Source organism: Sus scrofa, chromosome 13, assembly GCF_000003025.6.
Source record: "Sus scrofa isolate TJ Tabasco breed Duroc chromosome 13, Sscrofa11.1, whole genome shotgun sequence".
NCBI lineage: Eukaryota > Metazoa > Chordata > Mammalia > Artiodactyla > Suidae > Sus > Sus scrofa.
The window spans coordinates 205,739,206-205,800,153 of NC_010455.5; the positions used below are offsets into that span (position 1 = coordinate 205,739,206).

General features: G+C 53.6%; 1 protein-coding gene and 1 long non-coding RNA gene across 3 annotated transcripts; one reads left to right on the top strand and one right to left on the bottom strand.

Annotated features, from left to right (window-relative positions):
* On the top strand, positions 5,190 to 47,279 carry UBASH3A (ubiquitin associated and SH3 domain containing A). Of its 2 annotated transcripts, XM_003358975.3 has the most exons (14): positions 5,190 to 5,568; positions 7,449 to 7,502; positions 10,935 to 11,121; positions 12,820 to 13,018; positions 17,853 to 18,022; positions 19,026 to 19,234; positions 27,075 to 27,198; positions 31,562 to 31,661; positions 34,509 to 34,631; positions 36,821 to 36,913; positions 40,999 to 41,143; positions 41,826 to 41,932; positions 46,030 to 46,139; positions 46,639 to 47,279. In XM_003358975.3, exons 1-14 carry the CDS (start codon positions 5,270 to 5,272, stop codon positions 46,774 to 46,776), a joined length of 2,058 nt encoding a protein of 685 aa, XP_003359023.2. In that variant the 5' UTR covers positions 5,190 to 5,269; the 3' UTR covers positions 46,777 to 47,279. The 2 variants fall into 2 exon arrangements, with proteins under 2 accessions (XP_003359023.2, XP_003483414.2); XM_003483366.4 differs by lacking the exons at positions 41,826 to 41,932; positions 46,030 to 46,139 and having other exon boundaries at positions 5,202 to 5,568.
* LOC110256494 lies at positions 50,889 to 58,461 on the bottom strand. Its single transcript, XR_002338086.1, has 3 exons — positions 57,945 to 58,461; positions 51,887 to 51,962; positions 50,889 to 51,606 (listed from the first exon to the last, which is right to left on the bottom strand). It is a non-coding gene; the product is annotated as an uncharacterized LOC110256494 (long non-coding RNA).

Below are 60,948 nucleotides of genomic sequence, written 5' to 3' on the forward strand. Positions count from 1 at the left end.
ACTAGGAGTGAAAAGGAATTTCTTTCCTTTTTTTTTTTTTTTTTTTTGGTCTTTTTGCTATTTCGTGGGCCGCTCTCGCGGCATATGGAGGTTCCCAGGCTAGGGGTCTTATCAGAGCTGTAGACGCTGGTCTACACCACAGCCACAGTAACCTGGTATCTCAGCCTCATCTTCGACCTACATCACAACTCACTGCAACACTGGATACTTAACCCACTGAGCAAGGGCAGGGACCGAACCCGCAACCTCATGGTTCCTAGTTGGATTCGTTAACCACTGCGCCACGACGGGAACTCCAGGAGTTTCTTTTATTTGATAAAGAGAATCCACCAAAAAGCCGCTTTCATTCAACATGACATAGCAAGTCGTTGCAGACAATATGGCAAGAAAAGGAAATAAAGTTGATAAATACTAGCAAGTGAGGAGAAAACTGTCGTTATTTGAAGATGACATAATTGTATACACAGAAAATACAAAAGCATCTACAAAATATTAGAACTACTGTGATCTCAGCCAGATGATTGGATGGTATGTCAACACATAAAAATCAATTGCTCTTCTTGGAGTTCCCCTCATGGCACAGCTCTGATTGGACGCCTAGCCTGGGAACCTCTATGCTGTGGGTGCGGCCCTAAAAAGACAAAAAAAAAAAAAAAAAAAAAATCAATTGCATTTCTCTACACTGGCAGCAAGCAAATGGGACGTCAAAATTATTTGAAAACAGTAGCATCAGAAACATACAAGATGTAGGGGTTAACAATGACAGTAGTGTAAAATACTGAAAATTACTAAGAGAAATTAAAGAGATGCACCATGTTCATGGAAGAAAAGATCCAACAGTGTTGAGGCTGACTACAGACTCAGTGAAACCCCACACAGGGTCCCAGCAGGCCTTCTGGGGTGGAAATTAGCATATTGCTTTTTATTGTCCTTTGGACTCCTTCCCTTCTCTTTCTTTCTTTTTTGTCTTTTTAGGGCTGCTCCCGCGGCGAGGGGTCGAACTGGAGCTGTAGATGCCTGCCTGCGCCACAGCCACAGCAACGCGGTATCGAGCCAGGTCTGCGACCCACACCACAGCTCGGGGCAACGCCGGATCTTAACTCACCGAGCAAGGCCAGGGATCCAACCTGCGTCCTCGTGGATGCCAGTCAGGTTCGTTTCCACTGAGCCCCGACAAGAACTCCCCTTTTCTTTTTTAAAATCCATGTGATTGAGGTTAATTTACACACTATAAAATGCAGTCCGGTCAGTTTTGAACCTCTGTACACCCGCACAGTCACCCCCAAATCAGGAGAGAGGACGTCTCCGTCATCCCCTGAAGCCCCGCATCCTCCAGCCTTGGTGGGTCCCTTGATCCGCTTTGATTCTATAGATCAGTTTTACCTTTTTAAGGATTTCTATTAAATAAAAGCATATGACATGCATAATCGCGTGTCTGGCTCCTTTCGGCCAACAAAATATTCTTTTGAGTTTACCCGTGCTGCTACTTGAACCAGCAGTGGGTCCCTCATTATCCATCAAGGTTATCCATTGATTGGCTAGACCACAATTTGTGTGTCGAGTCACCAGCTGGTGGACAGTTGGATTCTTTCCAGTGTGGGTCTCCTGTGAATAAAGCCACAACGGGCATTCACAGACAATCCCAGTGTGGACATACACCCTCATGTCTCCCGGGCAGATGGCTAGAAGTGGATTGGTCATAGCGCAGTAGCTGATTAACTTCATACAAAAGTGTTGAAATGTGTTCCAAGATGGTTGGACAATGCTGCATTCCACCAACAACATATGCCAGTTCCATTGACTCCACAGTCTTGTCAAAACTAGGTATTGTCTTCTTGGAGTTCCCGTCGTGGCTCAGTGGTTAACAAATCCGACTAGGAACCATGAGGTTTCGGGTTTGATCCCTGGCCTTGCTCGGTGGGTTAAGGATCCGACATTGCTGTGAGCTGCGTTGTAGGTCACAGACGCAGCTCGGATCCCTCGTTGCTGTGGCTGTGGTGGAGGCCGGCAGCTGCAGCTCTGATTCAACCCCTAGCCTGGGAACCTTCATATGCTGCAGGTGCGGCCCTAGAAAAGGCAAAAAGACAAAAAAAATTAAAAAAAATAAAACTTGGTATTGTCTTCTTTTCAATTTCAGCTCTTCTAGGAAGTGTGTTGTGGTGTCACATTGTGGTTTTAATTTACATTTCTCTGATGATTAATGTTGAATAGCTTTTCACATCCTCATTAGCTATTTATATTCCTTCTTTTGTTAAATGTCCATTTAGATCTTTTGCCTATTTTTTTTCAACCCTGCCCACAGTATGCGGAAGTTCCTGGGCCAGGGATCAAACCCTCGCCACAGCAGCAAGCCAAGCTACAGCAGTGACAATGCCAGATCTTTAACCCAGCAGGAAGTTCCATTTTGCCTATTTTTAAACTGGATTTTTTTGTTTTCTTATTATTGATTACAAGAATAAATATATACACTATACATGTGTGTGTGTGTGTGTGTCTCCTGGATATAAGTCCTTTGTCAGGTATGATATATAGTGATATTTTCTCCCAGGCTATGCCTGCCCTATTCATTCATTTATTTATTTATTTGTCTTTTTAGGGCCGCACCCATAGGCATATGGAATTTCCCAGGCTAGGGGTCAAATCAGACCCCTACAGCTGCCGGCCTGCGCCACAGCCACAGCCACGCCAGATCTGAGCCGCTTCTGTGACCTACACCACAGCACACAGTGACGCCCGATCCTTAACCCACTGAGTAAGGCCGGGGATCCAGCCCGCATCCTCGTGGATGCTCATTGGGCTTGTTACCGCTGAGCCATGATGGGAACTCCCCCTTTTTATTTTTTACGGTGTCTTTTAAAGAGCAAAAGTTTTCAGTTTGGGTGACCCCAATTTATCCACTTTCTTCTCGTATGGTTCATGCTTTTTATGGCCTGAGAAAGTCTTGCAAACGCCAACGTAGCAAAGAGTTTTTCTTTGAGAAGTTTCCTAAGGGCTTGTACGTTTAGGTCCCTTACACACTGTGAATTAATTTGGGGGCATGATGTGAAGTCACGGTCGAGGTTCATACAGTTCCCACCTGGATACGCGGTTTTCCAGCACCATTTGCAGAAAATATCATTCCTTCCCCAGTGAATTCCTTTGGCCCCTCTGTTGGGCATCAGTTGGCCGCATGGGGGGGGTGTCTTTTTCACCCTCCACCACCACACTACGGCCACCTGATGTTTAAATGTATCTGAAAAATCCAAAGGCCTTAGAGGGATGAGAGAATCTTAAAGTGGAAGACAAATCAGAGGGCTTAGCACGCTAGTCATTATAACAGCATCATGTGGACACAGAAATGGACCAATCAAAGAAGGCAGCATAATAGAGTCAGAGACAGACTGATACATATACAGTCAGCGGATGTGTAATACACTCTACTGCCATCCACGGGGTAAAGGACGGTCTTTTCAATGAGCAAAGGTACAGAGAAATAAACGATCTTTTACCCCTACCTCCCGCCATAGAAAGAACTCATTCCAATGGGCCGTATTGCTCAACACAAACAGTAAATACGGTAAAACTCCAGAGACAGCCATCTCCATCAAAGTGGAATTAGCAGTGGTGTCTTTTTTTGTCTTTTCCCTTTTGATTTATGGCAGGATATTGAATAGAGTTCCCTGGACTATACAATAGGACCTGTTATTTTTCCATTCCCTGCAGAATAGCCTGCGGCTGCTAATCCCAAACTCCCAGTCTCACCCTCCCCTGCCTCCTCCCCCCACCTTGGTGGCCACAAGCCTGTTCTCTGCATCTGTGGGTCTAACAGTGATTTCTTACACAGGATGTCGAAAGTTCTAACCATAAAAAAAAAGATAAATTCATTTTTATTCAAATTAAGCACTTTTGTTTCACTCAAAGTCATCACTAAGAGATTTAAAAAGCAAACCACAGCCTGTAAGAAGTTATTACCTTGAAAGGAACCCAACAAAAGACTCCCCTCCAGAGTTGCCAGAAATGGATAAGAAAACCCATACAAACCATCTAAAAATGACAGATGGCCTGAGCAGACCCTTCCCCAAGGAGGATATTCAAGGGCCGGAGCCCGACTCGTGGTGCTCCGTGCCACTGCCATTCGGGGAAATGCAAATTAGAGCCACAATGACACACCTCGCCACACCCTCAGAAGGGCTGAAACTCAGAAGCCAGGGTGGGCCAGGAGGCAGAACAGCAGGAGCCCCATCCGCTGCTGGGACAACGGCTTTGCAGAGTCACCCGGCAGTTGCTCATGAAGCGGGCACGTGTCCTAGGACACAGCTACCCACTCCTCAATGGGTCCCCAGCAGAAAGGCACACCTCAGGCCCCCAGGCATAAACAAGAGTGTCTCAGCATCCAAACAACTGACAACCCCAGAAGTGCACATCCTCAGAGAAGCGGAGAAATAAGATGGGGTACACGTATCTGATGGAATAACACACATCCATGCAGTGAACCACCACTGCGGGCCGTTATGTGGGTAAATTCCACCCACATAGTTTTGGGCAGAAGGAACCAGACCTGGGAGAGTGCTTGTTCTATGGTTCTGTTTATGTCAGTTTCAACGTGGGGACAAAATTAACACACAAGTAAACCCAGCAGCTACTTTCAGGGGAAGGAGGAGACAGCTAGAAGCCTGCGCAGGCGGCGGGGATCCCGGGGGCCGGGGGCTTCTGAGGATGGTGGTGTTCTGGGGTACAGCTTCTCAGCCTTGGCCCTGCTGACACCTTGGGATGGACCCTTCTTCACTGTCATGAGCCCTGCAGCCTTCCTGGCCTCAACCTGATGGCGAGCGCCCCCTCCATCCATTGTGACACCAAATATGTCTCCAGACAGAGCCAGTGGTCCCTGGGGAAAGGGGCTAAAATTCCCCCGGTGGAAGACCTGCTTTATTGAAGGATGAGGTGTCCGTGCCTGCTTCGTGCAAATGCCCTGAGCCGTGCATGTAGGATTCGTCAGCTTTTCTGCACACACATCCAACTTTAAAAGTATTCGAAATGTTTAAAAAGTCAATGAATAGCTGAAAGGGTCCCGCATTTCAGAGCTAGCAGGGACAGTAGATACAGCGGAGTCTAATGTCCCATGCAGGTTAAGGAGGCCAAGATCTAGGTGCCTCGGGGTTCAGAACCCCACCCCCGCTTCCCCTCCCCCTTGTCCCCCCCACCCCCTCTCAGGCCAACTGGCTCCCAAGGGCAGCCCAAGTCTCAGCGGCGGCTGATCCCAGGCGGGGAGTCCGACGGACCCCAAAGCCCAATGTGGAAGGGGCGCCACACCCACACTCTGCAAAGAGAGTTCTGCAAACGGGTATCTCGTGCAAACAGGATATTAGCTTTTGTCAGACAGATCACAAAGGGCTTGAGGTTTCTCTTCTCAGCCTCAGGCTCCCTGCCTCTCCCTCTCCGGCTTTATCTGCTTCGCTCAGTCTGCGGGCAGGAAGAGATGGCAGCGGGGGAGACACAGCTCTACGCCAAGGTTACCAGCAAGCTCAAGGGCCGCAGCTCCTCCGCGCTCCTGGAGCCCCTCCTGGACATGGGCTTCCCGGCCCACACCGCGTGAGTACCCCCCGCCTGGCCAGGGTCCCTGACCCCCCGCCGACCCCTCTACGGCTGCAAAATTGCAGGTGGCTCAGAGCACTTACTTCCTGTGCGAGGGGTGAACCGCACAGGGCCAGAGACCTGCTCCAAGTGAGGCCCGTTCTGCTTTTATGAAGGACACGACCTTCGCTTTTTAAAGACAAACTCTTCTGGCTGGTGATGGGGGCCCCGTGACATCTGGGAAATGGGAGCCAGGGTGTGGGGGGACTTGGGGCCTGGCTGCCCCCCTCGGTGGTCAGCTCAGCGAGCCTGAGATGGCCTTGCAGACTCGAATTCGAAAGCCCCAAAGTCGGGTGGGCCTCTTGAAATCCGCCAGAATGTGCTTCTCTCGGTGCGAAGGGAGAGCCCTTGTCTTTGAGGGGAAGCTCCCGGATGTCTGATGATGTAAAAAAGGGTCAAGGACCTCCCCGAGCAGGTGGACACGACCCACTTATCCAAGGAGAAGGTGCACCCAGAGACCCCTCAACCTCACGAGTTACCCTTCGGAGACAGAGGGGCATCCCCAAACTATGAGCTTTCAGACCAACACCCGGTCACAGCTTCCACGGGGAACCAGTTCCTTAGATCAGGTCCTTTTCACATGCTCATTCGTCTGGGAACTACGTCGGAGGCCTCCTGATGTGACCTTGCACTTGGGAGGGGGGCAAACGCGCCTTAAACAGGTTAACGAACCCCTGTGACCCAGCTGCTGGAGTGCCTGAGGCTGGACCCCTTTGCTCCCTAACTCGCACTGGGGCTCTGTCCTCACGTTCTGCTCACACTGAGTGGGGGGCTGTGAGCTCGAAAGGAAACCAGGCATGGGCAGGGTGCGGAGGGGGACCCCGAGGCTGGAGGGGGCAGGGGGTGCAAAAGGGGGGCTGAAACCCCCTCTCCTCACCTCTAGAGCCCACACTTTGCCATGTGGCCAAAGCTGCCGTTGAAAGCACACCCCAAGCCCCTTCCAATTTAAACATCAGCCGTGTGCTGGGTGGAGAAGCATGTTTTAAATGTGACCCTTAGGCTGGAGCACCAGGTAAAGCTTCCAATGAGCTCTCCAGGGGCCTCCCCCTTCAGGCATCCAGCAAAGTGGGTTCCTGATCAGCTCCAGCAATTTCCAGGCTGAATGCCTCCACCAAACTCCACTGGGCCCAATCTAGTCCCCTTCGGTTAAGCTCCATCCAATGTGCACGTGTCCTGGTTCAATGACAAGTAAGACTCGGGCCCGGGGAGCTGGCAGACGGATCGGAGGGCGGTCCATTGAGATGGGGGCCTGGCGACCTCACGGGCAGCGAGGAGACACAGAGGGGCTGCACGGCCCCCCTACCTGGGCATTTGGGCTGGGCTTTCTGGAAGAGGGACACCAGAGAGCCACCTCCCTCAGGGTGTGTTGATGCCAGACGGCTTCTTGGCCAGTAGGCATGTGTGCCAGCCAGGGACACGGCCCTGATGGCTGCCTAAGGTTGCCTAAGGCAGGTTCTAATGTATTCCCCACGCGAACTCAAGGGTCCGAGAGGAGGGCCACCTGGCTGTGGGGAGGGGTTGGGTCAGGGAGGTGGGATTCAGGCATGGGTGGACTCAGGACATGAGCCCTTGCTCTCTGTTCCATGGACGAAGGTGGGGGCCAGGGAAGCAGGGGGGCAGGGGCCAGATGTGAGCGTCCACATTTCCAAACTCACAGCGATGCCACCAGAGGCCAGAGGCCTGGGTGCTGCTCCCCGAGGAGAGGTCTCGCCCACCAGCCCCCAGCGGGGATCGGGGGGCTGAAGGTCCCATGTCCTGCACAGACACCCCGTTGCTCTGACCCTCCCCCCAGGAGCAAAAGGCAGGTTCTGAGGGCTCCTTGCGTCCTGCCCCCACAGGCTCAAGGCACTGGCAGCTACGGGGAGGAAGACGGTGGAGGAGGCATCAGACTGGTGAGTGGGGCACCGGCAGGGCGGTGAGGTCTCTGCGCAGTGGACCCTCTGGGCGGCCGGGGCAGAGCGGAAGGAGGAAAGAACCCGTGTTTGAATGGACAGCAAAAGAGAGAGAATGTCTGAAGCCTTCCGTAACCGAATGCGCTGGCGGGGGGCGGGGGGGGGGGGTTGCTGACCAAATGAGGAAGAGCCATGTCGCTGATACGATGACCCCGAGTCACCACTATCTCTGCCTCTGATGGGGACGGGCCTTGCGGGGGCCGGGCGTATGTCCCTTAAGTCCCCACATGTGGCACCTTGAGGGAGCCTGCTGCTTCGGGCAGGGGAGCCCTAGGCTAGGGTCCAAGTGGCTCTGCCACCGCCAGGTCTGCGACCCTGCCAGCTGCCCCCTGCTACCAGCCTGGGATTTCTGCCCTGGGCCTCCAAGAGGGCACCCCCTCCCTGAAACCCAGCCCTGCCCGCGTGGGCCGTGACGCCACTGTCCTGCCCCAAGGGGAAGTCCCCTCACGCTCTAACCCAGAAGAGCTGTGACGAAAAACACGCAAAAAACCCAGGTCCCGCCAGGCTGGGGTCCCCGCCCCAGAGCAGGATGGTCGTCACTGGCACTGGGTCCCTGTGTGCCCAGCGAGTCTTCAGTGGGGACTCCCACCCCCTCCAGAAACTCTAGGCCAAGGGCAAACATTCAACCCTGGTACGGACAAGGGGGGGCACCCAGGACCATCCAGCCTAGGCGAGCTCCAAGGTCAGTTGCCAAACTTGAACTAAAAACCAAACCCAGGATTTCCGTTGCTGTTCTGGGGGTGAAGAACCCAACTAGCATCCATGAGGACGTGGGTTCCATCCCTGGCCTTGCTCAGTGGGTTAAGGATCTGGCATTGCTGTGAGCTGTGGTGTAGGTTACAGATGCGGCTCAGAACCCATGGCTGTGGCTGTGGGGTAGGCCAGAAGCTGCAGCTCCGATTCGACCCCTAGCCTGGGAACTTCCCCATGTGCCATGGGTACAGCCCTAAAAAAACCCACAGTGCTTCCAGGGCTGGGGTTGGTCCTGGTAGCAGTGAGTCAGCCAGAAAGCCCAGCAGCCCTGCCAGGAACAGGGAGAGAGTGGGTGCCCTGGACTCTGCTAGAGCGGACCCAACCCCACTCCTGAGCAGGGAGTGCAGATTCGGATGCTGTTAACCACAAGGGCAGCCTCAAGGTGAAGATGGGGGGCTCTTACTTTCCCAGTCGCCATCTGGGGGTGACTATCCACCCAGCAAATGTGTGCCCCGCTGCCCAGCGGTTTGCATCCAAGTTCATTCCCTGGAGAAATGCAAAGGGCCTAAAAAGACACGTGCAAAATCTTGATCACGGTGCTCTGATAGTTTTTAAAAAGAAAACTATTTCCAGGCCCATCAAAGGCATGTGGATGGGTGAAATGTTACATATGCGGATGACGGAATGTTACGTAGCTCTTAGAAGGCTCACTCGGGAGTGACTGTGTGGCTCAGTGGTAATAGACCGACTACCATCCATAAGGATGTAGGTTCGATCCCTGGCCCCGCTCGGTGAGTCAAGGATCCGGCGTTGCCGTGAGCTGGGGTGTAGGTCACAGACGTGGCTCGGATCTGGCATTGCTGTGACTGCGGTGTAGACCAGCATCTGCAGCTCCGATTGGACCCCCAGCCTGGGAACTTCCAAACGCCAAGAGTATGGCCCTAAAAAGCAAAAAAAAAAAAATTTCACTCATGGCAGACTCGACTAGATGTGTGTGCATCAACATGGAGAGATTACAAAAACGGACTGTTGAGTAAAAAAATGAAAGTTGCAGAATAACTTGAGCAATAGCTTGTGACTTATGTAAGATACACGCAAGTGTTACCTATGAGCATGTTACCTAAAGGTCGGGAAGAAGACAAACAGATTAAGAAGCGAGGTTTCCTGCAGAAGGAGGAAGTGAGCCGCGACGAGGAGGTGAGAGCTTCCTCTCTCAGCACCTTTGCACTGCTAAGGACGGGAAACCTAACAGTTTCTCCAGGGGCTGGATGCGGATTTCCAAATGAATATTCCATCACGAGCACATCTTGAGTCATCAAAAAGTCTTCAAATCCATAGTTTCTAATGACTAGATGATAAATTTACTCTCATTTCTCTAGTTTTTCCTGCTTTCCTGTCATAAATAACTGCACAATAAATATTTTATATGTGCAGTTTTATCTACATAGTTTACTTTTTCCTCCAGATAAATTTCTGGAAGTAGAATTCTTGGTTCAAATGGAGTGGGGACTTTGAGACTGTTTCTCTTTGTCTTTCTTTTCGTGTATGTATGTGTGTTTTGTTTTTCTTTTTACAGCCTCACCTGCGGCATATGGAAATTCCCAGGCTAGGGGTCAAACCAGAGCAGCAGCGGCCAGCCTACACCGCAGCCACAGCAACACTGGATCCAAGCTGCGGCTTTGACCTATGCTACAGCTCACAGCAAAGCCAGATCCTTAACTCACTGAGCAAGACCAGGGATCAAACCTGTATCCTCACAGATACGATATTGGGTTCTTTTTTTTTTTTTTTTTTTTTCAGGGCTGCACCCATGGCATAGGGAGGTTCCCAGGCTAGGGGTCCAAGCAGAGCTGTAGCCACCGGCCTGCATCCCAGCCACAGCCATGCAGGATCCGAGCCGAGTCTGTGATCTACACCACAGCTCACAGTAACGCCAGATCCCCAACCAGCTGAGTGAGGCCAGGGATCGAACCCGCAACCTCATGGTTCCTAGTTGGATTCGTTTCTGGTGTGCCACGACGGGAACTCCCGTGTCGGGTTCTTAACCCACTGAACCACAACAGCTTCTCCAATTTTGAGACTCTCAATATATATTGGGAAAATGCTTTGTATAAAGGTGGTAGAAATTTATCCTTAAGTCTCACTGCGCCTTGGACTTAAGCAAAACTCTTCTCTTCTGAAAGACATTCTGCTAATTTGACAAATGAGGAAAGCATTGTCTCAAATATTTTTTTATTATTGGTGAGAATGAACTTGAATTCGGGGCTGTATATCCGTTCCCCCCGTATTAGAATACATTTCTGGATTGAAAGAAAATAGAGTAGCCACCTAAATCCCGGCTAGTTCTTTGTGACTGTGTTTTTACACTTAACTTGAAGTTAGAGATAGAATTAAACTGTGAGTTTTTCCCACAAGATTTTCCACCCTAAGAAGATGCAGGGCCCACAAAGATGGTAAGACGACCAGGTTTTGAGTGTTCCTGTCACCTTTCTCTCCTTCTCATGGTCTTTGGCCTGGGAATCTGACAAGCCTGGCTCTGAGACCAGGGTGGACGCACCCAGCCCTGTGCTGGAGGAGTCCCGCTGGGGCCATTATTCAGAGTCGCCGTCACTGCTGTCCTCCCTGGGGAAAGACTCCTTGCCACGACAGCAGGAGAAAACGTCCCCTCCTCCGTTACAGGCTGCGATGCCACTGCAATGACCCTTCTCTCGACGACCCCATCCCCCAGGAGTATGCCCTGTTCCTCTGTCCCACTGGGCCCCTGCTGGACAAACTTCAAGAGTTCTGGAGAGAGAGCAAGCGTCAGTGTGCAAAGAACAGAGCCCACGAGGTCTTCCCTCACATCACGCTCTGTGACTTCTTCACGGTGAGTCTGCCCAACACGCCTTTAGTGCTCATTAATACGGTGGCTGAAGTCATTTCCTGCAATAACTAGGTGGTGATGGGACAAAATTGAGAGCAGCCATGGGATTTATTTTCATTGGATGGGCCACAACTGTGGTGTGAGATATCCTTTACTTTCCTCTGCCTCTTCATCCGGTCAACTCCTATTCATCCTTCAAAACCCAACTCATTTATCCCCTCCCTTTTTAAAGTGTCCCCCATCACCCCAGGCAGCAGGGGTTGTTGCCTTTTGTGTCCCACCACAGTCTTGTTTATCCACCTAGCGGTGCTTTTCCTGTTGTGTGGGGATGTGCCTGGTTCAGCGCTATACCCCTCAGTGGACTGAGATCCTCAAGGGAAGGGGAGGTGTCACTCACGGGTGTACCCTCGGAGACTAGCACGGTGCCTCAGACAGGGTGGGTGCTTCCGAATGTGTGATGGATCAACTGAAGGATGGGTTGGCCAGACGCAGATGTAGGACTTCACCCTGGCTTGGAGACCAGCCCTCTGATCCAGCAGAGGGTCAGTTAGGCAGCCTGGGAAGGTGAGAAGGACCTGGGCAACTCGGAAGAAGAGGGAAGCCTGAGAACGAGAGAAGGGAGGAGAGACACCAAGTCCTCTGTAGTTCCTGACGGAGAAGCACAGAGAGGGTGCTCCCCGCCCTGCCCCCGCTCTGCTGTCAGCCCTCGGTCCCAGGCCCCGCGTCGCTGCATGGAAGGGGGAGGCAGTCCTGTGAAGGGAAGATTTCCAGAAGATGCCAGGACAAACAGCACCTTGCAGAGACCTTGACAACCCCTGCCATTTGCTGGTGGGCTGGGGTCCCGGGACCTAAGTCATGAGCAGAGCACTTTCCAGGCCCTGCAAGGGCTGCAAAGATAGAGCCGAAAGGGGTGAATTTGGTGAATTTCATGAGCTCCGGTTAGGAGGGGAGATGGGGTGCACATAAAGCCAGGACAAGGCCCCAGCTCAGGGATAAAGAGGCTGTGGGCATCAGAGGGAGCTAGCTGCTGGGAGAAAGGGTGGCTAGGATCTCGGGGGGGGTCGCCATGTCTGGGTTTCCCTGGGGTCCCACGTGGCTGCATAGACTCATCCACGTGGACAGTCTTGGGAGGGCTTTCCTTGAGCAGCACTGAGCCCAGGAGCCTGGAGGCGCTCCGTCTGGCCAGAGGGTAGGTATGTGGGTGACAGTGGGGTTGACAGGGAGCTTGTTGCGGGATGGCTTGATCTCTGGCCAGAACACAGCCTCTGTCGGGTCTGAAGGTCAGCAGCCGAGACCTAGGCTACGACCCTCCTCGGCAGGTAAGTTCTGAGCAGTGCACCCGGGTCTGCCTCACTGGGGCCACGGGAAACATCCAGAAGCCAACAATGCAGCGCTGAGCACAGCTGTGGGCCCCAGGAGTGGGGGGGGGGCTCGGGCGTGATGCCCGGTGGGTCAACTCAGTGTGGCATGAGGGGCATACTTGGAGGGAGGAGGGTTTTGACCTGGGCCCTGAAAGGATACTTAGTTCCAAAAAGAACTTGACCTGAATTCTCTAGGAAACAGGACCAGCTCTAGAACAGGGTCGTAACCCCAAACGCCAGGACCGCGTAGGCCACATCACGGCATCGTGAGTGGCAGAGAGCTCCCCGCTGCCTGGCTCACTGGTTAAGGTAAAGGTGAGCGTCCTGTCTCTGTCCCCAGTGCGAAGACCAGAAGGTGGAGTGTCTGTACGAGGCACTGAAGCGAGCGGGGGACCGGAGCCTGGGCACCTTCCCCGCGGCCGTGCCACTGGTTCTCCACTCTTCCGTCAGCTACCTGGGCTTCTTCGTGGACGATGGCCCCGCAGACATCATCCGGGAATTCGCCGTGATGTTCGCCACAGAAGCCTCGGTCCTAGCAGGTGGGCAGCCCCGAGCAGTTGTGCACGCAGAGCCCGGTTCATAGAAAGGGGTGCCTTGTGCCAAGGGTCCAGCTCGCCACCCTCGGATGCGATGGGCAGACCCCAGGGCCACGGGAGTGAGGCGGTTCCCCAATGCAGCCAGGGTCAGCCTGCTGGCGGGTCTGGTGGCTCTGGCTGGCTGGCACAGAGGGTGCCTGGGCCCTCGCCCGCCCATGTCTGCGCCCACCTGGCCCCTTGCAGCCCACAGCTATGACCCGGCCTTAACCCGAGACCCAACAATTAGACAGACCCTCCCTAATGGTCCAGGGCGTCCTTCAAAACCCTGAGCAAGTAGAAGCCTGAGGACCAGCAGAGGACTCTTCTCTGAGCGGGAGAGGGCCCCGTCCGCATGCACGTGGTTTTTCAGAACACTCGCCCTATTCCAGCTGCCCGGGAGCCGTCTCTGGAGGGGACGTTGTGTGCCTTCATGATGACAGGGCACCGTAGGCTGGCGCAGGTGGGCAGTGGGGGCCTCCCCCAGCCCCATGTCCACCGGCAGCATCTCTCCTCACCGGGCCAGCGCTAGGGGTCAAACGCAAGGCCTGGCTCATTTATGTTGATTTTTTTGGTATGAGCGTGGTCCTGTCTCCTCAGCCTCTTGGGGGAAAATGATCTAGACCCACTTGGAGAATTAGCCCAATCCTCTTTTCTCAAACAGCAGCCCCGCCTGGAGACTCTAGCGGGAAGAATTCTGGACTTGACCTCAGCTGTGAGCTGGGATCTAACCCCCTGAGCTTTCTTTCCCGGCCCACGGCTGGGGCTCTCACCATCAAACGATGCAGCCTGTCTGGGGAACGTGGCTGTGGTCCGGGCGCACAGCGGTGCTCGGTGCTCCTGGGGTTGGCTGGTCTGAAACTGGAAGGGCCCACGGCACCCTGGGGGGAGGCCCCTCCCTGCCCCTCCACAGACAGGTATGGAGAGGGACCCCCAGCCACTGTGACCTTCATTAATCTCAGACTTCCATTTGGAGGCTGGCTTTTTGAATCCTATGTGCTAGACATGAACTTGCTTTTAAAGAACCTGGTTAACTTCGTTTAACCAGGTTCTCCTCAAACGTTTTTTTTAAGTGTAGTTGACCTACAAGGGTGTGGCAATGTCTGCTGTACAGCAAAGTGACCCAGTCCTACTCAGATTTGCTTTCCCTTCTCTTAGATTATCTTCCACCACGGTCTGTCCCAAGAGATCAGGTGGCATTCCCTGTGCTGTGCAGTAGGCCCTCATTGCTTATCCATTCTCGGGGTACTAGTTTAGATATATACCATATGATATCACTCTTATACGGAATCTAAAATATGGCACAGGGAGTGCCCATCTTAGCTCAGTGGTTAACGAATCTGACTAGGAACCATGAGGTTGCGGGTTCGATCCCTGGCCTCGCTCCGTGGGTTAGGATCTGGCATTGCCATGAGCTGTGGTGTAGGTCGCAGACACAGCTCAGATGTGGCATTGTTGTGGCTCTGGTGTAGGCCAGTGGCTACAGCTTTGATTGGACCCCTAGCCTGGGAACCTCCACATGCCATGGGTGCAGCCCTAGAGAAGACAGAAAGACCAAAAAAAAAAAAAAATAATAATAAGGCACAAATGGGAGTTCCTGTTGTGGCTCAGTGGGTTAAGAACCCAACTAGTATCCATGAGGATGCAGATTCAACCCCGGCCTCGCTCAGTGGGTTAAGGATCTTGTGTTGCCATGAGCCGTGGTGTAGGTCACAGACGCGGCTCAGATCTGGCATGGCTGTGGCTGTGGCGTAGGCCAGCAGCTGTGCCTCCAATTGGACCCCTAGCCTGGAAACTTCCATATGCTGCAGGTGCAGCCCTAAAAAGAAGAAATAAGGAATGAATAAATAAACAAGGCACAAATGAACAAAACAGCAACAGACTCCCAGACAGGAAGAACAGACTCGTGGTTGCCAAAGGGGGGTGAGGGTGGGCTGGGGGTGGGATGGACGGGGAGTCTGGGGTCAGTAGAGGCAAACTGTTACATTTAGGATGGAGAAGCAGTGGGGTCCTGCTGTACAGCACGGGGCCTCTATCCAGTCTCCTGGGATAGACCGGGACGGAAGATAATATGGGAAAGAGAACGCATGTATATGTATGCATCACTGGGTCACTCTGCTGTCTGGCAGAAGTTGGCGCAACATTGTAAATCAACTACAGTTCCATTAAAAAATAAATGTAATAGCTTGCATCTCCTAACCCCAAACGCCCATCCCTCTCCCCCGCTTCCTCCTCGACAACCAGAAGTCTGTTCTCTACGCCTGTGAGTTTCTGTTCTGCAGGTAGATTCACCTGTGCCATTTTTTAGCTTCCGCCTGTGAGTGATACCACATGGTATTTGCTGGATCTCATCCGCAAGGTCCATGTCTCTGAGGATTGGTCTCCTTTATGTAAACCTGAGTTCAGAGGGTCACTCTCCATCCTCTTGTCTCCACAAGGACAATCTTGGCCCGATGCCACGTGTCAGCCACGTGCTTCTGAGCAGCCCAGCCCCTCACTTACCGCCGAAGTGGCTTCTCCACGGTTCCATTTGAAAACCAAGTGACCGGAGTTCCCGTCACAGTTCAGTGGTTAACAAATACGACTAGGAACCATGAGGTTGCAGGTTCGGTCCCTGCCCTTGCTCAGTGGGTTAACGATCCGGTGTGGCCGTGAGCTGTGGTGTAGGTCGCAGAGGCAGCTTGGATCCCACGTTGCTGTGGCTGTGGTGTAGGCTGGCAGCTCCAGCTCCGATTCGACCCCTAGCCAGGGAACCTCCATATGCCACGGGAGCGGCCCTAGAAATGGCAAAAAAAAAAAAAAAAAAAAAAAAAGACAAAAAATAAAATAAAAATAAAAAATAAATAAAATAAAAACCAAGTGACCTAGGGCTGTGAAGGGCCAAGTGTCTGCCCAAGGTCACTGTCATGGGCTGCAAAGGACCCCCTCATATTCATGTCTGCCCTGAACCTCAGAAAAGGACCTTAGTTGGAAATAGGGGCTTTTAGATGTAATTCGTGGAGGTCACAGTGGAGCAGGGGCCACCTGAAGTCCCACCACTGGAATCTTCTTAAGAAGAGAGAGTACAGAGGAGAGGCCGCATGGCCTCGGGGGCAGGCACTGAACAGCTGCAGCCAAGGAGTGTCGGGAGCCCTGGGGGGTGGAGGGAGCAAGGAGGGACCCTCCCAAGAGTCTCCAGAGGGAATCTGCCCTGCCGACCCCTGGGTTTGAACTTCTGGCCTCCAGAACCATGACAACAGCTTTCTATGGTCTTAAGCCACCCAGTGCAGGACAACTTGTGACCACAGCCCGGAAACCAACAGAGTTCCCCACCAGTGGGTGGTGGGTGTGGCCCTGGAGTCCAGCCCTGTCCTGCCCCGTGATGCCTGGGTCTCACGCTGGCCACCCCGCTTCCTGGGGGAGCCGGCTTTGATCTCACATCCATCACCTGACCCTGAGCAGGCTCCACCCACCCTGACACGCCCTGTGCCCTGAGCCTGACCCTGATGGGGTGGGAAGGGCTGGTGACAGCTCTGTGTGTCCTCACCAACAAGTGTGCCCATCACCAGCTCAACGTCCCTAGGGGTGCGGGCCACAGAGAGAAGACAGCGCCCATTCAGGAGTCGGGTGACTAGGTGACCTCTCTCGTGATGACCCACACAGGCCTTTCCCAGGTCCCGCTGACTCACACACGGCAAGGCCGTCCTCCCGCAGCAGCCGAAACCGGAGGAAAGGAATTTTCCCACCGCCCATGCGCCCTCCGCTTTGGGCTCCTCAGCCCTGCAGCTCAGGGTGTGGAAACCCCTCCAGGTTCTCCTTAGCAACAAAAGGCTCAGGCAGAGGATGGAAGTGGGGCCTCTGGGCTGGGCTCCAAGTGCATGCATCCCCCTTGACCTTTTTCAGGGGGAGGACGGATGCTGGGTCTTGCTAAGCATTGCCCGTGGGAAAGGTAGCGGCTACCTATTTCTGAAAGTCCCCTCGGGAAGCTCACCGTTACGACTGGTTTCTCAGGACAGCCCAGCAGGCAGCCGTCCCAGCCTCCAGGAGGCTGGGTCAGACCAAAATGCTCCCCGCGGTCACCTGCCAAATGGGACAGGTTGGGTCTAGAGCTAAGTGACCCGGATTCCGAGGTCTGTGCAGTTGTGCTGATCACCACTGCCCCGGAGCACAGCAGCTTTGTGGCCCGGCTGTAATCAGGTCCTGGCTGCTTCCTGGACGCCACTGTCCATGGACCTGAGAGCCCAGAGATGAGGCCCGGGAGGGTGGGACCACAAGGGCAGAGGCCACTCACAAAGGCCCGGGCCTGGCGGCTCCAAGGGCTTCCCATGACGCCAAGGCCAGCTGAGTGCTGGAGACGCGGCCGTATTTGATGGATGCATTGCTCAGGCCGTTTTCCTCCAGAGACTCTGTGATTGAGCCAAAAGCCATTGACCTGGAGTGTGAGCCCCCGTGTCCAGGCCACTGAGGCTTGTACATGTCCCAGGGGATGAAGGACTAGAATCAACTGTTTGGGCAACTAGCTGGCAACTCGATAGACCCCAAACCTCTACCTCTACACCCTCTGCTTTCCCACTCCCCATAAAACCTGAAGGTGCCCAGCCATCTCCCTAACGAGGTGAGCTGTGCGATGGCCAGTCTGCGCCCAGTCCTCGCCTTGTCGGGGATGCGCCAAAGCCGTGGGGAGGGGTGGCAGAGGCAGGAGGTGCAATGTGCAGAGAAGTTTGCACCACTGGCCTGGGCAGGCAGCCGCCCTGGATGCTGAGCCCCCGGGTGTGTGCTGCAGACGTCTGGGTAAAAGTGCCCCCTTTGCCTGATTTCACAGACTGCACGGTGAAGCCTTGCACCAAGCAGCTGCATCTGACCCTGGCCCACAAGTTCTACCCCCACCACCAGAGGACGCTGGAGCAGCTGGCCAGAGCCGTCCACCCAGGCCACAGCTGCCAGTGGACAGCCGCGCTTTACTCCCGCGACATGCGCTTCGTACACTACCAGGTGAGCGGACCCCCCCCCCGCCATAGGAACAGGTGAACCACTGGGCAGAGCCCTGACCCCCAGGAGCCCCAGGAGCTGGAGGTCTTCCGGTAGAAGGAAGAACTTCTATCCCCTCTTTAAAATCATCTTGTTGTCTGCATTTTGGAATTAACATTCTTTTGTATGAGCTGCAGACACACAGAAATTTGGGCAGGAAATTGAAAAAAAAGTCTGGTATTATAAAGGGACTGGTGCCAAGACTTATGACTACAGCGTGTTGTGTATTAATTTGTTCACATCTGATTTGAGTGAAGCCACATTGCAGGACCTCCTCCCCACGGAAAGGATTGGTTTTAGGCAGAAAGCTTGTGCTGGGTGGTCCTTTCAGACCCATATGGAATAAGTGTGAATGAGTCCATTGGGTCCCACCGGGTGGGAGAAGCTGCAAACACCCCCGCTCCAAGGAAGATGGGTGTGAACATCTGGTGAGGCTTTGAGATTTTTTCAAATAAGAAATAAGGAAGGTAGGTTAGGTAGCGGATAGATAGAGAGATAGATAGTCGATAGGTTAGATAGATGATAAATTGTTGATAGATACAGATGTAGATAAATGATAGATGACAGATAGAAGGTAGACAGAGACAAAGAGGTGGGTAGCTTTGAGATTTTTTCATATAAGAAATAAGTAGAGATAGGTAGATAGAGAATAAATAGATAGACAGATAGGAAGTAGACAGATAAGAGGTAGCTAGATGATAGATTAGATAGGTTATAGATAATTGATAGGTACAGATACGTAGATAAATGTTAAATTGACCAATGATAGATGGATGGATAGATACCAAATTTCACTTCTAAATCTATCCAGAAGTCCGTGCCCCCTTTGTCATAGTCTCCTGTTGTCAGGCTTGGGTGTGTCTTGGGGACACAGAACCCGTCGGGGGTCCCTGAGAACGGAAGGCCTCCCATCTCTCTTTCCAACCCGAGTCCTTGCCCTACGTGAAGACACCTGCCTCCTTTCTAGACCCTGCGGGTCCTGTTCCAGTACAAACCCCAGAACGTGGACGAACTAACGCTAAGCCTCGGGGACTACATCTTCGTGGACCCCACTCAGCAGGAGGAAGCCAGCGAGGGCTGGGTCATTGGGATCTCCCAGCGGACAGGCTGCCGGGGCTTCCTGCCCGAGAACTACACGGAGCGGGCCAGCGAGTGTGACACCTGGGTGAAGCACAGGTGAGGGCCCCCTCCCCCACCCATCCCCGCGGGCCGGGCTCCTCCCTCCCGCTAGAGTCTGCTCACAGTAATCATGGTGCCCATATGCGTCTAGACCTTTCCACCGCTGGTCAAAGCTGCCCTCTCCCGGCTGGCAGCGTTATCCTTGCAGGCATATGGTAAATATCACAGTTTTCTGCTCATAACAGTCAGAAAACATGAATTACTTAAGACTTTCCTGAGATCCTAATCCCAAAATGACTACAAATCACCACTTCTTTATTATGGACCTAGTAAGTTACGGTCAGACGCCCTAATCCTTCTGCTTAGGGTATAAACTCTGAAGTCTTAAGGACCATTATTACTGATGGCCATGAACTTAACAGCTAGAACAATACGCATTTGTTGTCTCCTAGTTTCCCCAATGGGTCTGGCATAATTGGGCCTTCCACGTGGTGGGTCTCCCAAGTTTGGGCTGGAGGCTGGGGTCTTATCTAAGGGGTTCTCTCCCAAGCACATGTGGTCGTTGGGAGAATTCCTTTCTCTGAAGCTGTAGGCATTCTGGTGGCTTGCATCTCCCCTTTATTTTTTTTTAAGACCACGTCTGCGGCATATGGAAGTTGCCAGGCTAGGGGTCAAATGGACCTGCAGCTACAGGCCTACACCACAGCCACAGCAATGCCAGATCCAAGCTGTGTCTGTGACCTACACCACAGCTCATAGCAATGCTGGATCCTTAACCCACTGAGCAAGGCCAGGGATCGAGCCCAAATCCTCATGGGTACTAGCTGGGTTCTTAACCTGCTGAGCCACGATGGGAACCCCAGCTTGCTTCTTCCCGTTCAGATAGAATTTCTTAATTTTTGCATCACCTGGGGAGGCTAAGGATTTTCCAAATCATCAGACACTCGTTCATTTTGGCTTAACGTTTCTTCCTTCAATGTCTCTCTCTCCTCACACATAAGCCTTGAGAAGAAACGTTAACGCTTTGCTTGGAAAGGTCCTTGGGTGCATAACCAGCCTCAGGACTTGCAAGTTCTGCTCTCCATGGACAACTGCGCTAAACTCTCTTCCTCACTACATGAAAGGGACCCCTCTTCCTCCAATGTCCTGTGACACGGATCTCACTTCCCTCTGAGCCCTTGCCAGGGATACCTGTAACATCCATATCTCTATCGACAGTCTGTCCACGCGTCTCAAAATCCTCCTGGCCTCCACCCCCTGCTCAGTCTCAAAGCTGCTCCCAAATTTTCTGCATCTGTTACAGCAACACCTCACTCCTAAAACCAAATTTAGCGTCAGGAAAGGCTGACCAGAGAAGCAAAACCTGTTAAATTTTATATCATGTGCTTATATAACATAAATATATGTATAGAAGATGTTTATATTATTTTATACTTAACATATGCTGATTTATTAATTGTATAAATAATTTATGTTTGTTCTACTATTTTATATTATTATAGCATATAATATATATCCATACTGCACACTGTATATGTACACTCATGTGGATTTACTGCAAGAAACTGCCTTACAGCGTTCCAGTTGTAGCTCGGTGGAAACAAACCCACCTAGTATCCATGAGGACGTGGGTTTGATCCCTGGACCCGCTCAGTGGGTTAAAGGATCTGACATTGCTGTGAGCTGTGGTGTAGGTCACAGAATCAGCTTGGATCTGGCATTGCTGTGGCTGTGGTGTAGGCCAGCAGTGGTAGCTTCGGTTCAACCCGTAGCCTGGGAACTTCCGTGTGCTGCAGGTGTGGCCCTAAAAAGCGAGAGAGAGAGAGAGAGAGAGAGAGGGAGAGGGAGAGAGAGAGAGAGAGAGAGAGAGAGAGAAAGAGAGAAAGAAAGAAGGAAGGAAGGAAAGAAAGAAAGAAAGAAAGAAAGAAAGAAAGAAAGAAAGAAAGAAAGAAAGAAAGAAAGAAAGAAAGAAAGGGCGGGAGAAAGAAAGGGCGGGAGAAAGGAAGGAAAGAACGAAGGATGAAGGGCTGGCTAAGCGAGGGCAGGCAGGAAGGAAGGGCAGGTGACCATATGCGGGACATCCAGGGATGAGTGGAACTTCTCACCCAGGTGTGACCATTGGGCAGAACCACCCAGGTGGGAGGGAGAGCAGTGAACTTCAGACACAGCTGCTATTTGTTTTTTTGTTTGTTTGTTTGTTTGTTTTTATTATTATTTCCCCACTGTACAGCAAGGGAGTCAGGTTATCCTTACATGTACACATTACAATTACATTTTTCCCCCACCCTTTCTTCTGTTGCAATATGAGTATCTAGACAGAGTTCTCAATGCTATTCAGCAGGATCTCCTTGTAAATCTATTCTAGGTTGTGTCTGATAAGCCCAAGCTCCCGATCCCTCCCACTCCCTGCCCCTCCCATCAGGCAGCCACAAGTCTCTTCTCCAAGTCCATGATTTTCTTTTCTGAGGAGATGTTCATTTGTGCTGGATATTAGATTCCAGTTATAAGTGATATCATATGGTATTTGTCTTTGTCTTTCTGGCTCATTTCACTCAGTATGAGAGTCACTAGTTCCATCCATGTTGCTGCAAATGGCATTATGTCATTCTTTTTTATGGCTGAGTAGTATTCCATTGTGTATATATACCACCTCTTCCGAATCCAATCATCTGTCGATGGACATTTGGATTGTTTCCATGTCTTGGCTATTGTGAATAGTGCTGCAATGAACATGCGGGTGCACGTGTCTCTTTTAAGTAGAGTTTTGTCCGGATAGATGCCCAAGAGTGGGATTGCGGGGTCATATGGAAGTTCTATGGATAGATTTCTAAGGTATCTCCAGCTGCTATTTGGAAAAGCTTTTTGAGCTTTTGTTAAAAGGCCTTCAGCTGAGTAAGTCAGGCCCACCGGGGAGAGCTTCCCTTTCAATTCACTGAGGGTTGACTGATTAGGGACTTTAACCACATCTGCAGAATCTCTTTGCGGCAGAACCTGGCGTCACGTTTCACTGGACAACGGGGCAAAGGTGTGTGTGGCTTTCCACTATCACCTCATCCGGCAGATAATCAAATTAAAAATACACCAGCGAAAAAAACGGCAATACCTGCAGACAGTAGAATACTTGAAGTTTTTTCAATTGCTCATGAGGAAGTATTTTACGGGCTGACATAAAACTGAAGATACTTTGCTGAACAATGGGTACAGGGAGTTCCCGTGGTGGCGCAGTGGTTAACGAATCCGACTAGGAACCATGAGGTTGCGGGTTCGATCCCTGCCCTTGCTCAGTGGGTTAAGGATCCGGCGTTGCCATGAGCTGTGGTGTAGGTTGCAGACGCGGCTCGGATCCCGCGTTGCTGTGGCTCTGGCGTAGGCCAGTGGCTACAGCTCCGATTCAACCCCTAGCCTGGGAACCTCCATATGCCGCGGGAGCGGCCCAAGAAATAGCAACAACAACAACAACAACAACAACAACAACAAAAAAAGACCAAAAAAAAAAAAAAAAAAAAACAATGGGTACAGGATGGTATTATTCTGGGGAAAGATGAAGTGAACGTTGTTGTCGGTATGTATATACATACACAGTTATTTATATGCGTGTTTAGGCCTAAAAGTTCCCTGGAAAGGAAATCCCTGGAAACTTCTAACGGTAACTAGCTGCAAAGTGGGGAGAACAGGATAGGAATGGGAGGGAGAATTTTCACTCCCTCCCACTGCATAATTTTTAAAAACCTTTAACCATAGAAATACATTACTTATTCAAAATATAAGTGAATCAATTTTAAGTTCAAAGAAAACATAAGGAAATGGGGTCAAAGGGAGAGTAAAGGGGAGAAATCAGACGAACCCAGGGCCAAGCTCTGTACACACCTTGCACGATGAAGGACCCAGGCTCCAAGCTCTCCCACACCCAGTGTGGAAAGTGACACGACTTCCACCGAATAACCACAGCCTTCCCAGCCGCAGATAGACCAGTCGTCCTGAACAAGCACAATTTTGCAGGTGTAGACATGGCCATAGTCCAGTGGCCACAACAGAATCCCAGGACATTGGTGACACCAGGGACCTCAGAGAGAATCAGCTGCATCGTGTCATGCTCCCTGAGGGCCATGGACGTTTGGGCCCCAGGAGGTGGAGGGGCCGGATGACATCTTGCAATTAAGGAAGCACTTGTCTCCTTTTAGAACCAACTCAGTCCTTCACTGGTCCATGAACCATTCCAGGAGTAGCAGGAGAGAAGATGCTGGCTCTACCCTAACTGGCTGTCTGAGCTCCAGGTGGCCTGGTCCACTTTGGCCCCCACCCTTTAGCAAGTCCTCCAAACCTTGCCCAGGACAAGTGAGCTTCACCGTCACCAAGCATTCAGCCAGGTGGATGTTTCTAGAACTATGCAGAGAAGACTCTTTAGAAAATGAGATGGTGGCTTTACACACCTCACAGTTAATCTATCCGTCACCTGCCACCAAAATAACCATTCCAGCTTTTAAGTGGACATTTCTGGGACTCTTCTTTCTGGAAACAGGTGTCCCGTAGGAATTAAGAGGAAACTAAGGACTGGCCTGAGCTGTATCGTAAGGGCTAAGGATGGGGCATGTGATGGGCTGTGTGTTGGAAGCTCCACCCTTGCTGGGAGGCAGTGGGACAAAGTGTGACCTGTGACTGTGGGCCGGAAGGGCAGAACCAGCCCTGCTGTGGGACTCAGCTGTCCTGGCTGTGTCTTTTAAAGCAGCCCCAAGTGTACTTTACTAAACAGTCAAACGTTTGAAATCAGAAAATGGCCCTAGAATGTCTGGACATATCACCGGTCTGTTGAGCAGAAAGTCGGTTCGATGGTGCTGGCCCAAGTCTGCTCCCGCTGTGGGCAGGGAGCCTGCGGTGCCGACAGCCTGTCAACATCTCCGATGGGGTCCCACGGGGCAGTACCATGACCCTACAGTATTTGCCCGAGGAAAAGATGGGAGGCCACCCGAGTGACGGCGACGGAGTGTGTGCGTGAATCTCAGGCTTTTGACCCTTCGCAGAGAAGACGACCGGCAGCATAATCTCCAAAGACCATTCGCGTTCCGAGAACGTTTTGTCCTTTTTGAGCCGAGAGAAGAGTCCCGATCCTGAAGCAGCACGTGTCCAGGAACCTCCCAAAACCACAGAGCGAGTCGGTGGCCAGTAGCCCAGACGTCATAAAGGGGCTGCCCCAGGCTGCGTGGTGCCCCCCAGAGTCCCACAGTGACGTCCCGACCCCCGGCACCTCAGCATTTGCAGATGAATCTTTAAAGAGGGGATGGGGGCAAAATGAAGTCTCAAGGGTGGACCCTGACCCAATCTGACTGGTGTTCTTATGAGAAGAGAGCAGGGCGCAGGTGCCCGCAGAGGGATGGCCATGTGGGGACACGGGGAGGGACGGCCATCTACATGCCCAGGAGGGAGGACTGGCGGGGACCTGCCCTGCTCGCACCTCCATCTTGCACCTCCAGCCTCCAGAATGTTCTAGAATAAATGTCCGTTGTTTAAGCCGCCCGGGGCACAGTACCTTGTTATAGCAGCCCCAGCAGACAAACGGTCACGGTCCAGCTGGGCCCCTTTGAACCAGGGAGAATTTAAATAATCTACTTCTGCAGTGTACCGTACATGCTAAGCAGGCTCTGAAGTTTAAGAGGAAAACAGAAAATATTAAAGTGCTAGTTTCTCAGAGTTCCCGTCGTGGCGCAGTGGTTAACGAATCCGACTAGGAACCATGACGTTGCAGGTTCGATCCCTGGCCTTGCTCAGTGGGTTAAGGATCTGATGTTGCCGTGAGCTACGGTGTGGGTCGCAGACACAGCTCAGATCCCACATTGCTGTGGCTGTGGTGTAGGGCCGGCGGCTACAGCTCCGATTCGACCCCTAGCCTGGGAACCTTCATATGCCGCGGGAGTGGCTCAAGAAAAGGCCAAAAGACAAAAAAAATAAAATAAAGTGCTAGGTTCTTTCCTTTCTCCTCTCATCACCAATATCCCGGCAGCAAAGCTATGATGTATTTCATTTGAAAGACTGGCCCCAAAAAAAAGAAAAAGTCAATTTTTCTCTCCGACTGTAAACTTCACAGATGTTATTTATAGATAAGCAGCCTGCGCCCTGCATCGTGAGCCACGCCCGCCACCGCGCCGTCAGGAAGAGGAAACCAACCAAGGTTTCCTGTGTCAAGTCGAGGCTCTTTGAATACTGGAAGCAGGTTCATTTGAAGAGGAAACTGTCACTAGTTTGAAGACAGGGGTCGTGCTCTCGTCCGCCCATGACCAGCCAGCACCCACACTTCCTACGCGTGGCATCTGGCCCCGAGAGCATACGAATCCCATAAGCCTATGTGACCCGGATCCGCCAATAGGCTTTGCAGCGCAAGACGGGAGAGGTACCCAGGTGGAGAGAGAAGGTGCCACTTGCAGGACTTGGGAAATGCGTTAACTGCGTCAAACACCACGTGGGCACTGAGGGTGCTGGGAGCACAGTTGCGGAGGTGAAAGGCAGATGGCCTGACCCCGGGCCACTGAGATGCAGGGAAAATGCCGCCCCTCCCAGCACAGGACCCCATTAGGGTCTCCAGATGGAAGCCTGGGAGCCGTCAGCTTTACGAGAACGGGGAGACTAGGGCGTCTGTGGGAGAGAAAGGCAAACACTTACAAACGGACCAAATATGTAGAAACGCAGCACGTGTGAGATCAAGGAAAATGGACCCTCCCAGAGTTACTCCCGGGTTTAACGGAATTCGGGGGACGATCCCAGGGGGAGCGTTTGCTGGAACCTCACTGAACGATTGAGAGTCCGTCTGGGAATTAAAATAGTGGGGGGAAAATGAGAGAAGATCTTTACCTGATTAGATATTAGAAACGTGTTATAAACCCATAAGATGGTCCTGCCTTCAGGGAAAGAGAAAAAAAACAGATCGATGAGACGGAACAGCTAGCAGAGCAGCGACTTGGCATCTTGGGGGTCCCCGGCTGACGGGTGCATCAGAAGCAGGAAGGAAGGGAGTTCCCATTGCGGCTCAGTGGGTGAAGAACCCGACTAGAATCCATGAGGATGTGGGTGCCAGCCCTGGCCTCGCTCCATGGGCGGAGGATCCGGCGTGGTCACGAGCTGCTGTGTGGGTCGCAGACGCACGCGGCTCGGGCTCCATCCCTGGCCCGGGAGCTCCGTGTGCCAGCCAAGCAGCACTTTCCTCTCTGCCTGCAGCTGCTCGGGCACTCCAGTCGCCTACGGCCCCTGGTGCCCCGGGCCTTTCCTGCGTGTGTCCTGCCCTACTACCCCAGGCTGCCAAATGTGTCTGCTCCCTCGTCCTTGTGTCCCCGCTTCGGCCACCTTCACGCCTGTGGCTGCTTCAGAAGGGGACTCTCGGAGGGACATGCACGGGCTTGCTGGGGCCCTGGAACAAGATGCTGTAGATGGGGCGCCCATCACAGCCCTGGAGGCCAGACGTCCGAGACCACGTTGGCTCCTCGGAGGCCTCTCCCGGAGGTGTGCAGACGGCCGACTCCTCCCCGTGTCCTCGCACGGCCGTCCCGCTGTGTGGGCCTGTGTCCGGATCTCCTCCTCTCAGAAGGACCCGGGCAGACGGAGTCAGTGCCCCTCTGGTGGCCTCATTTTTCAGCAGCTCTTTAAAGGCCCTGCGTCCACACCGGGCCCATCGGAGGCCCTGGGGGCCAGGACTATACATCCGAGGTTCGTCCCGCACAGATGGTGGTGGAGACGCTCAACCGCCATTGGCTCGGGAGCGCGACGTGCTGGGCGCCGTGTCCTCCGGAGCCACCGCTTCCTTTCATCCTCGCGGGGACCCCAGCAGCCCATCATGTCGCCTACATTCTCGAGCGCGTGACAACAGGTGATTCCCAGCGCCTTCCTGACTCCGGGTCTCTTTCTTCTCCCGTAGGACGTACACCTTCAGTCGTGCCTTGGACCCAGGCTCCAGGAAGGACGAGGCCAGCAGCAGACGCAACGGGGAGCCCCACGCGCCACACATGTCCCGGAGCGCCAGCAGCCTGCAGTCCCTCCAGGTGACGCACCCCTTGAGGGCAAAGTGAGCCGGGCGAGACCACGCTCTGTGTGAACTCCAGGTGGAGACCCAGCTGCCCTGAGCCCAGACCCAGGTGGCCAGCAAGGGGCCCGACCCTCTGCTACTGGGTCGCCCTGCTCCCTGCACCAGGGCAGAGGGTGACCCCTCCCCCAGCACACACACACGTGCACATACAGCTGTGTCCGCAGCTCTGCCAGGCATGGACCCAGGACCCGGGACAGGGGAGGGGCAGGGCACGGTCCCCCCAGGATGCCATGCCCTCACCCTCATTCTGCCATCAGCCAGCTGGCTCCTTTCTCAGGAACCCACCAGCCCCCCAGGGCCGCCTCCAGGTCACACGAGAGCTGAGCACAAGGCTGAGGACCCTGGGACATGGGGTGGGCATCGGGGTGACCCCTTCAGCCAGGTCCTCAGTGGGAGAGAGCGACTCGGGCAGAGGAGCCCTTGACTGGGAGCCAGAGGCAGACGCAGGGGAGGAGGCGCCCCGGCCTGGGGCACGGCCTGGGGCTGGGGCTCCCCGAGGCTGCGCCCGGCACTCCCGATTGAGCAAGGGAGGGGCTGGACCCAAAGGCTCAGCCCCAAGCTCAGCCTCCATCCGAACACGCTGGTGCTTTAAGTGGGTGTGAACCTGACTCCGTCCCGTGAATAAAACCCATCCCGGTCTGAGGTCGCTCCCTCCAGGTCGTGAGAAAGGACAACGGTGGCCACAGGTGTAATAAAAAGATGGCAAAGTGAGCTTAGCTCCTGCCCCTGGAAAACATTCGAGGGAAGGGGTCTTTGCAGCCGGGACTGAGACAAAGGTCTGGGCGGGGATTATCCTGGATTGACCCGCGGGCCCTGAAGCACATCCGTCCTCATGACTGGGAACCAGGGGACGTGATGCCCAGAGATGGGGAGGCCCAGGCACCAGGGGAGGAGCGTGTGACCGTGGGTGGGGCAGAGGCTGGAGCCACATGGCCACACAGCAAGGAGCTGGCAGGGGTGAGCAAGACAACACACCTGCCCCACCTCCCCAAGCCTCAGAGGGGCCTGGGCCTGTGACATCTTGCTTTTGGATGTCCAGCCTTCAGAAGTGGAAGGGAATAGATTTCTTTTGTTTTCCACCCCCGCTGGTGGTGCCTTTGTCCCAGGAAAGGCATCCCACACCTTACGTGGAAAGATTCAGTGCAGCCCCAAAGCTCTGGGGACCCAGGGGTCCGTCCGTTCCATCCCCCCGGACCTTTCACTTTACATACCACTCCTGCTGCAAACTCTGCACTTCAGAGTTCAATGCTCTGGGCTCTTCCAGGGAAGAAAATGCCCTCCACCCCCTAGCCCCTCGGCAAAAATCCAGAACCTCACCCCAAGGCCGTGGCGGTACTTTGCCCAGGGCTGAGGGAGCAGCCCGTGGCGGGGGCAGGGGTGGGAAAGGCGGCTGGTGTTGGTGCAGGCGGTTCTGCACAGCCACACTTCAGTGTGCAGACGGAAAGACGGCCGTGCCCTCGGAGCTGGGTGCAAACACCTAGGTGGGTGTTTGCATCCAGAACCAAGCACCTGCGCCCCGATTACGAGCAATCCCGGGGCTCACCTTGTCTTGACCGTGGGCCCGATTTGAAGCCCCGGCCCCAGGGCCTGGGAAATTCCCAAGGGAGACCTCGACCCCCGCCTAGGGCTCCAAGACACCACACGCCCCGTGTCCATCAGAACGGAGTCGGTCCCAAGCATCAGGCAGCTGGAGAGTCTGCCCCCCTAGGTGGGGGTGGGCCCCCAGGGACCGGGAGGGCATGTTCCTGACACTCCTGTGTCAGTTCTGAGCACGAGGGGAGAAGCCGGCACGCGTCCCTCCTTCCCCCCCTCTTTGCTGGCCATTCTTTCTCAGAACCGGCCGTTTCTGTTGGGGCAAGTGCCAGGGGAGAAGAGTGTTTTCTTTTCCCTTGTTGATTTCTTTTTGGCCAGAGAAAGGCATCGACAGGAGGTTGGCAGCGTCCAGCCGTGGAACAGCAGAGGTCTCTGGAGCGCCCCCCTCTGGCTTTGGCCAGGGGCTCAGGTGGCCTCGGAGCTTCACAGGTGCCGGGCGCACGTCCACTTCTGCTCTGGGGGAGGCCAGTGCGCTGACAAATGACCCCAAGGGCCACATTCCAGGCCGGGATGTGGGGTGTTCTTGGGGAGGGGCTCCTCCGTGTGGGGTGGGGTGGGGCCGGTCCTCAGGGGAGCAGGGGCTGGCCCTTCTCCTCCTGTTGACCTTGAGGGGAAGCCTGAGCACATTTTCTGTGAAAAGACAGGCATGTCAGGCACGGAGCCAGGATGGATGGATGGATGGATGGATGGATGGGTGGCTGAGAGAGGAAAGGTATTCAACATTTTCAACCTACAAGACTCTACAATGGTGCCAAAGCAATTTGCACTCAGTAGAATGTTGAATACTTGAGGTTTCAGGGGGCCGCAGGGCTGCACCTGTAGCGTATGGAAGTTCCCAGGCTGAGGGTTGAATTGGAGCTACAGCTGCCGGCCGACGCCACAGCCACAGCCCCAGCCACGCCAGACCCAAGCCGTGTCGGTGACCTTAACCCACGGAGAGGGGCGGGGGATGGGACCTGCATCCTCATGATACGAGTCAGGTTTGTTTCTACTGAGCCGCACGGGAACTCTGAATCCTTGGGTTTTGATTCTTTCCTGTGCAGCCCCCTCCTCTCTGAGTTGGGCATAGGCGGCCCCACACTCGGGAGGGACCATGGCCGATACACTCACCATTCTGGACCCACACGGCTGTCCTGTTTCTCACCTTCAGTACAGGACTCAGGAAATGACGGGAGAGAGTCAACCTTTTATTCTAAAACAGGCTTTGTGGTGGACGATTTTGCCCCACGGTAGGCGTATGTGTTGTGAGAACGGTTGGGGTGGCCGGGCTCAGCTACGACTCAGCACCTTCGGTGTGTTAGAGGCGTTTCTGACTTGAGATTTTCCACTTACAATGAGATCATTGGGATGTAATTTCACCATAAGCGGAGAAAGATCTATATACACCTATGTGTTATACACATACCTCCATTATATATTATATATATTGCACATAATTACAACATATAATCTGTAATACTATGACATAATTTTATCCTTTTATATCACTATAATTATATTTTATTATAATTATATGATAAGAATATTATGTTTTCATTATAATTTTATAATTATAATTTACTTTATTATAATTTTAATTATATTATACCTTATCATAATGTTATTTTAATTTTATTACATATAATTATATATTCTAATAATAGGTTATATGTCATATAATATATCATATTATATATACCATTTGCAATATGATATATATCATAATAGATTATAATTACGTATCACACATAGTATAAATGTATATATTATTGTATTTCTTTCTTTTTTTTTTTTTTTTGGTCTTTTTGCCTTTTCTAGGGCCACACCCACAGCACAGAGGTTCCCAGGCTAGGGGTCTAATCAGAGCTGTAGCCACTGGCCTACGCCAGAGTCACAGGAACATGGGATCCAAGCCGCATCTGCAACCTACACCACAGCTCACGGCAATGCCGGATCCTTAACCCACTGAGCAAGGCCGGGGATTGAACCTGCCACCTCATGGTTCCTAGTCGGATTCGTTAACCACTGCGCCACGACGACGGGAACTCCCTATTATCATATTAAGATGGATACAGATAACGTTCTGCGACGTCACTATAGGAGGATGAATGCTTGTGTGTCTCCCGAATTCCTGGGCTGAAATCTCGATGATGCATGTGACGGTGTTTGGGGACAGGGCTTTTGGAAGGTGCTTGGGTCACGGGGGTGGAGTCTCCACGACTGGGACTAGTGGCCTTTAGAGAAAGTCCCCAGATGCTCCCTCGCCCTCCATGACGTGAGGACACAGGGAGAAGCTGGCTTGGAGGTGGGCCTGCACCCCCTGCTGGCACCTGCTGGCACCTGCTGGCTGGCACCTGAGACTCACCGCCCCCAGACGGTGAGGCACGTCTCTGTGTAGTTCCTAGGCCCCCAGGGTACTGTGTTACAACAGCCTGAGCAGGGGCCCGGCCTGCGGGGGGCACAGAACGCAGACCGTTGACGTGCCGCCAGGTGGCACGTCCATCCCACTTTGTTTTCATCTCCTGTGCACGTGATAACGCCCAGAACACTAAAACCTGCCAGACATCGAAGAGCTGCAAGTCCGAGTCCCCTCGCCCGGGGACAGCTCCGGCAAAACGGGCGGCCGCTGCTGAACAAGGACGCGCAGGACGCGGGGTCTGGGCCGCCGCCGGGTGAGGGGAGACGCTGCTGGAACAAGTCCCGTCGGGGGTGTCACATGTCCTGTGCCCTTCTCCCCCCGCCCCCAGGCCTCGATCCTGAGGAGAGGCGTGTTGGTGGTGCGCCACGGGGAGAGAGTGGATCAAGTCTTCGGGAAGTCGTGGCTGCAGCAGTGCTCCACCCCGGACGGTAGGTGCAGCCCGGGCAGAGGCCAGACGCGGGACTCGGGCCTTCTCCAGCCTGAGCCCCCGGGGCCCCAGGCGGCGTCACTGAGCACGCAGAGACTAGGGGCAGGGGACACGCACTCCCTATCTCCCCCCCCCTGCTGCTACCCATGTGCCTTGGAGGGGGTTGCACCTGTTAGGATCTTACGTCAAACACTTTGGGGACGATGAGGGCTGGCATTCAGTGGTGAGCACGTCCGCTGGGGGGACACGTGGACAGCCTGGGGGTCCTGGCCGCACACACAGGGCTTATGGTTAATGGGTGGGGCATTGACCCCAGGGCAGGTCACTCTGACTGGCAGGCTCCAACCCTCAGCTGCTGGCAGGTCCCCGTCTTGCCATCTCATCACTGCACCTCTCTGAGCTCAGCTTCTCTGTGGTGGCCCCCGGCCTACCCTAACCCGAAGGGCGTGCGTTTTTAACACGGCGGGGCTTACCCCAGCCTCACCCCTCCGGAGGCCAAGAACTAAGAACAGGGCTTGTCCATATACAGAAGCCCGCAGGCCGTCTCTGTACTGACCCATGACTGTGTCAACAGCCCTCCCCCCGGAAGGTCCAGCAGCCCAACTTCAAACCCTTGGCTAACTGCGTACGTCAAAGCACTGAATGAACGTAGGGATTGAATCCACGCGCAGCGGCTGGGGAACGTAGGGGATCAGCCCTTTGGGGATCCCCGCCCCCCACAGGAGCCCAGCGGGCCAGGAAAGGGGGGCGTGAAGAGACGAAAGCGTTGGCAGATGACCAGCACACGAGAAAACGCACCACCCCCATCTCCCGGAACCCACGGACCCAAGGCCGAGCTTGTCTCCACAAACCAAGACCAGAGACGCAAAGGCTCAAGGAAGAAACAGGTGTGTCTGCGGATGCACTGACATGCAAACAAAGAATTACAGGATGCTTTCTTGCAGTAAAACAATGACTGAAATGACACACGGAAAAGGGCCACCTGTCAGTGTGTCTGCGGTGGTGGTGTGGGAACCAGACCAGACAGCCAGCCTCAAAACCAGTGCCAGGACTTCGTAAAACGAGGGAAGAGCTCGGTCACACACAAAAAAGGTCAAGCCTCCTATGAGGGAAAAGTAGTTTAAAGCCACGGAAGGTCCCAGCTTAAAGGAAACTGCTGGTGGATCTTTTTACAAGGTAAGGAAGTGAATTCCGGTGGCCAACCTTGACTTGGGCGAGCTGCATTGTCTGAGCAATTACGAAGGGGTATTTGGGGGCCCTGCCAGCCCCTCTTCACAGTTTGGTGTCCATTCTCACTTCCGGCCCAGCAACCCACCCCCTCCCATGGCCCCTCACTCTCCAGGGCCCCCCTATTTGCTCAGACTCTATGCCCACCAGAACCTAACCTTGCCCCGGTCCTCGGCTTCCTCTGCCCTCTGCCCTCTGCCTCGCGCAGTGCCCACAGATAAAGCGCCAATGTGGGCAGAAGACCTAGACGGAGCAGGGGATCCCAGACGCCCTTGAGAACAGGATTCGCGTGTAGGAGCCTCTCTTGGCATGAACAACAGAAAACACCTTTCCCTGGACACAGCTAACCGTGGAGTTTAATAAAAGCCTCCGAAGCTTAGAGTTCCAACTAAGTCTCTGCTGAGGGACGTTCCAGGGAGGCCGCTTCCAGAAAAATCTGTCCTGGAACGCAAACCACAAGGCACACAAAATAGCGGCTGCCTCCCGCTGATTGTGACGGAGGGCTGGGTGCGCACTCAGGCGCAGGGGACAGGCCAGCCAGGCGACGCGGGAGGACGCGAGGACTGGGTGGTGGCGTGGCCTCCGAAGGGATTATTGGCTGCCCATAAGGTCGGACCCGCCCCGCGGTGACAGCTCCCTCTGGGCCAGGCGCTGGGCTGCAGGCCTTATACCACTGATTCCTTCAAACTCGACCGCCCCCTCTTTTTCGCTGATAAGGGAGATTAACCCGTTGCCTCTAATCACACAACGCATCCCTGGTGGTGCCGGCATTTGCACCAGACAGTCTCATCTTAGAGCTCAAGGCCAAACTCCTGACCCAAGGGGCTCTGAGCCTCTGGAGGAGTGGGTGGGCAGAGTCCCAGGGAAGCCCCCTGATTTCCAGCCCCCCCCAACCAACTGACTCATATTGCACCACGCAGGACCCTGTCCCTGTGGGCAGAGTGCACCTCACGGCTAAGGGGGCAGGTGGAATTTCACCTAATTGATGCCCGTTCGAGACGCTTATCAAGTTAAGCCGCATCGGTCACGGAGACGCTTGGTTCTCAGTCGGGAAAATTGCATGAGCGAATCTGTCGGCTGTGAGCGGGCAAAGAGGGCATCCTGCGGTTCCTGCATCAAAACATGAGTTTCGGTGTCTGAGGAAACACACATGCTCAGTAGAGCAGAACTTTCTCCCGGAACCGAACCCACGTCACAGGGCGCGTTCGAGAAAAAACACGCGGGGCGCCCCTGGCGGCTCAGCCGGGGAAGCCGTCACCGTGAGGCTCAGGCGGTCGCTGCGGTGAGGGTTCAATCGCTGGCCTGGAATTTCCACCTGCCGCTGGTGCAGCCAAAAGAAAAAAAAAAAAAAAAGACAGGAAGATCAAGACGGCAGAGGAGGAAGACGTGGCATCACCTTCTCCCACAAACACACCCAGAAAAAAAAAAAAGAAAAAGAACAAAAAGGCAAAAACGCAGTTGACAACAATTGAAATAACTGCCAAGCTTCAAACGCGGGTCTTTTTTTTTTTTTTTAATAATGATTTTTGTTTTTAAACGTGGGTCTTGACCTTGAGAGTCCTGTGGGACAAATGTGCACGAACTTGACAAACTAAACCTCTGGTGCTTATTTATGCTTTAGGGAAGTACTACCGGCCAGACCTGAACTTCCCTCGCGGTCTGCCCAGACGGAGCAACGGTATCAAAGACTTCGAGAGCGACCCACCGCTATCATCTTGCGGAATTTTCCAGTCCAGGATGGCAGGTGTGTTGGAGGCCCCTTCTGCTAGGAGTCGTAACAATAGTCGTAGCAATTTGTCACCCCTCACCCTTGCTACACACGGCATCAGTAATAGCATTATCCTCACTCTGCTGAGGAAGCTGGGGCACAGAGAGGTTAAGTATGTTGTCCAAGGTCACACAGCCAGTAGGTGAAAGAGCTCAGAGATTTGGCCTGGGAGTGCATGGTTGGCGAAGGCAGGAGGGACGAAAGGAAGCAAAAGAAAAGAGAGGAAAGGGGAAAAAAAAAATCAGTGACCGCTGTGTGCATTAAGGATGTCACTGAAAAATTAAAACACACAGCCTCTCTTTGATTTTATTTCAAAATCTGTCACCTTGGGCTTTGGTTTTGTGGGGTTCTGGTGCCATGTGATCGATCTTTTGGAGCAGAAGAGGCCACTGAGCTAGGTTGTCTTCATTTTACGAATTAAGAAACTCAAAGCTAGACTCAGGAGGGCTCCCCGGCCTGCCAGGCACACGCTTGTTAACTGGAGGGATGTGCCAGAGCTCCCCACCCCGAGCTGGGCGGTCAGTGTCCGGTCAGCAGCTCCCGGGCCAGGTGGGCAGGCCTGGGTTGCAGCATTTGCTGGCATCCATGGTGGAAATGCTGAGCCTGCGCCATGGCTGTGGCTTCAGGGTACGGATGTTTGGTCCCTGAGCTCAAGTTGGGAGAGATGACACAGCAGGGGCTCCGGCAGTGGCGGGGGGGGGGGGCGTTGTGACAACCCCAGCCCTGCCCGGGCTCCTTCCTCCCAGCACACGGTAGTCTGTGTGTGTGTGTGTGTGCGTGCGTGCGTGCGTGCGTGTGCACACGCGTGCACCTGTGTGTATGTGTGTGCGTGCGTATGTGTATGTGTGCACACGGGCTTGTGCGAAAGCCCCTTCCGTACCGTACCTCCGAGGCTGTTTCACGCCCAGATCCTCGCCCAGAGGGCTGCCTAATCCCCGTGGGAGGACGTGTGAACGGGTGTGCGTGTGGGCAACTGGCAGCCCCTGTGTTCATTTCCTGTGGCTGCTGCCTTAACAAAGCCCCCCAGGTGCAAGGGCTCAGGTCACAGAAGTGTGCGGTCTCACAATTCTGGAGGGTGGAAGGCTGAGGTCAAGGTGTCAGCAGGGCTGGTCCTCCTGAGGCTGGTGGGGGTGGGGTGGGGAGGGACAGGCTCTTTCCAGGCCTCTTTCCTGGGCTCACAGGTGACGTCTGCTCCCTTGGTTGTCAGCGTGTCACCCTCTGTGTCCAGATTTCCCCTACTCATAAGGATGCCCGTCGGACTGGGTTAGAGCCTGCCTAATGATGTCACCTTCACTTGATCACCTCTGTAAAGACCCTTCGTCTAAAGGTCACAGGAGACACTGGGGGTTAGGACCCCAGCATATGAATTAAGGGACACACATCAGCCCCTCACAGCATCTGCCGACACTTCACTGGTGCTGGTACCATGTGGATTTGGGGCTGAAGAATCCCCTTCTTTCCCAAAGATCAGGTCCTCTGATTTGGCAAGAGGGAGTGGGGTTTACAGGCTTGTCTTTCCATGAGCCACGGGGTCCTGGAGTTTCCATCACTGCAGAGTTGATGGTGGTGAACTTGAAACAGCCCCCACTTGATGGCTCACGGTTCTGTGGGTCAGACATGCAAACACAGCAGCCTGGCTGGGTTCCCTGCCCCGGGTCTCCACCCTGAAATCAAGGGGCCAGCTGGAGCCTCCCAGAAGTAGCTCCAAACTCCTCAGGCTGGTGGGAGAATTCGGTTCCTTGTGGCTGTAGGACTGAAGTCCTTGCTCCCTTGCCAGGCATCGGCACAGGGCCACTCGCGGTTCCAGGAGCCCATGCACGTTCCCTGCCACGTGGCTGCCGCCATCTCTAGGGAGTTGCTTGCGTGTCGAACCCCTCCAGCTTTGAGTGGCTGACCTCTGGGACCCGCTGGAGGACACTCTGCTCTTAATGGGCTCAGCTGACACACTCATCCCCTTCGGCCATCCAACAGAGCTGTCCCGGAGGTGTCAGCTCGCCACATGCACAGCTTCCATTCATGCTCAAGGGGAGAGCTTGTCCGTGGGATGGGGGGATTCTTGGGGCGACTTCAGGCCCCACCCACCGTGGGGAGTAAGCCACCTGTTGGAGTGGCTGCCAGGGGGCTGCAGTTATGGAGACGGCACTCTTCCACCCACTGTTTTCCAGGGGAAGCGCTGCTGGAGAGTGGTACCAGCATCACCTCCGTGTTCACCTCCCCGGCCCTCCGCTGTGTGCAGACAGCCAAGCACATCCTGGAAGGTCAGTGGGGGCCGCAGCGGGCTTCTCGTGTTGCCTTGACCTCAGGCTTCTCCTGCAGGGGGAGAGGGCAGGGCAGAGGGAGAATTGGGTGGGTGGCCATGAGCAGCCACCTGAAGTCATCAGACCGTTGTGAACCAGCCCCTGAGAGCTGTGAGCAGGCACCCCACCCGTTGGCATTTCTGGAACGTCAGGTCGTCATCGTGTGCCAGGGGGCTGCCACCGCCCTTGGCCTTTGGTCTGCTTCTGCCCTGTGGTTTTTGGGTTTTGTTTGGAGGATTTTTTTAATTTGAGGGTGTGAGTATTCCCAGAGAGCTGCATCCTGCTGTGGTCCCTTCTTAAGTCCAAAATGCAGGACTGGAGCTCCCGTTGTGGCTCAATGGTCAACGAATCTGGCTAGGAACCATGAGGTTGCAGGTTCGATCCCTGGCCTTGCTCAGTGGGTTAAGGATCCAGTGTTGCTATGAGCTGTGATGTAGGTCGCAGAAGCGGCTCGGATCCCCAGTTGCTATGGCTGTGGTGTAGGCTGGCAGCTATAGTTCCGATTATACCCCTAGCCTGGGAACCTCCACATGCCGCAGAAGCAGCCCTAGGAAAAGGCAAAAAGACAAAAAAAAAATTCAGGACTGCCCCAACAAGGGAATCGGCTCATGGGAGCCACCCAGCACCCTGAAGGCTGCTACGTGCTGGGAAGCCAGCGGCAGACCCTTCTGAGCTTCCAACTGCAGGAAGAAGCAAGTTGCTGCCAGGAAAGGGCAGCCTGCCTGCGGGGGCGGCCTTGGTCCTGCACTCCCAGCGTGAGGAAGGGGCCCCTCTGCCGGGAGCAAACCGAAGGCAGAGTGCGGGACAGGTGCAGCAGGTGGGCGCACCTGGAGGAGGGGGCTTGCCTCTGCTCTCTCAGACTTCCGGGACGTCAGGGTACCAGCTGAGCAGGGGGCGCAATAAGGTGAGACATGCTTCTCAGGGAGGGGGCCGGGATGGGGTGGTTTAAGTCCAAAATGCCGTCAGGCAGCACGAAGCCGCTTGAGGTCCGTGGGCGGGGCTTCACACAGAGACCCTTGGGCTGGCCTGGGCTGGCCCCCAGGCATGGCCAGGGAGGGGCAGGAGGAGCTGGCGCTACCTCTGAGTATGACGAAGCCAGAGAGGGTGCACATGGGGGCCACGGTTACTGGCGACTTGAAGCTGCTTCAAGTGGGAGTTAGAGGCCGTGGGGGGTGAACGATGCCAGGAAAAGAGTGAGCTCCGTGGGGCGGAGCCTGGGAGGACGAGAGGGAGGAGGCTGCAGGAAGGGGCTGCTGGGTGGAGACAGAGAGGTTGGCCCTGAGCTTGGGGAGGATGCAGTGGCTGGAAGCACAAGATCAAGGTCGGGGAGGAAGGGTGTCATTGAAGGAGGGTGACAGGGAGCAAAGAGGCTCCTGCTGGACGAGCTGACTTGCCCATACTGGCATAGCGGCAGGTGTCCGAGAGCGGGCAGGGACCAGGGTTAAAACCTTCCCCACAGGGCCTGTCCAACTGATGCTGGATCTGCCAGCCCGAGCCCCACCCCGTACCTCCTACCCGTACATCAGAGCCACTCTGACCAATGCCCCCCAGTCTACATGCGGCTGGGAATCCCACCCCAGGACGGACCTGATCCACACTCTGGACCCGCCTGGGCTCAAGGCCAGTCCACTCTCCTTTCCTACCTTCTCCTGGACGTGCTGCTTCGTAATCCATGCAGTGACTGTGGGGGTGGGAATCCATTTCGTCACAGTCCGCCTTCCACTCACTTAAAACTCAAGGGCCGTGTCTGTGTGTCATCGGCCTTGCAGCCACCCTACATTTGTCATTTCTCCCCGGAGCATGACAGGGACCTCTGACGCCCCTGCACGGTGCCTCGGGTCCCTGAGACCGTGAAACAACCATGGTTCACCAGTGCTCGTGTTCTCGTGGTCATTGCTCTGCTTCCCTGCAGCTCTGGGCTCTGGCCTGATGCACAACATCTGATGCTAAACCCAGGGAGGGACCCAGGACCCCCAGCATGTGGCTTCAGTGTGGCCTGGGAGATGGGGCCTGGCTCTAGGGCTAAAATGGGGCAGGAGGCCACAACCACACCCGCCCCCCCCAATACACACACACACACACACACACACACACACACACACACACACACACACTCGCCTCGGGGCTTCATTCAACTGCAGGGTCATAGACTCTAGTGTTGGGGGAAGGGATTGGAAGGATGCTGTGGCCCCAGTGCTTTTTCAGAGAAGTGATGGCACCCCCACCCCAGCCCCCACCCAGCAACCATGGTCCTGTGGGGTCAGATTCCCTTTCTCCATCAGTAAGAACTGGGTGTGTTCCCTCCAGCCCTGCCTCTTGCCAGAGGGGGGCAGGAAGTGGCAGGAGCAGAAGTAGCCACATGAAGGCTCAGAGTTTCCCAGTAGCTGGGCAAGTCCTCTAGGCAGTGTTTGCTCTCAGTGTTTCCGTCTGATAACCCAATAAATATGACGTTAGCAAAGCAAAATAGCTATGACGTCGTTTCTTCGCTGCACAGCTTAGGATCAAAGTGTTTGTGTGAATTCCACAATTAGAGAAATCCGATGGGAAGAAAGCGAGAAACACACACAAATCCAGGATGAAAGGTAACAGGTTCCCCGGGTCCTGAATGTCCCAGGCCCCGCCCACCTTCATACCTGCCGTGTGATGAGCTTATTTTGTTCTAACCCACCCAGGAGGCTGCTACTTTTCCATGAACCTAAGCAGCCGCTTTAATTTTCACCTGTGGCTGGGAGCAGGTGCTCCAATTTCTCTGACTTCTTTTTGTTTGTTTGTTTGTTTTAACGGCTGCCCCTGCAGCATACGGAAGGCCCCAGGCCAGGGACTGAATCCGAGCCAGGGCTGCAGCCACACTGGATCCTTTAACCCACTGCCCCGAGCCAGGAACAGAAGCCATGCCTCTGCCACAACCTGAGCTGCTGCAGTTGGATGCTTAACCCACTGGGCCACAGCGGGAACTCCTTCTCTGACTTCTATTGTTTGGGTCTCTTACGTATAAAACTACAAGCTCTCCCCAGAGGTTTCTGCCCTTGATCCCGTCAATGGCTTCAACATGATTTCTCATGGACGTTTGCTCTGTATGCAGAGAGGTCACTTTAAGGAGCATGAATTCGTAAATCCTGTGTTAATCCAGAAAAACAGGACCCCTGGCCTCCTCCCACCTCCTCAGACACAGCTACCCTGTTTTCCAGGATGCTAAACCTTATCTCAACACCGCTCAGGGCGTGTCCAGACCGACAATTTCCCCAAGAGTGACCCGTGGAACAGGAAGAGGGGCCAGTGCCATTCGGGACACCGTCCAGACTCTTCCTTCCTGTCACCTCTTTCCCGGGGACACAGCCCCTCACAGGCTGCAGGAGGGCCCAGGACCCCCCTCCACGCGGCTTAACTCTCTTTTCTCAATGTGCTTGACCAAAGAACCTGTTTCATAGCCTTTCCCCATTCCGAATAAAAATGGGTCTCTTTTTTCTCCCACTCAAAGAGACAGCTTAGTCCCTAGGTCCCTTAGTGAAGGCAGAAAAGCATGGGGGAGTTAGAATGTTCTGGAAGATGACTGCCTTCTACCCTCTGCTCGGGCTCCGTCTGGAGTCTTTACCAGGATGGCCCTTCCCTGTGACTAACAAGCTCCGTGATTGGCCCGTCTTTTCTACGCATCATTGGATTGGCCAAGTCCTTATAGGTGCCCTCCCCTTCTTGACCTGAGGATGCGCCTGGGTCAGCTGCTGTGGGGCTGCCCTGAGTGATCGGATTGCCCACGGGGTTGGGGGGGCTGCCAGTGGTGCCTCTCAGATCCCGCGAGATTCTGTCCCTTCCTGATGGACAGAGGGTCATCCCTCATCTGACACCCTCCAATGGCCAATGGCCCAGTGGCTCGCATCCGAGAAATTACATGGCCGTGCGTAATCACAGGACAATATTCACCAAGCCAAAAAAAAAAAAAAAAAATCAAATGTTTTCAAAGGTTTGATGTAGATTAGTAAGAGACTTCTTTGCATCAAGCCAGAATGGACCATGCACAGCATAAACCCTGGTTGTTCTCTTGCATCCAGAGCTCAAACTGGAGAAAAAAGTTAAGATAAGAGTGGAACCTGGCATCTTTGAATGGACCAAGTGGGAGGCCGGCAAGACCACCCCAACCCTCATGACCCTGGAAGAGCTGAAAGAGGCCAATTTCAATGTCAGCATGGATTACAGGTAAGCCAGCCCGCGTCCTCTGCTGCTGGGCTTTTCTCGTTGTGCTAGAGAAAAATCACTCATGATGCTTGCTACAGATGGCAAGGATGTGGCTTTATTCAAGAGGGTCCCCCACGGTGGGGGCTTACAAGGGGGGAGGTCAGATTCAGCGCCGAGTCTAAGGCCAAGTGGGGAATTTTAGCCCAGGAGCAAGGTGGAAGGAGGGACACTCCTAGGAGAATAGGCTAATTCTTGCTAAACTGACCCAAGAGGACCCTTCTGCAGCCAGCCAGGGGTCAGGCACCCCCGGGGATGGAGGGGAAGCAGAGTTGGCACAGATACCCAGGGTGATCGGGTACTGGCATGGGGAATTCTGGCTAAACCGAGTCAGCCGGCTTCTCCCTAAAACGGATTCCACAAGGTTGGACATGAGGCCCACAGGTCAGGCTGTTGAGAAGAGCCTCAGAGAGCCCGGCTGGCATCTGTCAGCCAGAGAACCCATGTCCCCCTCTGCCCGTGGCTGGCAGCTGTCACAGGCCTGCCTGTCTGTGCTCAGCAAGAATGCAGGCTGGCCCTTTGCTGGTTTGGAGCACAAAGCTGAGGCTCGTTGCAGACCCTGGGCGCTGCTGGAGGCAGAGCCACCTTGGCCCTTCTGCCGACCACACGAAAGCAGGCCCAGCTGGCAGCCCCTCCCCTCCTGCAGGCCCGCCTTCCCCCTGGCCTCCCTCCTGCCCGCCGAGAGCTACAACGATTACGTGCACAGGTGTGCGGTGAGCATGGAGCAGATCGTCAGCACGTGCTCCCAGGATGGTGAGTGTCCCCTCCAACCTTGGGTGCGAGCAGCCCCAGGGCTCAGCTTTTACCTCTGGAATGGAAGTGGCTGGTTTTTGAAGCTCGCAATGCCCCAAACTCCCCCACGCCATTCCCCAGCCACCAGAGTGTCACTCCCCCGCGCCATTCCCCAGCCACCAGAGTGTCACTCCCCCGCGCCGTTCCCCAGCCACCAGAGTGTCACTCCCCCGCGCCGTTCCCCAGCCACCAGAGTGTCACTCCCCCGCGCCATTCCCCAGCCACCAGAATGTCACTCCCCCACGCTGTTCCCCAGCCACCAGAGTGTCACATCACTGTCCCTAGACAGACACACTCCCCCACCAGCCAGGCCCTGGGGCCCCCCAGTTCTGGAGCCGAGAGTCTGGGGTTGAGGGCAGCAGGCGCAACACAGAGCGCCTGTGCCACCTCGTAGCAAACGGAAGAAACTAAGAACCAAAGATCCCAACGTTGTACCATGTTTAAATGACAATTCAAACAAAACATCCGGGTAAGCTGGTAGTTGGGACCCTTAGAGAAATTCGAATGTGGAATTAGGAATCTGAATATGGACGTATTCAAGAAATGTTAATTTTGTTAGCTGCGATAACAGCATGGTGGTTGTGCAAGAGTGAAAATCCCGCATTTGAAGATGCAAACTGGGGCCTCCTGTGAAATGGTCGGACTTTGGGATTGCTCTAAAAGCCTTCACGACGGATGGGTGGATAAAGAAGATATGACACACCTACATGCACACACACACACACACACACACACACACACACATATATATATATGTATATATATATATACACACACAATGGAATACTACTCAGCCATTAAAAAGAATGAAATTTTGCCATGGGTGGATTTGGAGGTTTTTGGGGGTGTTTTTAGGGCCACACCTGTGGCACATGGAAGTTCCCAGGCTAGGGATGGAATCGGAGCTGCAGCTGCCGGCCGACACCACAGCCACAACAATGCCAGATCCAAATCACGTCTGTGATCGACACTGCAGCTTGAGGCAACACTAGATCCTTAACCCAGCAAGCAAGGCCAAGGATCGAACCCACATCCTCAAGGACATTATGTCAAGTTCTTAATCCACTGAGCCACAGCAGGAACCCTCAGGGTATCATGCGTCGTGAAATAAGTCAGACAGAGAAAGACGAATACTGCGTGATCGCTTCTATGTGGAATCTAAAAACACTACAAAACCATTGAATATTACAACAACAACAACAAAAAGAAGCAGACTCACAGATCCAGAGAAGAAACCGGTGGTTACCGGTGGGGAGAGGACGGGGGAAGGGCATTGCAAGGGTGGAGAATTAAGAGGCACACACTATTAGGTATAAAATAAGCTATGCAGATATATGTACGCCATGGAGAATCAAGCTGCCAGTTTACAATAACTATAAATGGGATATAACCTTTAAAAATTGTGAATCACTATGCTGTACATCAACTATACGTCAGTAAAAATTTTTAAAATAAAATACTTCGCAGACAGACGATACAAAACGCCGTCAGCTGCTGGTGCTCCGTGACAGGTGCCTGGCATTCTTCAGACCCTCCTCTGGGGTATACGTGAAAACATCCAGAGTAAAACATGGAAACCTCATTCTATAAAAATTTAAGTTACGGAGCTCCTGTGGTGACTCCTGGGTTAAGAACCCAACTAGTATCCATGAGGATGTGCGTTTGATCCCTGGCCTTGCTCAGCTGGTTAAGGATCCGGCAATGCCATGAGCTTTGGTGTAGGTTAGGGAGGTGGCTCGGATCTGGCGTTTCTGTGGCTGTGGTGTAGGCTGGCAGCTGCAGCTCCTGTTCAACCCTTAGCCTGGAAACCTCCATGTGCCATGAGTGTGGCCCTAAAAAAAAAAAAAAAAATGAAGTTAGCAAGTGAGCACTGACCACCAGGAGGCATCAGGCAGCAAAGAAAACCTGATGAGAAAATCTAGGAGTTCCCACTGTGGTGCAGTGGGTTAAGAGTCTGGTGTTGCTGAAGCTGTGACATAGCTCGGGGCGGGGGCTCAGAGTCCATCCCTGGCCCAGGAACTTCCATATGCCACAGGTGTGGCTGTGAAGAAAGAAGGAAAGAAAGGAAAGAAGGGAGGAAAGAAGGAAGAAAGAAAATTAAGCAAAGAAGACACGCGTTCCACCCTCGAGGGGCTTGAGTGTTGTTGAGGGGAGAGGGGCACAAACATTTGGAAGGTTAAGAGCATTCAACAATACGAAGACAAGTTCAGACGAGTTGATAAGAGGCCACCTCGCCCGCTGGCCCCGCCTGCGTTCCTTCCCCAACGTCCCAGGGAGCTCGGCGGACAGAGGACGCTGATGACCAGGGTCTTGGCCAGAGCCGAGCCCCCCGGCCTCGCCCCAGAGCCCCCAGCACACCATGGGGACACCCTCTGAGACCCCAAAGCTTGCGGTGTCCAGCACCCCAGGCACAGCTGGCACGAGGCTGGTCCACGTCGCCCATTTAGACTGATGGACACCTCGGGGAAGGTGCTTTGGGCAACCACAGCTTCGTGGCATTTGATTAACCATCAAACTCACGTGATTCACAGTTATTGCCACAGGCCCCCTGGGGGCAGAATGCAATGACAGCCTCTTCTGCGCATCCGGGGACCCCGCCCCGTCCGCCTCACCCAGGCTGGCGTCGGCGTCCCCGGGGCACCCTCCCTGCCTAGAGCCTCCTACGGTCGTGAGGGCTGCTGGACACGGATGCAGATCCGCTGTGTCACCTCTGGGTCTACGGAGCCCGTCTCTGAGCTGCGGCTGCAGGAACGCAGACCCACCCGCCCTCAGGAAGCAGCACCTGAGCAGTCGGATGAGTAGGTTCAGAAGACAGAGGATGGCCCTGGAGGAGACAGAGGGCACGGGCAAGGCAGGAAGCCAGGGCGCACATCAGCGTCCGGAGCAACGCAAACTCCAGGGGGGCTGGAGTTGGTAAAAGCGCAACCTCCAGTCACCCGGCACGGGGCACCCGGCACAGACCTCACCTGTCAGGTCTCTACCTGCTCACACGGTCTGAAGTGTTAACCTCCACATACACCACATGACCTTGAAGCTCAGAGGGACGAGAGGGCCAGCGCCCAGGTCACCCGCTGGAGGGCACAGGCCAGGGCTCAAACCTGCACGTCCAGCTCCCAGAAGCGCTGCCTGGCAGCTGCACAATGACTTTGGGGGTTTTTTATTTGTTTGTTTGTTTGTTTTGTTTTGTTGTCTTTTTGCCTTTTCTTGAGCCGCTCCCGTGGCATATAGAGGTTCCCAGGCTGTGGGTTGAATTGGAGTTGTAGCTGATGGCCTACGCCAGAGCCACAGCAACTCGGGATCCAAGCCACGTCTGCGACCCACACCACAGCTCACGGCCACCCGGGTCCTTAACCCACTGAGCAAGGCCAGGGATCGAACCCGCAACCTCAAGGTTCCTAGTCGGGTTCGTTAACCACTGCGCCACAACGGGAACTCCCCTGCACCATGACTTTGGAGGCCAGAGGAGTGAGTGTCCCGTTACGAGGAAGCGACCCGGGAGAAGCAGGGAGGGGCTTCGGCCTGGACGTCACACTAGAGCACTGATGCTCAGGCCGGGGGCGACGGGAACCGGACGTTCTGGGAGCCGTGTGTTCTGACCTCGTTCCCAGCTGGGTCCGGCCTTCCTGACTCACCTGGCAGGTCCAGCTCCCAGCCTTGCTTGTCCCGGCTTCGGCTCCCACACCCGTCACCTTCAGGAGGCTCGCTCAGCCCCGGATCCTGGAGGTCTTTCTCCCGAGTGAGAGTCATCGCAGCTTATTGTGATCAACCAGGTGACACCAACCAGGTGACACCAACCAGGTGACAGTTCTCCAGCGAACCGGCTCAGTCACACACCCTCCTGTCCCCGAAGCGAGCAGGCAGGTGCGGCCGACCCAGCCCCGCGACTGCTCAGAACTTACCCACGGGCGATAGGCCGACTGCCCGCACTAGTCAGCTGCCACCAACCACTCCTTCCTCCTGCCGGGTGGGGCAAGGCCTCGGGGCACCCCGAGGTCGTTCCGCCGACAGCAATGGGGACCCCCGCGTTCTCTGACCTTGGGGTGTTCTTCCTCCCGCAGGGGGTGTCACCCTGATCGTGGGCCACGGCTCGGCACTGGACTCCTGCACCCGCCCGCTGCTCAGGCTGCCGCCCCGGGACTGTGCAGACTTCGGCCGGCTGGTGAGAAAGGTAAGGCGGCCTCTTTCCTCCTTGGGCCAGAGAGTCGGCCGCCCAAGGATGCAGGGCCATGCAGTCCCCTCTCAGAATGGAGATAAGTGTCCTGGCAGCCCAGGGCCACAGGGACCCAGCTGTCCCCTGAGAATGTGCCCGCCTGACCGGAGTTCTCAGCTGCAGCACCGCTGATGTTTGGGCAGGACAATGGCACACCACGGGGACCGTCATGTGCCTCGTGGGATGTTGAGCAGCATCCCTGGCCCCTATTCTAGACGCCAGAGCGCCCCTGGGTGAGACAAGCGGTAAGGTCTGTAGACATTTCTCGTTGCCATGGGAGGGCGGGGGAGCCCCTCACCCACCAGGACAGACGCGCTGGACCTTGGTTCTGCGCTCACGGCAGCGGGACCACCCTGGGTACGTCACACCGGCCTCCAAGGCATGGCTGGTTTCAGGGTGAGTCTAAACTCGGTGGGCTTGGTGTCAAAGAGTAATGAGGGATTTCATTCCGTTCTAGATCCCCTTTCTGGGCATGTGCTTCTGCGAAGAAAACAAAGAGGAAGGGAAGTGGGAGCTGGTGAACCCTCCCGTGAAGACGCTGACTCATGGCTCAAACCCCGCCTTTAACTGGAGGCACTGGGTCCAGGACAACTAAGAGCCACCTCGATGTTGGCATAAGGTGGCGGTGAGGGGGCAGAACCCTTCACAGAGGCTGGGAGGCACCATGAGGTGGACGGGGTCTTTGCCCCCCCCTCCCCCGCCCCCAGTGTGATTGGTAGAAGCACAAAATGCACTTTGCGGCGCCAGAGTGTCTGCCCTGGGCTTTCCCCCCGGTGCCCGCCCTCGGCGGCCCCGTCGTCCTGCAAGCTCGGCCGTGGGGACGCCACCGTGCGCCATGTGCATCATCAGCCTGGAGGGGACCGAGGAGCTGGGACTCTGGTGTCGAGGAATTAAAGACTCAACACACACCCCCCCGGGGAAAAACCCCCCTTCATTTTACACGTTTCTCTTTGTCAAGCTCCCCAGCCTTTGTCCTTTTTCCGTTTGCAGTTGCTCTTGGGCTATGTCCGCAGGGGCCGAAAGAGGCAGGCTGTCGAATAAAATGGTACAAGAAACCACCTCCCAAATCAAAACCGGGAACCGAGCTCAGTGTCCACAGAGCCAGTGTTAGTTTCCTGATGCTGCTGTGATGAGTTTCCCCTGCGGCAGTGATTAGAGACACAACTTTTAAACACACACGTTTATTCTGCTACGGTCCCCGTCAGAAGTTCCGAGGTGGGCCAGCGGGTTCTGGGAGAGCCCCACTTCCCGTCTTCTTGCAGGTTCAATCCTTGGCCTTGCTTAGTGGGTTAAGGATCTGGCGTTGCCGTGAGCTGTGGTGTAGCTCACAGATGCGGCTTGGATCTAGCATTGCTGTGGCTCTGGCATAGGCTGGCAGCTGTAACTCTGATTAGACTCCTAACCTGGAAACCTCCAGGTGCCACGGGTACAGCCCTAAAAAAAAAAGATTTCTCATTGTGGCCAGTGGAAATATACCCAACTAGGATCCAGGAGGATACAGTTTTGATCCCTGGCCTCAATCAATGGGTTAAGGATCTGGCATCTCCCTGAGCTATGGTGTGGGTCACAGACGCAGGTTGGATCTGGTGTTGCTGTGGCTGTGGTGTAGGCCAACGGCTACAGCTCTGATTTGACCCCTAGTCTGGGAACCTCCATATGCCACAGGTGCGACCCTAAAAGACAAAAAGATTTAAAAAAAAAAAAAAAAGATGTGGTACGTATGCACAATGGAATACTATTCAGCCATAAAAAATGAAATAATGCTATTCACAGCAACATGGGTGCATCCAGAGATTCTCATACTAAGTGAAATAAGTCAGGAAGAGAAAGACAAATGCCACGTGACATCACTTCTACGTGGACTATGTGGTGTCTAAAATATGGCAGAATTGATCTCATCACAGAACACGGCTCTGGCCCCTCCCCCACCTGCAAAGGCAGCACGGCCCCTCCCCAAACCTCCCCATTCCGCTGCTTTGCCTTCTGCTTCTGAGCCTCCTGCCTCCCTGTTGTAACTCCCCTTGGGATTACACTGAACTCACCCAATAATCCAGAAGCACCTCCCCGTCTCAAAAGCCTGAACGTAAGCCCATCTACAAAGCCCCCTTTGCCATGTGACGTCACTCAGTCACAGGCACAGGGACTAGGATGTGCCTGGCTTTGGGGCCACTCTTCAGCCCAGCATGCACACCCCCCCCAGCTCCCCCAGGCACATCAGGCTGCTTAGACGGGGCCCAGGTATAAGGATCTGAGACGGGCTCCCTGGGTTCTGGTCTTATCTGGCTTCTCTTTGTCTCCCTTTTAACCATGGGGTGGGGGCCCCTCCAAATGGAGCGAGTGGGCCCGTGACGAGCCCATGTCACCAGGTGCGGTGAAGTCTCCAGCAAAGGTGTGAATCCGGGGGTCTCTCATTTGGAAGACGCTGCTCCAGGCCGTCCATGGGGGTCCCCCAGCGTTGTGCTCTCATCCCATCCCCAGGGAAGAAGAAGAGAAACCCTCCAAGTGCTCGGAGCGAGGGGACTGTCACGGCCGGAGGTGCTGCCCTGGGTCCCTCTCTGGACCCCCAGGACCACACTGACTTACTAGTTGTGACGATGCTGAAAATGGCACAGGTCGAGCAAGGGTTTAAATAGTTGTCTGTTCTCTCGGGCGGCCCAAGAGACGTATGGATTCACCCTCTTGGGGCGAGGTGTCTGGTCTCACGCCCAGGGTAACACAGGCTCAGACAGCACCCCCTCCCTGCTGGGGGGCTGACGGAGGTCTACACAGGCGACGAGGTGGGTTTGAATCTCAGATCTCAGGTCAAGTGGGCAATAAACACTATTTTCTTTATATTCTATAGTTCTAGTTCTTTTTTTTTATGTAGTTTCTTTTCACCCTTGTTACGTCTAAGTAGTTTTTTTTTAATTTCATTAGAGTATAGTCGATTTACAATGTTGTGCCCATTTCTGCTGAACAGCAAAGCGACCCAGTCATACATCCATATTCCTTTGCTTGTATTAGTTTCCATCACGGTCTATCCCAAGAGACTGGTCAGAGTTCCCTGTGCTATAGAGCAGGACCTCATTGCTTATTTATTCCAAATGTCATAGGGTGCACCTACTAACCCCAAACTCCCCGTCCATCCCACTCCGGCCCCGTCCCCCTTGGCAACCACAAGTCTGTTTCCTATGTCTGTGAGTCTGTCTCTGTTTGATAGATGGTTCATTTGTGCCATAGTTGAGATTCCACAATAAGTGATATCATGGCATTTGTCCTTCTCTTTCTGACTTACTTCACTTAGTATGAGAATCTCTAGTTGCATCCATGTTGCCATGAATGGCATTTCATTTTTTATGGCTGAGTAATATTCCATTGTGTGCAAGTACCACTTCTCCTCATCCTCCTTCTCCTTCTGTATGACTGCACCTGCAGCATATGGAAGTTCCTGAGTCAGGGATGGAATCAGGGAATACACAACCCCTCCTGACTTTTTCTGTATTTACTTTCAAACATTCATAAAAATCTGACTCCCTGAGGGCGGGTTTTGCGAGGAGTAAAGGCAAGAACCGGGATCACCCAAACCTCCTGCTGCCCTGGCTGTGGGCACCATCGAGGCCCAGAGACACTTGTGCTGACCCCTGAGCTCCTACCACAGGCGTTCCCCAGAGCCCCCAGGGAGCACAGGGCCCAGGAAGGGGTCTGTGGGCAACAGCCCTCCCCAGCCCTTATGCCCGAGAGCGTCTGGTGGCTTTGCCAACCTGCTGTCCAAAGGAAGGCCAGGCACCTGCCCAGGGTCAGCGCCAGTGCCCCTGGAACCTCCTCACATGGAGCCAGGCTGGGGGGTCTTCTCCGCTCTGAAGCGCTTTGTCGCCTGGTCTCGGGGGCTCACAAAGGCCCACAAACAGCCCTAACTGCTCCCCCGACTCCATCAGGCCCCCGGCTCGGTCCAAGGAGCCATGGAGGTTGGGGTGGGGACAGAGGCGCCCCCCTCCACCTGCACACAGAGCCCCTGCTCCCTCCAGCCCACACATCACAAGCCAGGAGCACAACCTTGGATCCCCAGCAAGGCCGCTGACATCCTGGTGCCACGAGAAGAGACTTCAGCAACGTGGCTCAGCTCAAGGGTACGTCCAGGTGTCAGTGGCTTCTGTTTAAGGACACATGGAGAGGAGGTACGATGACAGAGAAGTCCGATTTGCATGGCCATGACAAGACATTAAACCCCTAGGGACACCCTTATGGGACACGAGACCACGAAGTGCCACAAAAGAAGCCTGAGCTGGCTGGAAAGGCCCGTCACAGCCTTTGTAGAAAAGAAAAGTCAACCTACAGGAGCCATCTCCTGACTCAAGCCCCAGAGTGATCACAATCAAATAAAAATCATGAAAATGGCTTTTTAGGGAGAGATGAGTGGATTCTAAAGTTCACAAGGAAAAGCAAACATCCAGGAGGAATAACAAAAAAAAAAAAATCCCAGGAGTTCCCATCGTGGCTCAGTAGTTAACAAGTCCAACTAGGAACCATGAGGTTGTGGGTTCGATCCCTGGCCTTGCTCAGTGGGTGAAAGATCTGGCGTTGCCGTGAGCTGTGGTGCAGGTCACAGATGCGGCTCGGATCCCATGTTGCTGTGGCTCTGGTGTAGGCCGGTGGCTCCAGCTCCGATTTGACCCCTAGCCTGGGAACCTCCATATGCTGTGAGAGTGGCCTTAGAAAAGGAAAAAAAAAAAAAAAAATCCCAAAGAGAGCAACAGGAGGAAGCGGGAACTAAGACCAACAGATGTGAAACCCCTCCTAGGGCTGCGGTGGTTACGGCGGCAGGTGGCAGCTTGACTGAAAGTGGGGCCCAGCCGCTCGCGGCTCTGAAGACAATAAAGAGGTGAGGTTGCTTTATTTCGGAGGCCGGCAGCACGGAGGGGGCCTCCTGTCCAAAGACTGACAATCGGGGGGCAAGAGGTTTTACGGCGGAGGGCGGGGGCTGCGTGCGGAAACAGCGCCGTCCGCTCCGCCGTCACCTCGCAGTTGGTCGGGTGATCTGAGCAGCAGCCTCTTGACTGTGTCAAGCACAGTTTGTCTTCAGTTCCAGGGTCGGTTTGTTCCCGCTTCTTTGAGGCCACTTCTGGGAACTGTGGCAGCAATGTCATGGCCCCAGTCTGGTCATCACGCCGCTAACGTCTTCCAGCGGGTGGGGTTTCAGTGTCGACAAGGCAGCTCTCAGGACACGGCTCAGAAGGTGACCCACAGCCCCTGAGAGGAACTGAAGTCCTTGCCTTTGCTTCGTGACTAAATGTTGTGACTTGGTCTCGTTGGACTGCTTTCCTCTGCGCCTGCGTTTTCTCACTTTTCTGATTAAACTTATTCTTTGAAGTTTTTCTGCAGACGAAAGGCAGGTGGAGGATGTGGCGGGGGTGGGGTGAGCACAGGGGCCTGCTCCGTTTCCAAAGCACTGGATTTTAGGCAGAGAGATCGCAGGTATAAATAGACAGGAATTGGCCCTAAAATTCAGGGGTTAATTGCGTTAAAGTGGTGATGGAGTGACTGGGGCCAGTTAGGTGATTAAGTCGGTGACCTGGGGACAACAGGGTCACCGTCCAGAGAAGGAGGTGGGCGTTACTCCTCACAAGTTAGAAACACACACACACACACACACACACACACACACACACACACACACACACACGCACGCATCAAAGACGAAAATGCAGAAAGTGAAATTGTAAACGTACCCGCAGACATCAGGTAGGAGGGTTTTAAGTATCTCAGTGGGAGAAGGACTTTTAATCATGGTACAGACATCTGGAACTGTAACAGGAAAAACAGATCAGTCCAAATAAAACATTTTCAAATCCGCTTTAAAAAGCACCTTGAGGGAGTTCCCGCTGTGGCTCAGAGGGTTAGGAATCTGACAAAGTGTCCGAGAGGATTCAAGTTCGATCCCTGGCCTCGCTCAGTGGGTTAAGGACCTGGCGTTGCCGTCAGCTGTGGTGTAGGTCACAGACGCAGCTCAGATCTGCATTGCGTGGCTGTGGTGTAGGCTGGGAGCTGCAGCTTCGATTCAACCCTTGGCCCAGGGAACTTCCATATGCTGCAGGTGCGACCCTAAAAAGAAAGAAAAAGCATTTTGAGGAGTTTTCTTGTGACACAGAGGACCCAGTGTTGTCACTGAAGTGGCTCGGGTTGCTGCCGTGCCTTGGGTTCAACCCCTCACCCAGGAACTTCCACTTGCTGCAGGCACAGCACCCACCCCCCAAAAAATCACTTTAAACAAATTTGAAAAGTAAAATTGGGGGAAGCCATGTACACCCCCTCGCCCCCAGCTGGGGTCCTCCTCAGAGTTCATCTGCCACGAGGCCCATCCAGCCTCCCAGCCTGCATCCCAGCCTGCATCCCAGGGACCCCAGTGCCATTAGTCACAGTCCGCCTTGCTTTGCTCTTTGTTGTCACTTGTTTGTGGAGACATTGCTTCTTTCAAAGGGCGCAAGGGTGATCATGTGCCAAGTCCACCCCAAGCCCTCGACCTGGGCAGGGGCAGCCCCTGGTCCTCTCTGCCTCTGTGATTCACCTGAGAACCTGCTCTGGTCACATAGTCCAAGTTCCAACCATGGCACCACTGGCACTGGGGAGGGGCAATTCTTTGGGGGTGGGGGCTATGCACTGTGAGACATTTTGCAGCCGCCTTGATCTGGACCCAGTAAGATGCCAGGAGCACCCCTCCTCCACCTAATGACAACCAGAAATGTCTCTGCCCAGCCAAGAACCGCTGATGTGGTCCCTTCCCAGAGATGCTGAGAGCCCCAATCCCAGGCTGTCACGGGCCAAAGCCCTTGGAGTCTCCACGACCTGCACAGTTGCCATGGAACCCCGGCTGGGTACACTTGCCATTATGAGAACAAATGTCACAACAAATAGCTCCCTTTCTTGTGATGCTCTGAAGGGCAGGCGCCTGTGGATCCAAGGACAGAGGAAGCTCAGATGTGCCTGTGGACCCTGGGGGGGTTGTGGGGGGCACAGCTGCATTGAGGGTGGTCAGTGGGCCTTTCTGTCCTGGTGGCCGGGTCCTGGTGACAGCCCAGCCTTGTTTCTAGTCTTTCAGTCATTTGACGGAATTTCCCAACCAATTTCTAGAACTTGAAAGTCTTCCATGAACCCCCAATGGCTGCAGAATCCTCGGACCGGGCGCAGGGTCCTCAAACAGAGGGACCTTTTCCTCAATCCCCACCCCCTGCCCCCCACCGGCCCCACGGGCCAGCAGACAGTGGAGGCACAAAAATTAATGAGATCGCAAGACACCGTTTCCAATAATGAGGAGACATTAATAATTCCACACATTTGTACAGCAACAGCAGTGCTCTTCAGAAGGGTTAAACTGGGATCGGGAGACCAGGTCTGAACTCCATGTGTGCTTTACCCCTGTGACCTCTGGCACGACCTCTATGTGCCTTGGGTTCATCTAGGAACCTGATACAGGCTGTCAGCAGCCATCTAGGTCACAGCATCCTACCCTCTGTCCTAGACAAGTGTCATCTTGTTAGTAAGCAGGTTGGGGTTGGGGGGCACTGACCTGGAGTGTCTGTGCTGTATGCCAATTGCTATGCTGTAAATTCGCCCACCAGATTCTGATTCTGAGCCACTGATGTTTGATTAGTTGATTTGCACAATGCCTCTCTCTTTCAGAGTTCCCTGGTGGGGCAGTGGGCTAAGGATCTAGTGTCACTGCTGTGGCTTGGACCACTACTGTGGCGCAGGTTCAATTCCCAGCCTGGGAAACTCCACATGCCTTGGATGTGGCAAAAAAGTAAAATGTAAGACTGAAAATCTGCTCTTGAGCGGGCAGGAGGGCTCCAGCCCACTGTGCTCTGAGGAGAGAGGTCAGGTTTAGTGACAGGTGCTTTGAGTGGAGTGCAGGCACCTGCACCCCAGGCACTTCAGGCTGGTGCCCACTTCCTGCCAAAGAAAACAAGTCTCTTCCACAAAGAGGGGGGAGGACAGGAGGAGGGGACCAGATCAGGCGAGAGGGGAGACCACAGCACTGGGCTGGGACCAAAGACCCTGGAGAAGGGCTGGGCTGGGCTATGTAGTGACATGCTGCATGCTGGGCTCCAGACAGGTGTTCAGCTCCCAGGACCCTGCAAGGTTGTGTCTCTTCCCGGCGCCCAGCCCAGCCAGCGACTCTGGCACCTAGACCACGCCTGGAGGGAGCCGCAGCCCTTATCTGGACCCAGCCTCCCCATTCAACTGGATGCAGCCTGCTTCCACCCCTCCAGCCCCACTGTCTCCCCAACTCGAGGGAACCGCACACTTCCACCAAGGCAAGACCAAGCCAGCACACGCCGTACCCTGAGCAAAGTCTGCGGGGCGGAGGCATCAAACTATTAAAGCTGTACTTAACCTTAGAGACTTTATATTTCACCAAGGGTCATAGGAACCCAGCTGTGTCGCTCAGTCTTTGCAAGTCTCCACAGCAAATTTCCAGAACCCTTAGCTTCTCATCTCTGTTTGGTTCCAAGTAAATGCCACCTCCAGCTGTTGAATACCATTTGCTCCCAGGAGGGAAGCCCATTTCAAAAGCTAAGATTCAGGCACACACGTACACACACACACACACACACACACACACACACACACACACACACAATTTTCTTAATGAAGCAAAAAGCCATTCAAAAAAAGGAATGATCTGGAAAAAAAAAAAAAAGAATGATCTGGGAGTTTCCGCTGTGGCGCAGGGGAAATGAATGGGAAGAGTATCCGAGAGGATGCGGGGTCAATCCCTCGCTTAGTGGGTCAGGGATCTGGCGTTGCTGTGGTGTAGCCCGGCAGCTACAGCTCCGATTGGACCCGTAGCCTGGGAACCTCCATGTGCCGCAGGTGCAGCCCTAAAAAGCAAACAATAAAAAAAGGTCTTGGGATGAGCAGATACACACTACTATACATAAAATAGATAACACAAGAAACTATACTCAGTATCCCATAGTGACCTATAACGGAAAAGGATCTGAAAAGGAATAGACACTAAACACGTCTAACTGAATCACTGTGCTCTCCACCCGAAAGTCAACCAGCATCGCAAATCAACAGTGCTTCATTTTTAAAAAGAAGAGAAGTGGAGTTCCCGTCGTGATGCAGTGGTTCACGAATCCGACTAGGAACCATGAGGTTGCGGGTTCGATCCCTGGCCTTGCTCAGTGGGTTAAGGATCTGGTGTTGCCATGAGCTGTGGTGTAGGTTGCAGACGCGGCTCGGATCCTGCGTTGCTGTGGCTCTGGCGTAGGCCGGCGGCTACAGCTCCAATTAGACCCCTAGCCTGGGAACCTCCATATGCCACAGGTGCGGCCCTAGAAAAGGCAAAAAGACAAAAAATATAATAAATAAAATAAAAAGAAGATAAGTGATCCTATACTTTGAGCACTAGAGGGAAAGCTGCCCTCATCCCTTAAGCCCTCCGAGGAAGCCTCGGAGTTTAACACGGGACCAGCAGAGGATCTTCTACACGGGAGGCCCTGGAGACAGAGCACCGGACACGGGTCCCCCCTGCAGAAGCTCCCGCCGCGCTCGGATGAATGGGTGAGCAATGATGGCAGGTAATCGGGGTGGGCAGGGGTCCGAGGAGCCCCGAGGAGACGCCTCATCCAGCCGCGTCGGCCTTCATCTCCTGCACCTGTCCTCTCGTCCAAGCATCGCTGCGTCCCCGCCCGGCAGCGCCGCCCCCCTCTTCCCTGGCGGCCTGAAGAGCTGCTCGGAGATAACCAAGGACGAGGCTGGGGAGGAAGCACCCAGCACTTCCTGAGCCAGAGATGGAACGAACCTCCCAAAGAGAGCCCCGTAATTGAAGCCCAGCAAAGTGAGCGCAGGTGTTCATCCTGGGGGTTGTTAAGAACGAAAAATGCAGTTAGCACGACATTGTAAGTCAGCTAGACTTTAATCAAAAGAAAAAAAAAACAGCAAAAAAAAGAAGGAAAAGAGAGACAGAAAGAAAGAGAAAAAGAAAGAGAGAAAGAAAGAAAGAGAGAGAGAAAGAAAGCAAGCAAGCAAGCAAGCAAGCAAGCAAGCAGAAAATGCACCAAGCATTCTTTGTTCAGACCACACGGGCCCTCTGCTCAGGTTGTAAATCCACCCTGGGCCTGGGCCCTGCTGGGTGGACGAGTCGCCTCCCAAGAGTAGGGGGCTAGGGGGAGGGGGGAGGAGGCTCTATGTGGCTGATGACACCTGCCCGTCCCCTTCTCAGGGCTGACAAGCCCGCAGAGCCTCAGGAAGGACCCTGGGATCGGTGGGCCGGGCCCAGCCTGCTCTCACCCCGCCGTGACCCCCACCAGCAGCCCCCTGCCCCCAGGCCCAGGGCCCAAGGGAGACAGCAGAGCCATGGCCTGGCCGGGACCTCCTCTGGGAGGAGCAGTCCTCCTGCCTCGTCTGCGCTGCTTGACTCTCCCGTTCCGTCTGCCCAGAAGACAGGGACCTCAGCTTGGGGTGGAAGCTCTGTTATTTTATTTTATTTGTTTTATATAATGATTTTTATGTTTTTCCATTACACGTTTTGATCTTGTAGCTTGAATTACCAATAAAACCATTCAGGTTTTTTCCAGATTCTCTCCTCCACCCTGGCCCGCGTGAGCACGGATGTGGCGTGTTTAATGGACATCTGTGTGGGGCATTAAGACAGAGGCAGCAGGTACTGGCATTTGAGAAAACGGATTAAAATCGACTTTTTTCTATGTATTTGGATTTAAAAGAATTCTATCCCAAAGTGTGAAAGGGTAATTTGTTAGACGCAGAAAGAGCATTTTAGAAGAGAAAGGCAGTTCAAACAAGGTGCCTGAAAAGAGCCAGATGCCACCTAATGGTAGCTTTTATAGAATGCTTGGTTATTTTCTGGAATCATGTTGCATTCTTTCAATTTATGCATTTCAGAGTTGATAAGAAGAGCGAGTAGGACCACGTCGGTATGAGAGATGCAGTAGGTGAACAGGTGTGCCTTCCCAAGCCGAACACCTGGGGCGTGATGGAGCCAGGTGAGAGGAGACGGGCACAGGTTTAGACAGACCCAGGTGCTCCCGCCATGGCACAGCATGTTAACAATCCAGCTTGTCTCTGCGCAGGCATCACATCGATCCCCAGCCCAGCACAGTGGCTTAAGGATCTGGTGTTGCTGCAGCTGTGGCATAATCACAATGTGGCTTGGATTTGATCCCTGGCCTGGGAACTTCCATATGCTGCGAGTGCGACCAAAAAAGGAAAAATATATAGAGATCCAGTAGCAAACTGCAATTGGGTCCTAGAAGTAACTGTTCCAGGACTTGCCTTCTCATCAAAAACAACCAGAAATCTGGGCAAAACTACATGAAATATGTTATCTTTCAGATGCTGGACAAAAGGCGGTGCACGTCTGCGATATTGAAAGGGAAAAAAAAGAAGAACCCCGCTCTCACTGCAGCTTTCTACTGACGAGTAATTTCCAAAGCACAGTGCAGGGAGGGGACACAGGAACAGAATCGAGATCTCGTGGAGCTGAGGAGACAAAAATTAAAGTTCAGGGGAGATAAGGCAGATGCAGACTGTAGGACAGGGGACCCAAGAGGAGGAGTCTGGAAATTGCATGGAGGTTCTCTTGAGTCTCTGCCTGACCACAGTCTGAACAAGGGCAGCATGAAATTCCACAGGCCAGGCAGCGATGCCCACAGAACTGCCCAGAGCTTTACACGTGTGTGAAATATTTAAGTTCCCACGAGCCAGAGGGCAGAGACCTCACTGAATATATAAAGCCGTCATTGGAGGCCGACAAAATCTTACCTATGGGCTCTGGTCCAATTGGAAGGCACAAACCAGCCAGGTGTCTGAACAGGAAAATTTCATATAAAGAAGTATTAACTGCAATAGGGGAGGAACTGTGAAGATGAAAAGAGAACGCGAGAAAATCCCGAGGCTGAAGGCGCGTAGCCAAGAATGGACACCCCTGGAAGGAGGGCTTCTTCCTCACGGCCGGGACTCAGACCTCGCTGGAGACAGTACTTGCAGGATAGTGAAGAATTTTGCAGATTGTGCGAAGCTCAGCTGGTTCACAGCAGCCATGGAAACAGGAAGCATCCTGCAGGTGCAGATGGGCCAAGGCTGGTGGGCCAGTGTGCAGAGAGCTGGGGCACTGGAAGTCCGATTGCCAACAGGTGGCAGGAACCGTGGTGTCCATACCCAGAGGGCTACATCCGGGTGGTGATCAGACTGGGTCCGAGCACCACGGGCCGTGATCTGCGTAAGAAAAAAAAAAAATGGCACATCAGAACCAGAAAAAGAAGCTCCTTCCTCCCGAATTTCCCTCCAGCACCCTCTGCTGACAAAGCCTGATATTGTGCTCACTGGAGAGGAGAAAGAAATGTTTACTGCTTCATTATCACAGCACAGGAGAACAACTGGTCCGTCGGGAGCTGAGAGGCCAGGAAGCGATAAATGGCATGTGGGACAAAAACAGCCCTAGAGGAAAAGAATGCTTTAGATCTGCTACAACCCAACACGAGACTCCAAAAAATCAAAGTCATCTTCGAATATCTTAACTGCGAAATAGAAAAAACTCCACCGCCTTTAAAGAAATACAATAAGGCAGGACCTGTCATGGCGCAGCGGCAACGAATCTGACTAGGAACCATGAGGTTGCGGGTTTGATCCCTGGCCTTTCTCAGTGGGTTAAGGATCTGACTTTGCCAAAAAGGCGAAAAACAAATAGACTAAAACCCAGCACTGGCGATCACATTGGTGATGTCAGGTATATCATCGAAAACTCCTAGACAAGTATTAGCTTGGGGCAAAGATGGAGTTGCGGAGAGATGGACTTTTCCTCCTGCCAGAAATGGAAAAGTACCTACCATGATGGTTATGGAGATATTTTACACCAGGCAACAGAGGACAGCGACCCCTCGGAGAGAGAAGCAAACAAGGTGGGCCCTACAATTGCGCATCTTGCTGCGTGGAGAGGGGATTTCTAAGTCCTGATACGGAGAGCAAGAGCCCAGACAAGCCGAGGAGGCTGCCTGAGTAAAGGAGCGAGGCTGAGAGTTTGTAAACAAAGCAGCAGGAATGCTCCAGGACCAGAGAGGAGAGTAGCACAGAGAGAACCCCAAAGGTGTGTGGGTGCTCAACTTGAGTCATCCAGCACTTACCAAACTGCAGCTATTTCAGCATTTACTGAAATCAAATTTCTTGAGATGAAAACTACAGTGTGAGAGACTTAAAAACACACTGGATAGAATTGAGGGTCACTTAGACGTTGCAGAAGAAAAGATGGGTGAAGGTGAGCGCACAGCAATAAAAACTAACCACACGGAAACAGAAAGAAAATTAACTGACACTAAAACAAGCAGAATGTCAGTGAGTTGTAGGAAAATATCCAGCAGCCTAGTACATGACGCACTGGAGCCCCTGGAAGGGACGGGAGAAGAAAAGGTATTTGGGGAAAGCAACGGCCAAAACGCTTCTAAATCTGATGAAAACAATAAATGCACAGCCAAGAATCTCAACAAACTCCAAGCACAAGAAATATAATGAAAGGTATTGAGAAAAATATATATAATCAATTGTTCAAAACCAGAAATAAGGAGAGATCTTAATAGCAGATGGAGCAAAAATATACATAACATACAGAGGCACAAATTTAAGAATAACAGCAGGAGTTCCCCTCGTGGCTCAGCAGAAATGAAACTGACTAGAGTCCATGAGGATGCATGTTTGATCCCTGGCCTCACTCAGTGGGTTAAGCATCTGGCATTGCCACGAGCTGGGGTGTAGGTCGCAGACACGGCTCGGATCTGGCATTGCTGTGGCCGTGGCGTAGGCTGGTAGCTGTAGCTCCGATTGTACCCCTAGCCTGGGAACCTCCATATGCCAGGGGTGCGGCCTCAAAAAGACTGAAAAAAAAAAAAAAAACAGGAAGAAAGACACAAACTACCACAGCTCAATCAAGAAAAAATAATCCAAACAGTCTTATATCTAGTAACAGAATTGCATTTGTAGTTAAAAAACCTTCCTACAAAGAAAAGTACAGACTCAAGATAACTTCACTGGTGAATTCTACCAAACAAGGAAGGAAGAAATAATACCAATTCTAAACAAACCCTTCCAGAAAATTGAAGAGAAGGTAATTCTTACCAACCTATTCTATGAGGCCAATATCACCTCAATAACAGAACTCGAGAAACACATTTCAAAAACAGAAGACTACAAATAACCATCCCTCATAAACATAAGTGCAAAACTTATTAACAAAATTTTAACAAATCAGATATAACAATATATAAAAAGGATGATATAGCCTCGTCAAGTGATTTATCCCAGGAATGCAAACATCCAAAAATAAAAATCTGTTACTCATGATGTTAACAACTAAAATAAAAAATGTGTACGGAGTTCCCGTCGTGGCGCAGCGGAAACGAATCCGACTAGGAACCACGAGGTTTGGGTTCGATCCCTGGCCTCGCTCAGTGGGTTAGGGATCCAGCATTGCCGTGAACTGTGGTGTAGGCTGCAGACACGGCTTGGATCTGGCATTGCTGTGGCTGTGGTGTAGGCTGGCAGCTGCAGCTCCGATTAGACCCCTAACCTGGGAATCTTCATATGCTGTGGGTGTGGCCCTAAAAAGCAAAAAATAGCAAAATATATATATATAATCCTCTCGATAGAGACAGAGAAAATTTTTTGACAAAACTCAACACCCTTATCTGATTAAAAACTCTCAGTAAATCAGGAAGGGAATTTATCAACTTGATAAAGAGGAAAAAAAAGCCCCTAGAGCTGTCACAATAACTTAATG

What these genes read in the sequence shown, in the direction of transcription:
- UBASH3A (XM_003358975.3), top strand. Translation starts at nt 5,270, where the DNA reads ATGTGGAAGGGGCGCCACACCCACACTCTGCAAAGAGAGTTCTGCAAA. An exon ending in TGCGCTTCGTACACTACCAG is followed by an intron (nt 18,023 to 19,025) that starts GTGAGCGGACCC and finishes CCTCCTTTCTAG; the next exon opens with ACCCTGCGGGTCCTGTTCCA. An exon ending in AATGTCAGCATGGATTACAG is followed by an intron (nt 41,144 to 41,825) that starts GTAAGCCAGCCC and finishes CCCCTCCTGCAG; the next exon opens with GCCCGCCTTCCCCCTGGCCT.